General features: G+C 53.1%; 4 protein-coding genes across 11 annotated transcripts in view; 1 reads left to right on the forward strand and 3 right to left on the reverse strand.

Annotated features, from left to right (window-relative positions):
* CDK5RAP3 (CDK5 regulatory subunit associated protein 3) overlaps window positions 1-4,766 on the reverse strand; it is a 9,261-nt gene extending 4,495 nt beyond the window's left edge. The window contains exons 1-7 of one of the 2 annotated variants that reach the window (XM_070393722.1): window positions 4,617-4,739; window positions 4,346-4,391; window positions 1,917-2,048; window positions 1,532-1,632; window positions 1,171-1,219; window positions 290-468; window positions 1-100 (exon numbers count right to left, since the gene is read on the reverse strand). The exon at window positions 1-100 is cut by the window's left edge and continues 37 nt beyond it. In XM_070393722.1, coding sequence (XP_070249823.1) covers window positions 1-100; window positions 290-468; window positions 1,171-1,219; window positions 1,532-1,632; window positions 1,917-2,048; window positions 4,346-4,391; window positions 4,617-4,622 — 613 coding nt within the window. In that variant the 5' untranslated portion in view covers window positions 4,623-4,739. Of the gene's footprint in view, window positions 101-289; window positions 469-1,170; window positions 1,220-1,531; window positions 1,633-1,916; window positions 2,049-4,345; window positions 4,392-4,616 lie in introns of both variants that reach the window. The other variant, XM_070393723.1, reaches the window with a different exon arrangement.
* An 8,691-nt stretch (window positions 4,767-13,457) lies between these two features.
* On the forward strand, window positions 13,458-19,768 carry PRR15L (proline rich 15 like). Of its 3 annotated transcripts, none has more exons than XM_070393861.1 (2): window positions 13,458-13,555; window positions 18,117-19,768. In XM_070393861.1, the coding sequence occupies exon 2, from the start codon at window positions 18,142-18,144 to the stop codon at window positions 18,442-18,444; it is 303 nt and encodes a 100-aa protein (XP_070249962.1). In that variant the 5' UTR covers window positions 13,458-13,555; window positions 18,117-18,141; the 3' UTR covers window positions 18,445-19,768. The 3 variants fall into 3 exon arrangements, with proteins under 3 accessions (XP_070249962.1, XP_070249960.1, XP_070249961.1); XM_070393859.1 differs by lacking the exon at window positions 13,458-13,555 and adding an exon at window positions 13,804-13,887; XM_070393860.1 differs by lacking the exon at window positions 13,458-13,555 and adding an exon at window positions 16,688-17,604.
* A 1,985-nt stretch (window positions 19,769-21,753) lies between these two features.
* On the reverse strand, window positions 21,754-28,184 carry PNPO (pyridoxamine 5'-phosphate oxidase). Of its 3 annotated transcripts, none has more exons than XM_070394991.1 (7): window positions 27,956-28,184; window positions 26,957-27,081; window positions 25,688-25,787; window positions 24,819-24,872; window positions 24,445-24,573; window positions 24,056-24,126; window positions 21,754-22,665 (listed from the first exon to the last, which is right to left on the reverse strand). In XM_070394991.1, the coding sequence occupies exons 1-7, from the start codon at window positions 28,073-28,075 to the stop codon at window positions 22,647-22,649; spliced, it is 618 nt and encodes a 205-aa protein (XP_070251092.1). In that variant the 5' UTR covers window positions 28,076-28,184; the 3' UTR covers window positions 21,754-22,646. The 3 variants fall into 3 exon arrangements, with proteins under 3 accessions (XP_070251092.1, XP_070251091.1, XP_070251090.1); XM_070394990.1 differs by having other exon boundaries at window positions 21,755-22,323; XM_070394989.1 differs by lacking the exon at window positions 21,754-22,665 and adding an exon at window positions 23,026-23,877 and having other exon boundaries at window positions 27,956-28,180.
* A 7,299-nt stretch (window positions 28,185-35,483) lies between these two features.
* SP2 (Sp2 transcription factor) lies at window positions 35,484-57,762 on the reverse strand. 3 transcript variants are annotated; one of them, XM_070394987.1, is made up of 8 exons: window positions 57,708-57,762; window positions 42,632-42,708; window positions 40,542-41,516; window positions 40,027-40,339; window positions 38,501-38,675; window positions 38,078-38,271; window positions 36,430-36,526; window positions 35,484-36,313 (listed from the first exon to the last, which is right to left on the reverse strand). In XM_070394987.1, exons 1-8 carry the CDS (start codon window positions 57,712-57,714, stop codon window positions 36,214-36,216), a joined length of 1,938 nt encoding a protein of 645 aa, XP_070251088.1. In that variant the 5' UTR covers window positions 57,715-57,762; the 3' UTR covers window positions 35,484-36,213. The 3 variants fall into 3 exon arrangements, with proteins under 3 accessions (XP_070251088.1, XP_070251087.1, XP_070251089.1); XM_070394986.1 differs by having other exon boundaries at window positions 42,632-42,711; window positions 57,708-57,744; XM_070394988.1 differs by having other exon boundaries at window positions 36,221-36,526; window positions 42,632-42,711; window positions 57,708-57,744.
* Between the last annotated feature and the right edge of the window lie 3,186 nt (window positions 57,763-60,948).

Raw genomic sequence — 60,948 nt, forward strand, 5'->3', positions numbered from 1 at the left:
CGATGGCTTCCCCCAGGGACCGAGCCCGCGCCCCGATCTCGGCCAGTTGAGTCGGTAGCTCCTTCACCAGGGCCAGCAGTTCTCTCCGGACATTGTCTCCCTAGAGGGGATGGGAGAAGGGGGCTAAGGCAGAGTGCGGGAAGTGGGGTCCAACAGATTAAAGAAAACGTGCGAAGAGCAGACAGGAGGGAAGCTGGCCCCCAAAGGGCACAGCAGGCTGGGGGGAGCCTTTCCCAGATGCAGAGCTTGGGCCCAGCAGGCAGACCGAGGCCCGGGGCCCTCCGCTCACCGTGATGCCGTACTGCTTGCACGAGTGGTAGTACTGCTCCCGCATCTCGGCAGCCCCGCCCTGGCCCTCCTCCTCCTTGCGGCTATATTCTTGCTGCAGCTGCTGGCACTTGGCGATCTGCTTCTTCAGCGAGGGGATCTCATAGGTGACGTTCCGAACGAGAAGGCTAGAGAGTTCCACTGAGAAGGGCCCAGGAAATTCGCCTCAGACACCCGCCCCATCAGGCAAGCATGCCCGCGACACACACACATGGACCAATGTTTGGTGAGGAAGAGCGTGGGGTGGCTTCCCAGCTCCTCCCCTTCCTCGCTGTAGCACCTAAGACAGCCACTTAACGCCTCTAACCCAATCCTCAGCTGTATCACAAGGTCCACAATATTTGCCGTGAGGACTAAAAGAGGGAATCCACATAAAACACCAAGCCTAACTCCTTGTATTTAGGTATTTAGTAGGTGCTTGGTAAATATTAGCTATTATCATTATTACTATTTATACTATTAGAAAACACACCCAAACTACAATCAGCCCTTCAGTTACTCTCTCAGGAACTTAATATGGCCCCAAGGATAATCCACGCATCCTCTGCCTACTATAGAATGGGGGTGCAGAGGGAATGGGGTTCCACACTCACCTTACGAGAGCTCAGTGGTAGAGAACTCACACACACCTGCGGGGCCAGGCCTGGCATTTACCTATCACCTGCCTGGTCCTCCTGCTCCTCCCAATACTGTGGAATGTATTTTCCCACCTTGCAAACATCTACAGCCCAGCCTCTCCCCCCACACGGTCTGTGTCTCCTAGAAGCTCAGTGTCTCAGAAGGATGGGAGTGGGCTTCCCCAGTGGCGCCCTGGACACCAGGAGACCAGGCTGGACCGCCTACCCAGGTAGCTGTTGTCCTTCTCATACAGGGCCACGATCTCCTGCCAATCCTGCGGGAGGACGGAAACAGAAAGTGAGCCAGGACTGCACTCAGCAGTCACGTCCCAGCGCAAGCCCGGAGCAGGGCACGCTCTCCCAGTCTTCCCGTCACATCAAACACACATTCCTCGTCCTCCTCTGAGCTGGACCACCCACTTGATTTTAAGAGTGTGGCGCCAACGAGCAATCCCCAAAGGAGCTACTTCTGGCATAAGCTCTGGGGTCGGAGAGAACGTTCAGGAAGCGTTCCATGTAGGCATCTCCACCGGATCCTCCGAGAGACCGAGAGCTCTGATCCCATTAGCACCCTCGCCCACACTTGCCTTCATTCGCTGAGAAGAGTACCGGCCAAAAATGTTCTTTGTGGAAGCTTCAGTGCCTTTGAGAAGGTCCACGATTCTTAGGCAGTGGAAGTAGTGAATGTCTGGAAAGCAAGGGAGAGCAAAGACGTCGAGAATTCCAGTACCTTCCCCATCTACTCTGGCCAAGAGCTGACTCACATGCCAGGGACTGAAGTAAGCACGGTTCTCCCATCATGCACAGCTCTCTCCTTCACCAGTTTGTGTAGGAAGAAACGGGCATCTACACCCCTGGACAAAACCTTTCTCTGGGGATCAGCTGTGGCTGAGCGACAGGGGAGCAGCTGAGCAGCTCTGTACGGCGCCCGGGGAAGCGGGGGCTCCGGCCGGGTGGCCCCAAGGCACTCACAGGACCCAGAGAGCAGCTGGGCAATCTCCTCGCTTTCTGGCATGTCCTGGATGGCGGCATTGATCTTCTCTCGGATGGTCAGCACCAGACTCTGCCATTTCAGGTTGCAGTGCCTTCTGTCCACCAGCCAGTCTACGTGAGAAACACCAAAATCACAGCGCGCCCCTGCAGACGGTCACCATTCGGGCAGACACGCTACGACAGGGGCTAAGGGTTGTATTCACACCGGCTAAGGTGTGGGGGTCACGGGAAGATGGAAATGAAGCCAGGCCCAAAGGGATGCCTGCAAGGGCTAAACAGACGCTGGCAACCGGACTCCCCGGAGCAACTGGCTCCACACAAGGATAAAGAAAAACTTTAAACTAGTCCTGACATCAAAGCGCCACTTTTGACCACTCTAAATTCTCCATAATATTTTTGCTTCCAGGGGTAATTATAACTTTCTTGACAGAGGATGATGTTCCACTTCCACTTCCTCAGGGCTGGGATTAACCACGACAGTGAAAAACACAAGAGGGCTCTGCCAAGAGCCGGGTGAATGAACAACTGCAAAGCCCCTAATACCGAGAGCGCCCTCAAGGCTACTTCACACTGGTCTGTTCTTACCGGTGCAGCTCCCCCCTGCACACGTGAATACGGGGTGACTGACCTCCTGGAAGCTGGGCCTGGATTTAAGTTGTTAGCAGAGGGTCAGGGTGGCTGAGAGCCATGCATGTGTCATCAGGACGAGAGAGCTACGAGCTAGGCTTCGTGGTTCAGGCGGTTCTGCCTTCTAATTACCAACTTCCTGGGGCAAGTCTCTCAGCCTCCGTGCCTCGGTTTCCCCACATGTAGAATGGGGATAATAAGATATTGAGCTATAAGGGGAAATGTAGGTACAGCACTGAACACTGTGCCTGGCACATGGCAAGGACTCCATAAATCCTACTGATCTTCACTTTTACAATATCAAGTGCCTGAAAACGCGCCTGGTATAGCGCGGACCCTCCGTGAATGACTGAGGGTCTGCGCTATACCCTCACAGCCAAGGACAAGTTCATACACCGAGAGTGCAGATGTGCCGAAGAGCTGGGACAGACCTAAAGTGAAGCCAAGAAGTGGCCACTGCACAGGACTGACTGACTGGCCCACAGCAGGAAACTCAGAACCGGCCCTGGTTAATAAATCGGTCCGATACGGTTATCATTCTACTCCCTCTGCTGTATTCCTTTAAAATGTCCAGAAAGAAAACTTCTGTGGATGTCACAGAACTAGAACCAAAGGGATGAGGTAGTCAAGCAGACAGCTTAACAAATGATACGGCATCAAATCAATCAATCCAGTAAGCGTTTAAAAACCCAGCGGCTGTGCAATGCCCTGGAGGGGTCCGAAGGAAGAGGTCCTCCCCTTGGCCTGAACTGGGGAGGGGGTCTGTGGGTCAGATACAGACATCAGGGAGATGGCCCGGCCACCAACAGGTCTTTATTTCCAACTGGGTCTATGTCCCGCTTCTTCCTAAAGTCAAGGGAAGACGGAAGCTTCTAAAAAGAAAAGGGAGCCCCGGCCGGCGTGGCTCAGTGGGCGAACGTCGACCTATGAGCCACGAGGTCGCTGTTCGATTCCCACCCGGGGCCGTGGGCTCGATTCCCAGTGTGGGGTGTGCAGGAGGCAACTGATCAATGATTCTCTCCCAGCACTGATGTTTCCATTTCTCTCTCTCTCCCTTCCTCTCTGAAATCAATCCTTTCCTATACAATAAAAGGGTAATATGCAAATTCACCACCAGGGGGGCAGATGCTCAACACAGGAGCTGCCCCCTGCTGGTGGTCAATGCACTCAGCCACAAGCTGGGCTGACAGCTAGCCCAGTGGCCAGCCTCCTCCTAGGGGGCCTAAGCTGTCAGTTGGACATCCCCCAAGGGCTCCCCTACTGCAAAAGGGTGCAGGCGGGGCTGAGGAACAACCCCCACCCCCACCCCACCCCCCGCCACACACACACACACACATATACACAGCGCACGAATGTCATGCACCGGGCCTCTAGTAAAAATATATTTATAAATAAATAAATAAAAAGAAAAGGGAGTTTCCCCCAGCTTAATACCAAAAGCACAGACATTGGAGCCTGACATACTTAAGTTCCCATTTCGGATCTGCCACTGTGTTGACTTTCAGGTAGGCCACGCCCCTCCCTGCGCCTGAGGGGTGTGATTGGACAACACATGTTCCAGATGTTAAGTGGGAAACGCAGGTCAGGTACAGACTAGGCATGGCCCCTCCCGCTGCTGTGAGCGAGGCCGGTCGGGCCACACAGGCCGGGGCATAGACCCGTGGGGCCGGTCAGCGGTTTAAGAGGGGCCTCGGGGCGTCAGGGCTCCCAGCTGTTGGCGACAGCGGGGCAAGGGGCCGGGCTCCCCCGAAAGCGGGCTGCGCGGGGACGCCCCGTCCTACCGAGCAGCTTGCTGGTCTGGATGTCGATGGGCACGTGCTGATGGTCCTGGCGGGAAACACGGCGGACGGAGGGGTGTGAGCGCGGGGAGGGGGCGTGCCGCTCGCGCGCTCATTTCACGGGCACCCGCGGGGCCAGAACGAGGGGCGGGGAGGGCTGCCCCGCCCGCCCGCCCGGGACGGTGGCTGAGGAAGCGGGTTAGGGACGGACGGGCGGAACCGAACCCAGGGGTCCCGGGAGAGCGCCCCGTTTTCTCGGCTCCTGTTCCCCCACCTGCATCTTTCCTCCACTTCAGCTTCCGGCCGACGACCCAGCACGCCCCGCCTACCACCAATCCAGCGCCGGGGCGGCGGCGCTTCAGTTTAGGCCCAAACCGGCCTCCTCCGCCACGTCGCCGCTTTCCTCGGAGCCAATCGGGGCGCTCGCTCCACCCCTGGCCGCAAGCCCCACCCACCCCCGGGCTCCGAATGGCTGAGCCCAGGAGGGGCGGGAGAACAGGAGCCAGCCAATGGGAGGTGCGAGGCGGGCTCAGGGCCGGGGAGGGGCGGGGCGGGGCGCCAGAAAGAGCTGCAGCGGCGGCACGATCGCGGCAGGCGGCGCCCGAGAGCTGGTCGCAGCCACGTGGAACCCTCTGAGCACAGATGAACGCGTCTGCTGGCAGGATCCTAGCGCCGCCTTGGCGAACCGGAGGCCTTTAGACTTGCCTTCGCCCCGTCTGGCCTCGTTTCACTGTTTCTCGTAGTTTGTAACCGTCTTCTAGCACTTGTCACACGTTGCCTTCCCATTCAGCTGATCTGATAGACGTGTGTTGAGCACCTGCTCCGTGATCATTAGGACAGGGAAGGGGAGAAGAGGGCCAAGGGAGGCATCCCGAGCACAGCGCCTAAGTTGAGTCTTAAAGGAAGAGCTGCAGAAAGAGGGGTGATGTGTGGAGGGGTGTTTCGGGTGGAGGGGATTGTACAGACAAAGCTCTGGAGGCCACACATTGCAAGAGGGGTGCAGGGAACTGGCAATATAATTTGTGGGGTCCAGCGCAAAATGAAAATGCAGGGCCCTGGCTCTGGCCTGTGTGACTGGGTTGGGCATCCTCCCATGCAAGGAAAGGTTGCTGGTTCGATTCCCTGTCAGGCACATGCCCAGGTTGCGGACTCGATCCCCAGTAGGAGGCTCGCAGGAGGCAGCTGATCGATGTTAACCTCTCACCTCTCTCTTTCTCTCTCTCTCTCTCCCTCCCTCCCTTCCTCTCCCTCTCCCTTCTTCTCTCTCTAAAAATCAATTTTTAAAAATATATATTTTTTAAAGTGTAGGGCCCCTGCTAAAAAATAGGAAGAATTTCAAGAGGGTCCTGCATAGGTCTCACACTCATGAAGCTGGTCCCACAGGCAGGACAGCCTCTGTGCAGTAAAAGGCGTGGATTGGCCAGAGAAGAGACTGTAAAGGTCGAATGGTCACATCATGGGGAGTCTCATTAAAGAACTTGGGCCCTGGCTGGTATGACCAGTGGTTAGAGGATCGGCCCCTCTCACCGAAGGGTTACGGGTTCAATTCCCAGTCAGGGGCACGTCCCTGGGTTGCAGGTTCATCCCCAGCCCCTATCAGGGCATGTGTGGGAGTCAACCAATCGATGTGTTTCCCTCACATCAATGTTTCTCTCTCTCTCTCCCCCTCCCTCCCCTCCACTCATTCTAAAAATCAATGGAAAAAATATTTTCAGGTGAGGATTAAAAAAAAAGAAGAACTTGGACTTCACCCCTGCAGAGAGGAACCATTGGAGGGTTTTAAGGGTTTGAGGCAGGGAGGGACCTGTACAGATTGGCTGCCAGGAGGATGGGTTCATGGGACATAAGAATGGGGACATGGGAGGTAAGACTGTCAGGAGATTATTACGCAGAAGTTCGGGCCTGACCTGGGAGAGAGGCATGAGGAGGAGCGGAAGGGCTGGATTTCAGAATGTTTTGGAGGAAAATAAGCAGGACCTGGCAATTGATTGGCTGTGTGTTGGGGGCGGGGGGACCGCAAAGATGACACCTAAATGGAGGAGCCACACCTGAGGCAGGGATGAGGATGCTGAGCTGGTGGGGAGGAGGGCGTTTCGGCCTTGGACTTGTGGGTTGTAGTGCTGGGAGAGCCCTGCGGGGAGGGTGCAGGAGGCACTGGGGTCCACAGCTCTAGCGTTCAGAGGAGCCGTGGGGCTGGGGTCCAGCTCCGGAGAGCCAGGGGCTGAGCTGTGGTCCTGGTGGTCCCTGAAGCTGAGGGAGGGTATGAGATTTGGCACGAAGTGGTGGAGCAGGGAGGGAAGGTGGGGTGAGAACAGATCCCTGGCATCTCACAGGGCTGGGGGGGCATTGGGCGGCCCCCTCCTTCCGGGTTGTTGGCTCCTCCAGGAGGCTCTGCCTGCTCCTTTCTAAGTGGCCCCCACCCCCCCACCCCCCGCCCGGAACTTGGGGCTCAGTAAATTTTTTATTAAACTGTGTGGTGTGATACAACAGTCAGAGGATCTAGATTCCTGCCCAGTGAGATCTTGGGCCATTTCCACAGCCTCCCTGCCAGCCACAGAGATAGCGGCCTATCTCGGGGTATTTCTGTTTATACGCTTAAATAAATAAACATTCTAGATGTGTCTGACTCTTTACCGTTTACAACACCCTTTAATAAAGCTTCTCATGCTTTGTAAACTGTGTGTGTGACTGTGTGTGTGAGTGTGTGAGTGTGAGTGTGAGTGCGTGAGTACGTGAGTGTGTTGAGAGTGTGTATGTGTGTGTGAGTGTGTGTGAGTGTGAGCATGTGTGAGTGTGTGTGTATGTGTGAGTGTGTGTGTGTGTGTATGTGTGAGTGTGTGAGTGTGTGTGTGTGAGTTTGTGTGTGTGTATGTGTGAGTGTGTGTGAGTGTGTGTGTGTGTGAGTGTGAGTGTGTATGTGTGAGTGTGTGTGAGTGTGAGTGTGAGTTTGTGTGTGTGTATGTGTGTATGTGTGTAAGAGTGTGTGTGTGAGTGTGAGCGTGTGTGAGTGTGTGTGTGTATGTGTGAGTGTGTGTGAGTGTGAGTTTGTGTGTGTGTATGTGTGAGTGTGTGTGAGTGTGTGTGAGTGTGTGTGAGTGTGTGTGCATAACGTTAATCATTAGTATAGCGTGAGTTGAAAGACTTCCCTGAAAATGGCTCCTGGGCAGCACTGAGGGCCTCTTCAGGGCTCTCTTATGGGAATTTGGCTCCCATCTCAGAGTCCTGACTCAGGCTCTAGGAATTGCTGGGGCTCCCCCGTGATTAAACAAACACTTACTGGGCTGCAACTGTGTGTCCCTGGCTCCCTGGGATATCCCAGGAAGCATGTCCTCCCACCCCTTACCCAGATGCATCTCTCCTGCTCGAATCAACAGGCGAGGCAGAGCAGGGAGGGGTGAGTCTGCAAGGCCCAGCCCTGGTGACTTGGTGGCGATAGACCACTGGCACTCACCCCACCCTCAGCTCCCGGGTGACTCATGTACTTCAGCTGCTGACCTCTGGGTGGGTGGCTGCCCAGAGAGCATGGAGTGTGGGCTTCGGACAGCATTCTGCCCTGTCCCTCCTTTTCCAAGGCCACAGAGAGCCTCAGGGCCCGTGGGCAGAGGAGCACATGGGTGGCCTGGCATCCGGGCATCGAGGGCCTTGGGGTTCCCAGCACCTGGAAAGTGGCAGAGAGAGGGGTGGGATGCTGACCGTGGGTCCCCCACTTCTCTGCTGATTTAGCAGGTGGGACGCTGTCTGGGGGAGAGAAGCCCATGGGGGGAGGTGGGGAGGACATAGGGAGCCCGTGCCACCCCGCCTTGGACGAGAGCAGATGCCCTCAGGGTGCTCCGTGTGCAGGCTGCCTTCCATCCTTTGTTGTTGTTGTTGTTGTCATGTCAACGTCATCACAGTCAGTTTGCTTATTCAGTGATAACCGTGTGCCCCGGGCCAGTGTAGATCTCAGTGTTTGACAAGCCTCATCTAATTTGATCCAACAGCCTTGTAATGTGGGTACTACCACTGGCCAGATTTTAAAGGCAAGGGAGCCAACGCTTAGATACGTAACTTGCCCAAATCATACCAGTGTTGGGGCTGGGAGTCCACCCCAGGCCGCTCTGGCTCTCCCACCTGCATCCTCGTTCCCCAGCAGGTGGCTTCTCGGCAGCCCTGCCTGTCCCCTCCCGCAGCTCAGGCACCCCGGCCCCCGTCTCTCCCCCCTCCTCCTCGGCCTGACTCCTCGGCCTGACTCCCACTTTCTCCCCAGTTGTTGTGCCAAACAGTCAGAACCCCCACCCACCCTGCCGTCCCTGCCCCTTTCCGAAGTTCCTCCTTACCACACCCCGTCCTGGGCGAGGACGCCCACTGCTTATCTTCCTGCAATAGCCATAAAAAAGGAGGCTTGCCCTTGACATTCAAGCAATCCATTTTTTAATCGGCCCTCTGTTTATTACTTTATGGTCCGTGTCTTCTGCATGTTTGCTCACAGCCACGCTGCCTGTGTGTGTGTGTGTGTGCATGTGTGTGTGTGCGTGTGTGTGTGTGTGTGTGTGTGTGTGTGTGTGGTCTGCCTGCCGGGCTGGAAGCCCTGGAAACGCAGCGGTTTCAGGGGGGCCCTTGCTGTTTGCAGGATGATCTCTGTGCGGTGTTTTCCAGTGTCCATCTCCCCAGCTAGTCTGAGGGCACCTGTGGGCAGGGGGAGCCTTCTTCACCCCTGTTACCCCAGCCCCGGCCTCACACCTGACATTGACTGTGGGTGTAAAGGAAGGACTAGGAGAAGGCGCGGCATGTGCACGGAGACAGTTAGTGATGAGTGGGGGCCAGGACCACTTGGTCTGGGGGCGGAGTGTGTGTCCCCCAGCCTGTCCCTTCTCCCTCTCTCTGCAGCTCAGGACGTGTAGTCCAGCCCCCTGAACCGCTTGGACCCAGAGGGAGGAAATGGAGGTGAAGACATCAGGGCTGGTTGGCTTCCCGAGTTAAGCACAGGCCACCGACTTAACTCATCAGCTGGGTCTCGCTCTGGGGCCGCCGGCTACCCCCTAAACCCTGGCCAGCCGTGCCCTCCCCACCCCCTCATCTTTGTTGGTCTGCTAGGGGAGGACACCTCACTGGGTGGCCTTGTGAGTCAGGTCTGAGGCGTCATCTCCTAAGGGTGCCACTGCATGTCGTTACCTCACTCCCTTCACGGCAGGCGGAGGGAGGGGAAACCAAGCCACTGCCTGGCCTCCCGTCCCATGTACGTCAGTGTCGGGACCTTAACACGGAAACATAGTCCCCGCCCTCCAACAGCGTGACAGCATGATGCATGAAGGGCTAACCCCATGACAGCACCCCCGGCGCCCAGCACTGTGCTCATGCGTCACAGGTCATGGGCCGAGTCAGAGGTGTGCCAGAGCTCAGGGAGCAGAGGGGAGGAGCGGCCAACTCAACCCGGGGGTATAGGCACAAGGTGGGGACAGGAAACCGCCAGGGCGGCTCCGGGAGGAGAAGCCCTGGAGGTGAGTCTTGCAGGGTGGGAAGGGACTGCGGCTGAGTGGAGAGCAGAGGAGAGGAACCGCATGGGTGAAGCGCAGGAGAGAGAGACGAGGCTGCTCCAGAAGAGGCTGATCACGGGGCCTGGGATGTTTGTGGGGAGAGGGGAAAGCTATTTGGTGGAAGAGATTGGCCAGGGGAGACCGTGCAGAACCCTCAGGCCCACGGCGAAGGGCTGGAATCTACGTAGGCCTGCAGACCGGGGTTCCCCGCCAGCGGGCAGCAGGCCCCTGTAGCCTTGTGCCAAGGGTCCAGCAACCCATAGACGCATTTATAGGATTCCAGTCGGTGCACACGAGAAGGACGCAGTCAGATGGGGACGGGGGAGCTTTTCTACACCGAGAAAGGGTCCTTTCAGAGAACAGGAAACCCACATGGCCAGCACATGTCTGACAAGATCTCAGCTTTACCAGAAACGAGGTTTGCGGTTCGCCGGGGCTGCTGGAGCAAATGATCACAAACCGGTGCCTCGGAACATCAGAAATGTATGTTTTCACGCTTCTGCAGGCCAGGAGTCTGAAAGCAAGGTGTCAGGGAGGTGGGTTCAGAGCAGTGGCTGGCTCCCGGGGAGGCTCTGTTCCATGCCTCCGAGGGCAATGGGAACATGGCAGTGGGAATGCAGGTTGGCGCACCCGCTGAGAGGATCCATCCACCGTCAGGGTTGAGTCCACACAGGCCCTGGCCAGTGCGCTCAGTGGTTAGAGCGTCGGCTCCCACACCGAAGGGTCGTGGGTTCGATTCCCGGTCAAGGTTGCAGGTTCCATCCTGCGACAAAAAGGACCACAGAAACAGGGCTCCGAGCCCCGGCAGGCCATCGAGGCCCTTGCAACTAACTCCCTGCGTGTGCTTTACTTGCTGTTCTCAACAAGGACACGCTTCCCAGAACATGCACTTTGCTTGTTTGTGGAATATCACCCTTGAGCCTAGTTTCCGAAAGGGGCATTGGAAGGCGAGGCATTGTAGAAAGCAATGAAGCAGGCTGCGTGAGGGCGACCTGTTAAAGGGATATTCACAGTCTACAGCCGGGTCTCAAACTCCCCTCCCAACTCTGCTCCTCCCCAAAATAGATCCCCCAAAGGCCAGGGGTTGGGCCTGACTTCCCAGGCGGGGCTCTCCCAGGAGGGTGGTTTGGGGGGCTGGTCCGGGTGGCGTGCTCCGAAGGGCAGGCCACAGGTGGGCACTGCGGTTCTCCCTGGGGCGCCTTCTCCAGCTTGAGGCTGAGGACAGGATCTGCCCCCGTGTGTCCCAGAAATCAGAGAGGCCTGGGTTTCAGGGGGGTGAGGGGGGAATGAGTGCCTTCACAGGAGCCACTTCCTGTGAAGATGGAAATGGCTCCGGCCCTGGTTAGAGTCCCCCTGACCAGTGCCCATCCCTCCGTCCTTCCAGTCTCTTCCCAACACCCGAGCTAGGATGACTTTTTAGCCTCTTCTGGTGTCGTCTGGACTGGACGTCCACGCTCAAATAGACCAAGTTTTCAGAGAAAGTGTCAGATTTAGAAAGTTGTGGGCATCTTCCCAGGACAACAGTGTACTCTTTCCACAAGGGACCTTGCAAAATAATATCTTCAATTCACTCAAACCCTGGGAGACAATGTAACAAGCCTGCTGCCGCTGAAACAAGAAGTGAAATAACCCGGTTTTCACCCAGCTGGGTGGCTCAGTAGTGGAGCATGGACCCATGAACCAGGTCACTGATTCCCTGGATTATAGACTCGTTCCCCAGTAGGGGGCATGCAGGAGGCAGCCGATGGATGTTTATTGCTCATTGATGTTTCTCTCTCTCTCCTTCTCCCTTCCTCTCTCTGAAATCAACAAAAAACATATTTAAAGCCCTGGCCGGTTTGGCTCGATGGATAGAGCGTCAGCCTGAGAACCAAAAGGTCCCAGGTTCAATTCCGGTCAAGGGCACATGCCTGGGTTGTGGGCTCAATCCCCAGTGGGGGGCGTGCAGGAGGCAGCCAATAAATTATTCTCTCTCATCATTCATATTTCTATCTCTCCCTCTCCCTTCCTCTCTGAAATCAATAAAAATATATTTTAAAAAGCATATTAAAGAAAAAGAAATAAACCAGTTTCTCTCACACTTACCTGAACGGGCCACATTAAGGCTTTCTCATTAAGAATGTTTCTGCTTCTCATTTCGGTTGCACAATCAACCATCGTGCACATCATGTTAAATAGGAGCCTTTTAACAAACTTTCGGGAAACGACGCTTCTCGGTGAGGCAGGAGGCAAACAGTTAATTTGGGTCTTGAGGGATGAACAGGAGTTTGTGTTTGGTTACACAGGGGGTGGGGGGACCATTCCTGGCCTAGAGCACAGCCTGCGTTCCTGATCTCACCCACCCAGGCAGCCCCTGCACCCGGAGGGGAGGCCCAGAAAGGGCCTCGTGCGCACTTTCGGGGACGTTGGGAGAGGAGGCTGCAGGAATCCCATCCTCGGAGGACCAGACCAGGCGGGCGCCATGTGAGGCCTGTCCCCCTGAGGCGTAGGGACAGCTGTTCAGGATGGAGGGGACGGATTCACAAGGTCGTGAGAAACCGAAGGAAGTAGAAGCCGAGGTGGCGACCGTGGGGCAGGTTTGAGAGTTGGTTGGTTAGGATTTAAAGTGTAGGGTGGGGGGCGAGCCAGGCGCAGGGACAATTGTGTGTCTTTTCTCTACCTAGTGCCCCCCTCGGAGCCTGGCACGGACACACTCAGCCCATGCAGGAAGGGAGCGGGCCGGTGGGCTGAGCCTCTCGGCTGGGCAGCACCGGGACAGGGAGCTGCGGGACACTCACCGTACAGCGTACAGCGGGGAGGGAGACCGCAAACACCAAGAGCCCGCCTGAGGGGGCCCCAGAGAACCTTCCCCCAGGCGCGCGCCATATGTAAGAGCAGCCCGGCGAGGGCTGCTCACGGCCCCGGCTGATTTGCCGGAGGAGCTGTGGCTGTCGACCACTGAGGGGACCAGTGGGGATGTCACCCCTGTGCACACTCTGCCTTCTCGCCTCTTCCTCTCTCCCCACCTCCTCCCTGAGAGCGGGCCCCAGGTTTTGCGCTTTGGAACACCCAGCGAGGTCCATCCGAGGGGCAGCTGGCCGCTTGGGGGAAGCTGAGTGGAGTGGTGCCTGGGGTGGGAGCCATCACGGTTCTCTCCGAGAGGCTAAGGGAAGTACGGTGCCGTCGCAGGAACATAACCGCCCTTTCCCGCACACACGGGCCCCCAGAGCCCACCCCTGAGCAAGGGAGGGGGCAGGAGATTTTCGGTTGTAGTCAGTCTGGAGGCCCCGGGCCCCCTTCCCACTCCAGCGCTGGGAGAGCTTGAGGAAGGGCCTTTAGGGCCTGGGAGCCCTGAACCTGGGGCGGAGCGGACAGCCTGGGAACCGGTCCGCCAACCAGTTTAACCAGGGACTGGTTTCGACTCTGGAGTTCAAAGGAGCTGGGTGCACCCTTGTCCTCCTCAGCCAGCGGGGAGCAGCGGCCCTTAACCCTTTCCCGGTTGCGCCCGGGGCAAGGTCCAGGCTTTGCTGTGGCGGGAAAGGGGTCTGAACCTCCTCAGGGCATGAACTGGGCGGGGCGGGGGGTGACCTTGCCTACAGGCGGCCAGCAACCAGGCGCTGGAGACGGGGCAGACGGAGCAGAGCGGCTCCCCACCTCCCCCGACCCCAGGCTTCCCTGGGGATTTCCTCCTCCTGGCCAGGAGGTCCCTGCAGGACCCTGGGTGGGTGCTGGGGCCCGGGGATTGGGTTTCTGGGGTAATGAATATTCATCAGGCCGAGCAGGCCTCTGCTTCTGTTTACTTAGCCGGGAGGGGCTGGGTTTCAGGTTCACCTTGACTCCTGCAGGCACAGTGAGCAGGTACCCCGCTCCCGCACCTGTTTCTCTGGCACCTGCCGCACAGCTGCTCCTACCCAGCTCCCCGGGCCCGGCCGTGCCTGGCGCAGCACCCTGGCGGCTCCCCCGGCTCCCCCAGGCTCCCCCAGGGGCAGCGCCGGCGCTCAGCCCCTTCTCTAGGGAGGGGCTCACCTCCAGCTGCGGCAGCCAGGATCACAGGTACAGGCCGCGGGTGGGCGGCGGGGAAACCGCGGTGCAGCCAGGGCCCCGTCTGCCTCCGTGGCTGACAAGTCCAGCGGCGAGGGAGAGCCTGGCATGCGGGCTCCCACCTTCCTGGGTGAGCAGGCAGGATTCGGGGCTCATCCCGTTGGCCTCTTGGAGTCACTCCAGGCCTCCAGCCTGGAACTCCTGGGGGGAGAGTTTCTCTCCAGAGCAGTTCTCTGTTAACTCTTGTGGAACTGGAGCCCACCAGCGCCTACCCCCAGCCTGGAGGGTTTTTCTGGCTGTCGGAACCTCCTCCTGTTCCTGTCTAGGGTCCCCCAGACTTATTCAGGGTGGAGAAGTCCCATGGCCCCCCAGAAAGCTGAGGGCTGGGGCTCTGGGTTTTGTCTTACAACGCAGATGCGGACTTGCTCCCTCCAGCCCCCTCCACCCCTCCACCCCTCCACCCCTCCACCCCTCCACCTTGCCCCAGTCAATGGTTAACTTGGCTCAGCTGAGAAGGGGCTCAACCTCGCCTGGGCAAACTCAGCTGGGGCGGTGGGGCCTACCCGGGTGCCCAAGTGCGTGCGGGCCAGGGTGTAGCTATTATAGGCAAGGGCGGTGGGCTGTCCTCATGAGGCTGGGCTCCCAAGCTGTGCAAACAGTGTAGGTGTAGTGGCCTCCTCAGGGGCAGATTTCTATCATCCCATGGATTGCAGGGCCCCAGGGCAAGGGCTCAGCCCTCTGCTTGGCCCATGAACAGACTGCAGACCATGCTCAAAATCCCAATTCATTCCCCGCCCCCAGCCCTGCGACCCTCTGCGATTAGGTATAGGTGTGTGGTTGTAGGTATCTTGTTCTTGGCTACTTTGGGTAGCTGGGAAGTTTGGATAACACTTTCTTTTTTTTTTTTTCTTTTTTAAGCAAGTCAGACTTTACACTCTCTTGGGGTAACTCACTGTTTACCAGACAGAATCTTATAGCTAGCTGGGTTATTCTGCAAAACAAAGACCTAATTTAGCTAATCTGCAAATTCAGATTTCCACAGGTCAGGCTTGCTTAAAGGGGCACACACCTGCTTACTTGTGCTCGCGTACCCTAAGCAGGGGGACAGCGAGGCCTGGCTAACAGTCTGCTAGAGAGACCAGAGTTTGAGCCAGGAGACACGGGCACCAAGGTGCCATGGTGGAGGCCGCAGGGCAGGGTCCAAGGGCCATTCCCGACTCTGGTTTTCTGACCAGTTCCTTGTGATCTGTCCCTCCCTGTAGAGCAGCGGTTCTCAACCTGTGGGTCGGGACCCCTTTGGCAGTCGAACGACCCTTTCACAGGGGTCGCCTAAGACCATCCTGCATATCAGATATTTACATTACGATTCATAACAGCAGCAACATTACAGTTATGAAGTAGCAACGAAAATAATGTTATGGTTGGGTCACAACATGAGGAACTGTATTGAAAGGGCCAGAAGGTTGAGAACCACTGCTGTAGAGGCTAACTTGAAATGCCCAGTAAAGCGGGTCTGTTTTAACTGGCACATAAAACAGCCACTTCCTCTAGGCTAGGCAGCCTGGTTATTGCTGTTGGTTCGGGCGTTGGATCCTCCACTCCCCACGTTCCTTGGCAGCCCTGGGGGGGCCATGGGACTTGCCCCAGACCAGGTGGCGACGCAGGCACCCACAGGCCGAGCAAGGGAGCAAGCGTCCTGTCTGTCTTTCCCTGCCCTTCTCGCAGCTCCTTCCAGACACCCATCCTGTAACACCGAGATCTGAGCAAGGCTGTGCTAGGCCCGGGTGGGGCAAGCTGCCAAAGCAAACCTCCCGGGCCGTCCCCCGGGTGCCCTCGCCTCCCCTGGGTGCCCGGAAGGTATTTATCTGGCCACTCTCCCCCTCCCTCCCTTTCTAAGTGGGAGCTGCACCAGGTCTACCCTGGGGTCTCTTGGTGCATGAGCCGAGCAGAGGGACAGAGGTGGCAGCGTGGAATCTGCCTTCTGGACAAAGCCCTGAAGGAATCGGTTGGGCGCATGCTCTGGGCAGGGGGATGGGCATGTGGGGGACGGGGGACAACAGCAAGGGAGCTGATGGAGGGGGGCACTCAACCCACTCCCAGCCTGGGCCAGCATCCTGCCTTTGTTTTTTCTGAATTTGATGTGTTCCTCCTCTAACAGAACAGACTCCACACTCATTGTGGAAGATCTGGAAATTAGAAAAGTGGAGGGGAGAAAGCATCCCATATTCCTTCTACATAAAGAAAACCACTACTAGTCATTTGTCATATTTCTTTCTGGCCTTTTTAGAAAAGGTAGTTAAGACCATCCGTTTTCATTTTTATTTTTTTTAATATATTTTTATTGATTTCAGAGATGAAAGGAGGGGGGGAGAGAGAGAGAGAGAAACATCAATGATGAGAGAGAATGAGAGAATCTTTGATCAGCTGCCTCCTGCATGCCCCACGCTGGCGATCAAGCCCGCAACCCAGGCATATGCCCTGACTGGGAATTGAACTGTGATCTCCTGGTTCATAGGTTGAAGCTCAACCACTGAGCCATGCTGGCCGGGCAAGACCATCTGTTTTTTGAAAGAGGTGACACATTTGCCTGTGCCCGGGCTGACTGACCGTCTAGCTTTCTGGTGTGTGGTGGCTGCTGCCCCTCCTCCCCAGGATCTTTCACAGCCACACTCAGGAGTCCCGAGGCCAGACTCCCAGCCTCTCCCGAAACAGAGGTGCCGTGACTGATCTTCATCCCTCTGGTCTACATGCCCACCTGTCAGTGATGTCCAGGCATCTCCCAACATTTCCAGTAGCTCAGACGCACCTTTGTGGCGGTCGGTAAACGGTGGGGGTCTCAAGGCTTGTCAGTGGAGAAGCCTGGACTTTAGCCCCACAGCCCATCTCTTTGGGGTTTCCTATGGAGAGTCCAGCCCATGATAACTATATGTCACATGTACCTCTTGGCCCCACCGAACCTCCTTCCAAATTTCCAGCTCCCCTTCAAACTCCTGTCCTTGTGGAAGCTGGGTGGGAAAGGGGGCCATCCCTCAACCATTATCACCATTATCCTAAGTTGTATTTTGCAAAGCAAGTCTCTCTCTGTGGGCGGGCATCAACGTCAGAGCTGAATATGAGGGCTGGGAGGGACGGATGAGGCCACTGAGGTCCAGAGGAGTCACTTGCCAGGGGTCACGCACCTGGAACAGTCCCAGCGCTTCCCACCCCCAGCCTGAGGTTCCTCTCCCTGCTCATCACCAGTGGGAAGTCCAAATTACTCTAAACATCACACGTCCTGTTGAAATTTGAATGAATGGATTTATTAATGAATGAATTCCAAGCAAGATGCCCAGGGTGTTTCTGTCTGTCTGATACCAGTTGACCATCTGCCCAAAGGGTGTCCAAGGCCTGGATGCTGTGTGACTTGGGCAAGCTGTTCACCTTCCTGCAGCCCCAAGGGACCTGGCAGCTCGATGCCGCCTGGCGATGGCCTGTGTCTTCCCCACTGTCACCTCCCCTGGGCTCAGATGGCTTTCCTGTCCATGTGTGTTTGGCTACCTCTTCCCCAGACCCTCTCTCTTCTCTCCAAATGCATTGCATCACTTACCTGAATCTTGGGGTCACTCGGCCTCACCTTTCATTCCTTTAGGCCTGGGCCATTAAAAATAGCCCGTGGTGCCTGTCTGGAGTAGTCAGGTGGTTGAGCATTGCCGTGTGCATCAAAAGTTGCCCATTCGATTCTTGGTCAGGGTGAGTACCTGGGTTGTGGGTTCCATCCCTGGTTGAAACACATACTAAAGGCAACTGATTGAAGTTTCTCTCTCTCCCTCTCTCTCTCTCCATGTCCTCAGGTGAGGATTAAAAATAATAATAGCCCTAACGGGTTTAGCTCAGTGGATAGAAGTGGATAGAGCATCAGCCCACAGACTAAAGGGTCCTGGGTCCTATTTTGGTCAAGGGCATGTACCTTGATTGCAGACTCATTCCAGGCCCTGGTCGGGGCATGTGCGGGAGGCGACCAATTGATGTGTCTCTCTCACTTCAATGTTTCTCTCTCTCTCTTCCCCTCCCTTCCTCACTCTTTCTAAAAACCAACAGAAAAATATCCTTGGATGAGGATGAACAATAACAAAAATAGCTAAACAAACAATAAAATAAATAAATAATAGATCAATAAAATAGCCAGTGGTTAGGAGTCTAGAGGAGGCTGCTCCAAGGCACCCCCCGCCTTCTCCCCACTGACCCCTTCCTCTCTCCTGCAGAAGCCCCCTCCGCTCAGGGAGCACCATGACCGAAGTTGGCTGGTGGAAGCTGACCTTCCTCCGGAAGAAGAAGTCCGCCCCCAAGGTGCTGTACGAGATCCCTGACACCTATGCCCAAGCGGAGGGCAGCGCCGAGCCCCCGGGGCCTGAGGGCGGGGATCCCAACAGTGACTTTAACACCCGCCTGGAGAAGATCGTGGACAAGAACACGAAGGGCAAGCACGTCAAGGTCTCCAACTCCGGCCGCTTCAAGGAGAAGAAGAAGGTGCGAGCCACGCTGGCGGAGAACCCCAACCTCTTCGATGACAGGGAGGGCAAAGGACAGTGAAGGGGGCCGAGGAGGGTGCTAGCCAGCAGCTCCCTGCCTGCTCCTTGCTGTCGGCTGGATCTGAGCTCAGAGCTTGCCACGCAGGCCTCTTTGGCCGCAGCGGAAGCCCTGGGGGCAGTTGATGCCTGCTGGCAGGCAATGTCTGGTTTTAGGTTTGTATTTATGTGCCCCGGCTTTCTGGGAAGTCTGGGAGATCCCAGGGTCCTCCCACCGTCCCCCACCACATATAAAGGCACTTCGGTTCCAGGATGACAAGTGCCACCCAGGGAGTCAGCCCTCCCGGAAGCCGTGTCAGGGCGGGCAGGGAGGCGGACCAGGAATAGAGAGAGGGAGCCTGACTGACTTCACTTCCTCCCAGGCACGGGGTCCAGGGTGAGTTTGACTTGCTGCTCCCTCTACTGTCTCTACCCGTGACTGTTCCCTGGACCGATCCTGAGAGTGCATTTTCCAGCAGACTTGTGATGGGGGATGGTTTCCAGGAGCCAGAGGTGGGCTGAACTTGAGCTCACCTCCTAACACAAGTGGGAAACTTCCGGGAACTTTGCCCCCAGATGTGCAGGGGGAGGAGGACCCTGGCACTCCCTGGAGGTGGCCAGGTTAGGGACCCCATGGGTCCAAGTTAGGGGAGGGGGTGGGGAAGCTCTGGTCGGACCTAACCGCAGCCAGTTCTTCCCCCCGGTATTTAAGATGGATCGGCCCCAGAGATGAGTCCTGGAGCCTTGAATTTTGTTTAAGAAAATAACTGTAGGTTTCTCCCTTTGTAATAAACAATGCTGCAAAAGCGGAGCATCTATTTATACGCTCGTCTTCCGTTTATCAAGAGGACTGTGTTTATGCCTTTGTTTCCCTTCATGGAAGTGGAACCTGGTGCTCAAATCGTTCCTCCCACATTTCACAAAGGGTCCCAGGTGGCGGAATGTAGGGGTGGGGACACCAATTTCACCCTCCAGCCACGGTGCTTGTGGCACCTCAGTGGTCAGGCCCTCTGGTCAACAGAGGCCAGCAGGGGCTGCAAGAGAACCAAGCAGACCTCTGGGGACTGACCCAAAGTTGCAGTGGTTTGGTTTGGGATCAAGATTCAAATTCTGGTTCCACCTCTTAGTAGCGGTGTGATTTGGGGAACATTAAACACACACACACACACACACACACACAAACAACCTCCTCTGAACCCTGGCCGGGTAGCTCAGTTGATTAGAGCGTGGTCCCAATACGCTGCTGGTTCCATCCCGTCAGGGCACATAGAATGAATGCATGAATAAGTGGAACAACAAATCAATGCTTCTCTCTCTAAAAATCAATCAATAAATTTTTTTTAAACATCCCTCCTCTGAGCCTCCGTTTTCTCTTTTATAAAAGGGCCTCTAATGATATCTATTTCACAGGGAGTGGCCAATGGTTAGCGACCCATTAGTAGTCCTGTCGTAGGTGCGCCATTAACATTGGTTTCCTCCCCCCTTTCCCTTATTAGGGAACTCACCATAGCCCACAGTTTCCATTTAAGGAAGAGGAGAGAGCGTGCTCTTTAGGCTGTTAGATCTGGATCTTTCTCAAGCCCCAGGAGCTGGGAACTGGAAAACATTGGCCATATCTCCAGAGCTCATGGTGGGAACATGGAGAGAGAGAGACCAAGGTGGCGACTAAACAATGTGGTCCAGCAGCTTCCAGGCCAGCTCCTCGCAGGCTGCTGGGCCACCCCACCCCACCCCAAGGAGTGCTGCTCAGGAAATTTATTACCAAAACAAACAGACCATACAAGGGGGCCTTTGTTAGGTGGCCTCACCCAAGGCACGGGGAGCTCTGAGGATGAGTGAGGGAGAGACCGGGAGCAGGAGGAGGACAGGAGGACTCTCCCCGATCCCTCCTCATGCCGGAACTTTCTAAGGTCCCCCCAGTAACTCAGTCCATAAAGCCTCCCGTGGAGGAGCACACTTTTCCCCATACTCCAGTCCTGCCCACTGCTAATACCTGACGTTTACAGAGGGTTTAAAATGGGCCAGGCCCACGCTGGCTGGGTGGCTAAGTTGATCGGAGTGTTGTCCTGTACATCAAAAAGGTTGCGGGTTCGATTCCCAATCAAGGGCATGTACCCCAGTTGTGGGTTTGATCCCAGGCCCTGGTTAGGGCGCGTGTGGGAGGCGACCAATCGATGCGCCTCTCTCACATAGATGTTTCTCTTTCTCTCCTCCCTCCCTTCCACTCTGAAAATCAATGGGAAAACAATCCTTGGGTGAGGATAAAAAAAAAAACAAAGAAACATCCTTGGATGAGGATTAAAATGGGACAGGCCCTGTGGCAAGTACTCCCCCAGGTTCCTCCTTTAATCCTCTCGTCCCCCGTTGAGACAGGGCCCATTACTAACTACCCCCATTTTCCAGGTGAGGGCTGAGCTTAGAGAGCTTGAAGTCACTCACCCGAGACCATGCCCTTGCAGAGGTGGGGCTGGAACTGAAGCCAGAGCTGGGCTGCGCTGTGACCACTGAACCACACAGCCCCTTCCATTCTTGATTTGCATCTGCTTAGGGATGGGAAACTCGGGACAAAGAAAGGAACCAGTCACCTTCAGCTGAAGGAGAGGGGGGATGAGCCAGGGCAAGGCCTGGACCATGGGATCCTGGGAGGCGAGCACCATTTGAGGGTGCTGCAGAGCCAACCAGCGTGGAGGCTGAGTGGACCCTGAGACCCCAGATTGTAGGGACCTCCCGCTCCTGCCCATCCTGAGCTTCCCTGAGGCGAGGGTAGGGGGATGAAGCTGGGCCCTGGGCCACAGACCCTACTGGTGGCCTAACGCTGGCACCTCACTGCCACCATGACTCCTCCTAGTTGGCAGGGTCTGCAGACTCCTCTGCCCCATGCATATGACCATGCTCCACGGCCCCAAACTGATGACTGCAGGAATCTTCCCGGGAAACTCCACATATTCCCCTAACCTGGGTGTTAGTGGATGGGGGTGAGGAGGTGGGGTGGTTACCAACAGCCAAAGGGATATCTGGCTGCCCAGGGAGTCAGCCCAGGCAGCTGTGAGTTTTTACCAGGCCAGAGGAGGAGGAACCGAAAGTGCAAATATGTGCAGGAGCCGGGAGAGGCTACGGGTTATCGACCACAGTTTCACTGGGACTCAACCCAAGGGGGGGAGGGGGAGGCAGGCAGGGCAGGCTAGAATGGCCTGTGCGGCCGAGAAGGGGCCAACCTTGGGCAGCAGGCGCCCCCTGCTGGATGCCCCACCTCCCAAGAGAGGAAAATCGAGGTGGGCAGAGTTGCTTAATCCCCCAACTCCCTTCCTTCCTAGGGTGGGGGGCAAGACCAGGCCAGACCGGACATTAACATCACGCACATCTGATGAGTTTTTATTAGCGATCTGGCAAAGTGATTGCCGGAGGGAGAACAGAACTGCTGAGACCAGGCTCAAAGCTGGGGAGACACAGCTCCCAGAAACACAAACAGGACAAGGGAAGGGTCCCCAGCACCCTCTCCTGTAGGTCTCAGAAAGGTTGTGCTTTCCTACGCTCGGGCTTGAGGGGGGATGAATAACAAGAGAGAGGCCCTTGGGGGAGCTGGTCACTCAGACGCTGAAGCACATGCCCGTACAGTGAATGAAGCCGTGTGCAGAGTGGCAGGTTCAATGCCACTGTGCACAAATAGTCTGTCCTCTCACCCTGGCTGAGTCACAGCAAGCATTTACCCCGCCTGGCTCCTCTCCACAGCCTGCAGGCCACTCATCCAGGCTGACGCTGGTCACCAGACTTGTGCTCGAGGAAAGCAAATACAGTTCAGCACAGGCCTCGGCCGAGGGTTCCGGGAGAATCCGATCGTGAGGGTGAGGGGCAGGAGGTTTAGAGGTTGAGGCCAGTGCACTGTCACCAGGGGTAGGTGGGGGTCCTGTTAAATGCAGGTGGGAACTCAGTGGGCCTGGGGTGGGCTCCCAAGTCATGCCGATGCTGCCTGCCGTCCTGAGGACCACACAAGGGTCTAGTCCAGGGGCTAAATCTTGGCTTCACAAAGTTCCCTGGGAAGCCTTTAAATTTCCCAATGCCTCAGACCCGTGAAGTCATCTCTAAGGGGAGGATCTAGGCATCATCAGGATTTTTAAAGCCCCCCCCGCCCAATCGACCCCCGGTAGTTCCAATGTGGGTGAAAACCAGTGATGTGGAGAGGTGAGGAGTAGGGAAGGGGATGTGTGAGTAGTCAGAAAGGCAGAATCTCTATAATTTAATTTCATGCCTGGAAAGTAAAATAAATAAATACTGTTTATAAACCAACATGGAAAATAAAGTTTGATTAAAATCTTCCTGGCCCGTAGGTACCAGCACATGAATCCTTTCTACAAAACTCCTGACTGGGATTGAATGCTCCCAGTAAGAGAATACTCACTACCTAATGCTGACTACCGCCCCCCCCCGCCCCCCCCGCCCCCGCGGCAATCTCTCCCCATATTGAAGTGAAATCTATTTCTGTGTAATATCCACCGATGGGTCCTTTGGAGCTATCTTTTCCCACACTGCTGTGCTTCAGATAATGGAAGGCAGCTATCAGCAGGGTAAATGCTATAAGAGTATCTGTTAATAAACGAGTGAGTTAGGGTTCTTTTATTTGCAATCAACAGCAATTTATTCTGCGAGTTTATGTCAAAAAAAACTTCTTTTTAGAGACAGTGGGTGTGTGAGGCAGGAGGAGGAACCGCACAGCCCAGGCAGGGAAGGAGGGCGCCAGGGCCTCTCAGGGAATTGCAAGAGCAGCAGCCAGAGGCCGTGGCTTCTTGGCTGCCACTAACCACGCGGCTACAGTGAGCACGCGGCTACAGTGAGCACGCTCTGGGTCTCTCCGTGTCCAATTTCCAATAGTTGACAAGTAAAACCGATGGGCGAGATTGGCTCAGGTGCTTATGCTGGGACCAATCAGCTTTGGCCAGTAGGACTCAGTCACAGTGGTAAAAAGACAGGGCTGCTGGGGACCCACTCTGTGTCACCAGAAGAGGGATTTACAGCAGCTGCTCCCTCTAGAGGGAGCCATTCCAGTAAACTATTGTCAAAATCAAGAAAATAATGATGAGATTACTTTCCATTTGTGGTTCTCTATGCCACCATCACACTCCACTAGAGCCTACTGAGAGCCAGCCAAGTAGAGGGTACTCAAAGGATGAACTCTGAAGACCCCTACATGTAAGGAGTATAGGGAAATGGTGGCCCTTAGACGGGCCCGACTCCCAACCCCACACCCTCTCTCAGCACCCGGTCCTCGCTCCCGTGGGCACCGCAGCCCGGGAGTCAGGGAGCAAGCCTCTCGTAGAGCCAGTCTTCCTCCCCGCGGTGGGTCATGGGCCCCAAAGGGGAGTCTCCTGTTGGGAGACTCCGCCGAAAGACAATCCGGTCGTGCAGGCGGTTGGTTTGGCCTTGCCAGAATTCCACCACCTGTGGGTACAGGATGTAGCCACCCCTACGAAGAGAAGCAGCCGTGTCACTCCCCACCACCCCCGGGCTCCCTGAAGGACGTTGCTGGGCTGTATCTCAGGGTTGACGGGGAGGAGGAGATCTGTAACCCACAGACAGGGTAGCTTCCAGCAAACACGAGGGTCCTGGTGTCCCTTTCTACAAGACTATGAGGCATCACTCACCAGTATTTTGGCTTCGGCACCTCTTGTTCCTGGTACAGCTTCTCCAATTCCTCGTTTTTCTTTCTCAGATACTGTTCAGGCGAAGGAGATAGAGGAAGTGCCAGACCCCGTCAATGACTCATTTAATAACCATGTACTGAGCATGTGCCAGGTGCTGGGCACACAGGTGAGCAAGGCACAGGTGGCCTCTGTCCTCTGGGAACAGAGTCCAACGGGAGGGTCCGACAGACACAGGAGGCCCATTGGGCCATTTCCCCACTCCCGTTCCCCCAGGAAGACAGCCTTTCCACTTAGCTGGAGAGAGAGGGCCCTGGCATCCCTGGGAGACAGCCTCTGGGGATGAGCCGGGGCCCTCGCCACCCGGAGGACTAAGAGGAAGCCCCACTCACCTCCCGATCAGGGATGACGGAACTCTGGTGACTGACCACAGCCCCAATCTGGCTGCTCTTGGGGCGGGAGTGGAAGTAGCACTTGGCCTCCTCCTCTGGCAGCTTCTTCACAGGGCCCTCCACACGCACCTGCTCAGGGATGGCCTTGGCTACATGGCGTTCAAAGCCACTCGCCCTCCCCAGGCCACAGGCCCATTCCCGTCTTCTCTTTAGCCAATGCCTCACCACTCTGGGCTGCCACCGGACCAGCTAACTATACGAGAGCTGAGAGGCAGGATGTTTGCCCAGCCTGGGGACCTCCACTGGGCTCCTATATAAACTCAGGCCCCTCCCAACACAGCCCGCCCCAGGCTGCCCTGGGAACGCTCACTCACCTGACGGTTCAGGGGCTCCCAGTAGAAGACAAGGGAAGCAAAGGGATTAGAGTCCTGGAAATGAAACAGAATCCACAGACAGCGTCAGGTCATGGGGGGAAGGCAGGAAGTCTGCAGCGTGCAGGCCCACGGGAGATGCACTCAGTGTAGTATCTCATTTAAACCCTCAAAGGTAGGCCTACCGTTACAGGTAGAGACAGGCTCAGAGAGGTTAAGTAATGAGCCCGAGTTCACATAGCAAGTGGCAGGGCTGCATCGGAAACCTAAGCCAGCTGGACTCCAAAGAGACGCTTGCCATTTCTCAAACCCACAGATTTTGCAAGTTCTCAGAAATGTATGTTTGCCTGGCAGGGACTCAGGGAGGACGACTCATGTGGATTTATGAACTGTATGCATGTGAAGTGCCAACGCTGTATTCGACACCAGAAGAGGTCATGGGGGTGTAACAGAGATACAACAGATGCAGCCTCTGCCCTGCAAAGCTTACCACTTAACAGAGGACACACACATTAATCACATAATCATACACATGCACAGTTAGAAACTGAAAAAATGGCAGGAAAGTTGCTAGTTAGAACGATAGCAAACAGCATGAGCGGCTGACTCTGTGTAGGAGCTGAGGAGGCTTTTTTGAAGAGGCTAACATTGGGGCTGAGACTGAAGGGACAGGGTTACTTGGATAAACAGATGACAGAGGCAGGGGTGGTTGGAGAGCATTCATGCATGTGCGGCAAGGAGAACGGCAGTGCAAAGGCCCCCAGGCAGGGTGGCCCTTGAGCACAGACAGCAAGCGGGTTGGGGTGGAGGGTGACTGATGAGGCCAGGGCTGGACTCTGCAGCCCCGAGGAGGATTTACCGTGACCCCTCACCAGCTCTTTCCCCTTTCGGCTCTCGAAGTTAGTGAAGAAGCGGAAGCCATCCTTGTCAAAGCCCTTCAGCAGCACCATGCGGGCAGAGGGCTTCCCATCTCTGGGACAGAGAGCAGAGCGCCGAGGTCAGAGCCCACCTCAGTGTTCTCGCCGCTGCCCCTCCCTTGGGATGTCTGAGCATCCCTACAGCTGTGTCCCCGTATTCTGCCCTGTCCGGGCACTCAGGCCACCCACCCACTCCCACCTGCCCCTGGGGATTTAGCCTGAAAGCAAACAAACACCAATATGACATTGAAGCCTTCCCCCTGCGTGCCAGAGGCGTCCTCCCCACTGTCCTGACGGCGGTCTGTGGATTCTCGTTCACTTCCAGGACCGTCAGGGACTGAACTATGTCCCCCTAAAAGCCCATGTTGATGCCCTTGCCCCAGTGTGAGTACTTGGAGAGAGGGCCTCAGGGAGTGAGTAAGGGTAAATACGGTCATAGGGTGGGACTCTAATCCAAAACCACTGGTGTCCTTGTAAGAGGGAGAAACACCACTGATCTCTCCCTTGCTCTCTGCATGCACAAAGGCAAGGCCATGTGAGGACAAGGCAAAAAGGCAGCCATCTGCAAGCCACGAAGAGAGGCCTTACTAACCAGCTCTGACAGCACCTCAATCTTGGACTTCTAGTTTCCAGAGCTGAGAGAAAATGCATTTCCGTTGTGTAAGCCACCCTGCCTGTGGTGGTTTCTTATGGCAGCCCTGGCGAAGTAACACGGCTCTAAGGGCAGCAACCAACAAGAATGCAACGGGCCAGTGCTTAGGGACCACAGAAGGTGTGGCTCTATCAGACCCTCTGCTCAGGGCTTTGGGGGACACCCAGGGCACAGCACAAGAGCGCTGCCTTCAAGGACTTACATTTGACTGAGGGGGGACAGGAGGAATTGGATTGGATAGGAGGCTAATATGAGAGATGTCTCAATGGTTGATTACCAAGTGAAGGATACAGCCAAGCATTGTCTACAAAGAGCTTCATGAAGAGGTCTCAGGAGGCATAGCTCTTAAAGAGCAGCTGGGAATAGGGTAGGTGGAGGGATAAGGGAGGCAAGGGTCTATGGGGGGTTGCATCAAGGGCAGAGAGGAATGAGGACAGGCAACTTGCCTGAGGCCGCACAGCATTTTAATAAAAGTGCCAGAACCATAAAGTTGTCACCCATCAAACTGAGAGCTCCCTCAGCATCCTACTGCATCTGTGCCCACCCACAGCAGGGCCCATGGCCATGCCCACCTGGTACAGGTGGCCAGACACATGGCGTTGGCTTCCCCGATGTCAGGACACTCAACAGCCTCTTCGAACCAGGCAGCAAACTGCTTCAGGGGGTCCAGAGAGGTCAGCTGAGCCTCCTCAAATGCCTGGGAAGGAAGGGTTTTATTTCATTTCATAAACACACATATTGCTTAATGGGTGTGTGGAACTATTCTAGGCGCTTTTCAAATATTAACTTATTTAATCCTCATCACAAAACACAGTACCCAGGAAGCAGGTTCTGTTAGCCCCATATCACAGGTGGGGACACAGGCAGGAGGAAGGAGACTGACTGACAGCTGGTGATGGACGGTGAGTCAGGGCTTCCTGTCATGGGTGTCAAACCTACTATTTGGAAAGCCCTTTTTTTAAAAAAAGACAGATTCTGGACTCTGCCCTTGTAAGTCCTCATTCAGTGGGTCTAGGGGTCAGTGGAAAACCGCATGTTTAACAACAGTTCTTTGCGTTCCTCTCGGGGGAGGAGGAAGGGAAGGAGGTTCTCCAGGGAGGAATCGAGGGGAACGGAGGCCGCGAGGGGCTAGAGGTCCTCCCTCCTGCCCCGGGAGTGAGTCCACCGCCCCCACGTTTCGCTCACCAAACACGGACAGGCTGACCGTCCCTGCGCTAAGCACGTCACACACCTGAGTCCACCGCTTCCCAGGTGAGGAGCGGAGGCCGGGGGTTAGGTCAACTGCCCCGGGGGTGCACCTCGCGGGTGGAGGGCGGGCTCCAGCCGCGCCTTGCCCCCAGCACAGCGGCCTCCCCCGACCCCGTCTGCGTCCCGGCTTCCCCGGAACCTCTCCCCCAGCGGTTGTCTCTGAACCCTCTCCTCTCCTCTCCTGGCGATGGCCTCAAGCCCCTGCGTCCCACTGGGTGGCCCCAGAAACCCCGCGGGTTTCCTCCCATCACCACCCCCCCTCCTCCGATGATTTGCGACCCCTAGTTCCCCGTCCCCGCGGAGACCCCGCCCGGCGACGACACCTCTCGGTCCCCGCGGTAACTCTTGCGCATCGGCCCCAGATCCATGTCGGCACCGCGGCTGCACAGGCGGCTGCACAGGTGACGAAGGAGGCGGGGCCGCTCGGCCAGTCGCCCGAACATCACGTTGACGCACGCGTCGGGGCCGTTGGCCACGTGACCCAGCGTCGCCCGGCGCCGGGTTCCGGCATGTTCGGAACCAGTTGCTCAGTCCCGAGTCCACCCCCGGGAAGGAAGGTTTGTCTGTCTCCCAGCCCAGATACCTTAAGTCCTCGGAGCCAATGGGAGCCCAGGGTCGGAGGAGGGAGACAGGCGCTGGGACTCCATTGGTCGGAGTTTCCCGGAGCGCGGCCAATGACAGCGAGAACAGAGGAAGCCAGCGGCCAATGGGCGGCGCCGCTGGAGGCGGGAGCAGGGAGACAAGGAAATTCTGTCACCGCGGTTAACACGCACGTGGAGGTTTGTTAAAGGTATCGGGCTGCTGCCTCCCGGGCCGGGGGCGGTGGGCGAGCCGCTGGGGGCTCGAGGGGGAAGGGTCAGTGTGAAGTGGCTGGCCCCTGGTCGGTGCCCGAAGGCGGGCCTAGTGCAGGAAGTGTCCCTGCGGGGCAGGCGGGTGGCCTGGGAACGGACCAATGGAAATGGAATTAGGGGCCAGACCCCTAAGGCAAGGGGGTGGGGAGACGGAGAAAGAGGACATCTGGTTTGGGGAAGAAATCAAGGCTTGAGAGTGGGAGAGGCTGAAGTGACTAGTGACCCCTCCAAATAGGTGCTGTGTAGTGTGTATGTGTGTGTGTGTGTGTGTTTGGGGGGGAGGCGGGGATGAGAAGGAAGACAGCTGAATGGGAAAGGGGAAGAGGGAAATTTGGGATCAAGCTGTCCCAGACCAGCACCGTCTTCCTCCTCCAGCTCTGAACCCCCTCTCTTCAGCCTCATTTTTCTCACCCCAGGCCAGAGCAGGCTGCTTTCTTTACTCATGGCCTCCCCTCTCCTGATGCAGCAGACCAGCCAGGTCGATGGAAAGCTTACCTCTGCCCCACCTCTCCCCCGCCTCCCCGCCTCTGCCGGGTTTCCCCTTTTTCACCTCTTGCCCTTCCTGGAGAGTTGGAGTTTGGTACCCAAGTCAATGCCAGCCATAGCTGAGGGCACAGGAGAGCAGGTGGCTGTGCCAAGCCATTTCCAGGATGCAGGGCTGAGAAGTGGGAAACCTGCCAGTGCCTACCCATTCCAGCTTTGGCCTGGCTGGGGCAGCTGTGGGTCAAGGCCTCTCTCTAGTCCTCGTTTCCACCATCATCAGGAAGGGGAGCTGCGAGAACCATCTAGGCAGGCACCCCAGGACTGTCAGGTAAGAGGACTTCCTGCCCTGCCCAGGTGTCTGCATGACAGCTAAGCTTCATAAAGTTCTACTTTTGATACCCGTCATCCTTTATCACGGGCACATAGCTTGAGCCAAATAGAATCTGGAAGACAAATTTGCTGCAAAGAAATGACACATGTCTCAGGGCTTAGTAATATTCATCTGTAGATTCTCCACTGGTTAGAATTTTTTGCTGCATTGTTTTCCTCCGTCAACATGATTGAGAGAGAGAGCTGACTGGACTTCCTTTCTTATTGAAGTTGTCTTTCCACGTATGAACATTGCTGTCCTCCCCTCCTCCCAGCACCTGCATTTAAATCTGTGTAAGCAGTGATTAGTGCCCTTCAACTCAGTCGGTTTTGTTCATGGGCCCACACTTTTAGCACCCCTGGGATGTGCTACCCTGGACCCAGGATTCTAGGGCACCAAGACAAGGATAATTTGAATGGTTTTAATTAAACCATTACAGTACAGTTGACTCTTGAACAATGCAAGGGTTAGGGTCGCTGACCCCTCCCCAATTGAAAATTCATGTATAACTTTTGACTCCCCCCAAATTTAGCTACCAGCAGCCTACTGTTGGCCAGAAGCCTTACTGATAACATAATCAGTCAATTACCACATGTATTATATGCTGTATTCTTAGAAAAAAGTAAGCTAGAGAAAAGAAAATTTTATTGAGAAAATCATAAATAAGAAAATACATTAACAGTATTGAAAAAAAATCCATGTATATGTATACTGGTAAGTGGATCCATGCAGTTCAAAACCGTGTTGTTCGAGGGCCAACTGTATAGATATTCCTTCAGTTGACATTTTTTAAAAAAATGTATTTTATTGATTTTTTACAGAGAGGAAGGGAGAGGGATAGAGAGCCAGAAACATCGATGAGAGAGAAACATCGATCAGCTGCCTCCTGCACACCCCCCACTGGGGATGTGCCCGCAACCAAGGTACATGCCCTTGACCGAAATCGAACCCGGGACCCTTGAGTCTGCAGGCCGACGCTCTATCCACTGAGCCAAACCGGTTCTGGCAGTTGACATTTATTAAAGACTTCTTTAGGACCAGGTACTGAGCTAGGTGTGAGCATCCGAAGATGAAGATGACACGGTTCCTGCCCACAGGGTTTTGTAGTCTGTCGGGGGAAGCAGATCTGTAAGCTGAAGAGGTACAGATACTTCTGTGAGGAGACGGGGAGCAAACAGGAGGAAGTGGCCTCTGGGGTTTCAGCAGTCAGGAATCTTTCGTAAAGGGAGCAGACGTTGCATTTGTCTTAATGAGTATGTGTTTGCAGATGGACAGTGGAACCAGCGTGCCAGGAAGAGGGGACAATGTGAGTAAGAGCTGGGTGCCTTGGGGAGATTTGGAGCAGGGCGATCCTGCTGGAACGGGTGGTGAGAACGCGAGCCGGGCACTTAGGCAAGGCCCGGCGTGCCAGCTGAGGCTCAGGCAGATGGCATGGGTTAGGCTTTTAGACAACGATTCTTTTTTTTATCCTTGGCTGTTGTCCAACCACAGTGTCTAATTCCTCTATTTTCAAGACCAGATGAGAAAAAGTAGATTCCAGCAGCCTCTCCCCTTCTCGGCAATTAGCGAGGAAGCTTGCAACTGGTTGCCTTGTACTGTTTCCCCCTTTGTCTTGAGATAATAAGTAGGCTTGCATTGTGCTTTTCTGCTTCGTGGGATTTGGTGTCCGGATTACAAAGCAGCCCCGCAGTGCAAGGAGGAGTGGGGAACACACCCACTGGCGGTGCCTCTACTGCTGTTCCCTCAGCAAGGGTTTTGCCTGTGTGGGAGAAATGAATTTTGTATTGTCACTGCTTTTTATTAAATACTTTGCCACCCTCCCCTCCCCACTTGGTAAATTTATTAATCTTTTCTCCAGAATCTTGGATAGAAAATATATTGCAATATTTCATTGTACAGAGGCACACTGGTTTCTCCATATGAAACAAAAAGGCTGCAGGTGGGTTTGGGGACTACGCTTTGCCTGTCTTCTTTCAAAGCTTTTTACAAAATATTTATTTTTTATTGATTTCAGAGAGGAAGGGAGAGATAGAAACATCAGTGATGAGCCCTGACTGGTTTGGCTCAGTGGGTAGAGCATCAGCCTGAGGACTGAAGGGTCCCAGGTTTGATTCTGGTCAAGGCCATGTACCTTGGTTGCGGGCTCGATCCCCAGTAGGGAGTGTGCAGAAGGCAGCTGATCGGTGTTTCTCTCTCATCGATGTTTCTAACTCTCTGTCTCTCTCCCTTCCTCTCTGTAAAAAATCAGTAAAGATATTTAAAAAAAATCAATGATGAGAGAGAATCATCGATCAACTGCTTCCTGCATGCCCCGTATTGGGGATCAAGCCCTGACCGGGAATCAAACCATAATCTGGTTCATAAGTCGATGCTCAACCACTGAGCCACACCAGCTGGGCATTCTTTTGCATATATGTTCTGAAATCATCCTTTAGTCTAAATGATTGGATTATATATTTCCATTGTAGCTTAGTGGTTGTGTTTTGGGACCTGGTGACCAAGTGGATGGTGGGTGAAGGAGGTCAGGACACTGCAGTGTGGTCCAAACTGAAGCAGGACCCTGGCGCCTGAGTATGTGGGTGGGCGGAGATGGAGAGGAGGGGAATCAACTCACCAGGATGACTTCAGGCGACATGGGTGGTGCTGTTCATTGAAGTGGGGCATGTTAGAGGAGGTTTGGGGGAGAGAGGAAGGCACCGTGGAGTGCGAGGGTTTATGGGACACCCACGTTTGGTCGGATTATATACTTGAGTCTGGAGTTTAGGAGAGAAGTCTGGGCTAATGAGACCAGGTTAGTGTCATGAGCCACCAAAGTGGCACCTGAAACCATGGGGGAGGGTGAGCATGTCAGAGGGTCTGGGAGAGTTAAGTTCAGTGTGGGAGGAGGTGCAGGAGGATGGAAAAGATACAGTGCCTAGCTTTCCAGGAGGCTGATGGCAGGCTGGGGGGGCGGGGGGCGGGTGTGTGTGTGCTGGGGCCTCTAAGCTCGGGAATTCTTGGGCCCAGCTTGGGGTGAACTCAGGACACACAGAAGGGTGGGTGCTTGGTGTTCTGCCAGCAGATGCCTGAGTCCCAAGTATGGTTATCAGGGGACCCAGAGGAGAGATGCAGAGGAGACTGACTTACCTGAGTGTCCTGTGGTTATGGGGTTGATGCCTCACATGATTCTTGCATGTGCTCATGGGTCACTTTGCAGATGCATCCTATGGTTTTCATACGTGTTCCCCATTAGGAGCTCCTTAATGGGCTGGACTGTGTCACTTACTTTCTCTGGCTCCTTCTCGGCATGCCAGCCAGGAAATGCTAATCTGTCATGTTTATGCATAAACTGTTTTGTTAAGCCTCTCTGTAGCCAGTGCTAGGCATTGTGAGTAGGGCTTGGGTTGTTTTTGTGTGTGTGTGGTTTTGTGTGTTCTTTTTTCTTTTCTTTTTCTTTTTTTGCACCCGGTGGGAGCCTGGCCAAGTGTCCTTGTTGGCTGGAGGGATGTTAAGCTTTCCAAGGCTGAGTGAGGTCTCAGGGCACCAGTCTCCTTTGTGGCCCTGGCTGCGTTGTCATTAGCGTGTGGGCCACAGGTAGGAGGCCGGACAGCAGGCTCCCAGGCCGGCCCACGGATGTGACCTGGCGATTCTTAGTTTCATGGAGAGATCCTGAGTGTTGGTAGGTATTTGACTCTCTTCTCCAGCCCCGGTTCCCTGCCGTTTCCCACTAGTTTGCTTTCTTTTCACCCGCATCCCTGTTCTTTATTCCACCTTCCCTGATCCACTTCCTGCCTCTTCTCCTCCCCGAGGACCCCCTCACTAGGAAACCCAGCTGCCACCTGTCCTGAGATTCCTGTAGTTCCTTTAGTGGCTTTATCCCAGCCCCACAGGCCTTCGTCAGGTTACAAGAGATCTCGGTCCTGAGAGGGTGCGTTAGGTTCCCACGTAGGCCTCAGCCACGTCCTTGAGCCAGGAGCCCCTGATGGGTCCAGGGACCTGAGATGCTGCGGGTGGCTCCCATCATCATACTCATGTAGGGCCTCAGTGAGCCCCCAAAAGGTGATTGAAGAAATGGACTGAGTAGTTTGAAGGAAGCCTGAGTTCTATTTGCTGGTTTGATTTTTTTTTTAAGGGCAATCTGCCTGGATTTGCCTTCAGTATGGGGGCAACTTCCCCAGCCCTCTTTTCTTTCTGGTTTATAATTCTAGGATCTGGAATCAAAGAGCTGCTGCTGTGTTGAGCATCACTGAGCAGACAAGATGGGGCAGCGAGGGGGGCTTTGGTACAGATGACCCTGAGGATGGAATGTGGGCGGCATGGCCCCGCACTCCCAAGCTGCTGGGGATAGACTGCCCCCACATTTCCATTTTTAGCCTGCCCATCAGGTGTCCTGGGGGTGGCTCTAGCCTGGACAACAGTCCACCACCCCCTGCAACTCACAAGTAAATTAATGGATGGGCTGCAGCAGATGAGGGTTAATTTGCCACCAGGTATCTCCAATCTGCCCTCATGCCATTTCCTGGGCTAGGCAGAATACTTTCTCTTGCCCGCTTCCTAACTCGGGCATCCCGCGGGAGGCAGAGACGGCCAGGCGTAACTTTGGAACCTGCCTCGTGGAGGAGGGGAATCCCGAGTGTCGGCACTCAGTTCTGCCCTCGGGGCTGGCACCCTCATTTCCAAAGGCTCCCCAGGGGTCGGTCAGTTTCCGCACTGGAAGCAGATGACTTGGAATCAGTTCTCAGGAAAGGATGACTCCTGTGCCTGATAGCACAGGCAATGGGGAACGTGGGAGGAAGAGGCCAGTTTGTTAATATTCCCCTTCTGTCCACCAGTCCTAATTCAGAACTCAGCGAGGCATTTGTTCTCAGTCGCACTATCCACGCGAGAGGAAGGGAGAAATACGCCCCCGTCTTCCACCTGCCAGTGAAGCGATGAGATGCCGGGCTGATGGGCTCATTAAGAGGCTTCTGTGTCGGAGTTGGTCTGGTATCACTCCAAGGACTTAGGTGTGGGTAGGACGGGGCTTCCTGCCTGATCACGAGGAAGTGATGGAGACAGAGAACCTGTGATCCGTCTGAGATCCGGCTCCCTTTTATTTCTCCAGCGGAAGTGGGTGAGGGTGGGCTGGCGTTAAGGAAGAGCTGTTTGCTTGCAAATGCAGCCGCTGGTGACAAAGGAAAGAGTAAGGGAGTGGATAGCTCCAAAGGAGCCTTGGCGCTCCTGCACGGAACAGTGACCCTGGGTGCACCCTTCAAGGTGAGTAAAAAGGCACCGTCCGTGTAAGGAGAGCACATGCTGTTCTTTATCTGCTTGAGAATAACTCTCTCCCTTCAGCCCAGTTGCTCTCAGCATCCCACCCGTGTACTCCAACCAAAATCTCCGTAACATCACAACCCTGACCTCCTTCATACCTCTCCGCTTCCCCTGCAAATCCCCACCAAGATGTGAATCTGCAACACTTGGTAAAAACAAAACAGCTCGCTGCCCCTGGTGCTGGGGTGAGGGGTAGGGGAAAAGCAGAATCTGTGGCCAGGGTCCTCTCTTGGATAGAGATGGCTCCAGGCCTGGCTTCACCCTGGGAAGGGCTCTGGGTCCTTAGGGAATTTCGTTTTCTCCAGACTCTTGAGCCTCTGGAAATGACAGAGCCAGGCCCCTTTGGCGATCTCTCCCAAGTGGGAGCAAGACCTGTGTCTGGGCGTTGGAGAGTTGAGTGGAAGAAGTAGCTTGCTGGTAAGGGAGACATTGCTGTGACTTGAGTCTGAACAGTGTGCCTGCTTTGATCTGGGCAAAACTGGCTATAGAAGAACAAAGCAGGAACACCTATGCTAGGCCTGTCCCCCTGGAGGCCTCACCCAGGTGCTCTGGGGGCTGGTGCCCATGCCATGAGGTCTATGTGGCCGCGACCCTTTTCAGGCCAGGAGAGGAAGGTCCTGCCTTGGTCCTAGGTGGACCACTGAGACCAGGGTTCCCTCCCCTCAGTCCCCTCTCCAAGCTCTATGAGGTCAAAGACAAAGGAAGCTGCACTGCCAAGTTGTGGATTTTGCCTCAGGCAACTAAATTTATTAGCAAGAAAAAATTTTTGTCAGCCCAATGCTGAACAACAAAGTACATCGTTAATAAAGGATAACAAATCTGTCAATCATAAAACATACCTCAAGCAGTTACAACTAAAAATAAAGCTGTATTTTGTTTATTAATTTAAAAGCCTCAAAAATAACAAGCAATATGTTTTTAAACATGTAGTAGACACAATTGTCTATTATACAATATACACTGTACAGAACTAGAGCTTGGGCCGGCAGGGGTAGGTGAGATGAAGGGAGAGCGGAAAGGTTCAGGATGTGAAGTTTTTATCTGAATCCAGATTCAAATTGAAATGCTGTGTCATTTAGAAAAGAGAACTACTAGTGAGAAAAAAAACCCATATGCTCATCACTGCCCCCCAAAACCCTAAACTGAAAGCAGGCATGGGGGAGGTGAGTAACAAGTATAGGAGGAAGGGAGCAATTAAATAAAACTTTAAAGCACACACAATACACAGTGTTCATTATCTGAAATAGAGTATAAGGCAACGTTCTCCATAGAAAAAGGGGGATCAGGGAGTCCGTGGTAGTTTCATTTTTAAATAGAAAGTTGGAATGTGCTGGAGAAGAGTTGTGGCAGGGCGGGGCATGTGGAGTGGAGGTGGCCTCTTGAGCCTGGCAGGAGGTGGGTGCCGGTGGTGCCCTGGGGGCAGGGCCCGGGGCCAGGGAGGTGCAGGAGAGCGGGGCATGGCACGATGATGCGACTCTCGCAGTGTTGAGGGGGGAGGGGAGGACTCACTTTGCTCCTCGATGGAGTGAAATTCATGTTTTTCCTTTGGAAATAAAGGTTCCCACTCGTCCTGGTTTAGAACGTCTCATTGGGCAGAGCCAGTGTCCCCGGGCTGGTGAGAGGCAAGGGCCAGGGCAGAGCCAAGGGCTTCAGCGGAGGCCAGTGTGGGGCAGCAGAACCCCTTCCTGTGAGGACAGTTGCAAAACAGGAGGGAGGGGCTGAGGGCAGGCCCAGGACCGCCGGGGCCTCCTTTCCACCAGGGGGGTTGCATCTTCGGGCTTCCCGCCTCAGTGGGCCTTACAAGTTCTTCGTGACCAGGTGCGTCTTGTAATGTTTGGTGAGGTGATCACTCCTCATGAAGCGCTTCTGACACTGGGCACACTCAAAGCGTTTGTCCCCTGGGAAGAGGAGATGGCCATCACTCACAGAGCTCATTCACAGACTAGCCCAGCCCCCCAAGAGGAGAGGCACACGTGACATCAAGCTTGTGATGTCAGAAACAATAGTGATTGCGCCCTAGCCGGTTTGGCTCAGTAGGTAGAGCGTTGGCCTGCAGACTGAAGGGTCCCGGGTTCGATTCCGGTCAAGGGCATGTATATTGATTGCAAGTTCTCTGGCCCTGGTCGGGGTGCATGCAGGAGGCAACCAATCGATGTGTCTCTCTCACATCAATGTTTCTGTCTCCTTCTCCCTTCCACTCTTTCTAAAAACTAATGGAAAAAAATGTCCTCAGGTGAGGATTAACAATAACAACAACAAAATAATAGTAATAGTGATTGGACCCATAAATGAGTGAAAATAGTGAAACGATTTCAGAACAATCGTTCAGGAAATAATAATAGGAAAGGCAGTATGGGATAGCAATTAAGAGTGTGGACTTGGTAGTAATAGCTCAATGTAGTGCTGTTGCATCCTTGAAAATCTGAAATCATAATACCTGTAATTGAAATAGATGGGCTAGCCCAGCTGGTGTGGCTCAGTGGTTGAGTGTCAACCCAGGAACCAAGAGGTCAATGGTTTGATTCCTGGTTGGGGCACATGCCTGGGTTGCAGGCTTGATCCCCAGTAGGGGACATGCAGGAGACAGTCAACTGATGATGTTTCTCTCTCATTGATGTTTCTATCTCTCTCCCGCTCTTTCTCAAATCAATAAAAACATTAAAAAAAAAAAAGGAGAGAAATAATAGATGGGCTAGCCCTAGCTGGCTTGGCTCAGTGGATAGAGCGTCGGCCCGTGGACTCAGGGTCCCTGGTTCTATTTGGTTGTGGGCTCGATCCCCAGTGGGGGGCATGCAAGAGGCAGCCAATCAATGATTCTCTCTCATCATTGATGTTTCTCTCTCCCCCTCTCCCTTCCTGTCTGAAATCAATAAAAATATATTTAAAAAAAATAATAGATTGGGCTAAAGTTGTAGCTCCTATCAACATTACTTGGGATTATTCTATAACTTGTCTTTAATGTAGAAATGTATAGTTTCATCGATATGATTATATTTCAAATGGGGGGGGGGGGGGGGGAAGAGTGTGGATTTGGGATCCAGGGGGCCTGCGCCTGAACTCAGCTCCACTAGCCGAGACCGAGCCACCTCTCCATGCCTCAGTAAAATGGGCATGATCGAAGCACCCTCCCCATAGAGTTGTTCTGAGGATTGAATTAGTCAGCTGTAAAGTGCGCAGTACAGTGCCTGGCATGCGACGCCGGTGCTTGTCACATAAATAACTGCAGCTATGGAAGAAGTCATCAAGGCTGCACGATGCTTCGGGAAACACCGTGATAAAGCAATGGCTGGAAAGCATTTCCTGGATCGGCTTGGAGCCGAGAAGACAGTCTGTAGCTCCTGCTCGGTGGCAGTTCCTCGGCAGGGCCAGGAATCTGGATGCCACTGGGGGCCATGGGGTGGGGGTGCGGGGAGTGGTGTGGGGAGGACCCACTGGGGGAGGGAACAGACCTGTGTGGGTGCGAGCGTGCCGCTGGAGTTCATCACTTCGTGTGAACCTCTTCCCACAGAAGAACCAGTTGCAGACAAAGGGCCGCTCGCCGGTGTGCAGGCGCACGTGGGCCCGCAGCAAGGATGTCTTCCGGAAAGTCTTGCCACAGTCGGGGATATGGCACACGTGCTTCTTCTTGCCCTGCTCTCCAGACCTGGGAATGGCGAGCGGGAGGGAGGAGAAGGGAAAGGTAGTGAGGAAGGAAGAGAAGATGGGGCAGGATGGGATGGAGAGAGGATGTGGGGCAGGTCAGAGAGCACAGAGGAGGTGAGGAGGCAGGGTGGTGTGGAGTCGCTACCTTGCCCCCCCCCCCCCCCATCTGTGTCCCAGGAAGGCGCTTGGAGAACAGGCACATGCCAGGCTGCCAGGCTGGCTCCCGTTACCTCTTGTCCCCATCCTTGCAGTTGGGACATGTGCAGGCCATGCGGCGCCGCTTCTCCCCGGGCTGGGCCTCTCCAGACAGGGCCTGCTCCATCTGCAGCTGGATCTGGGTGGGGCTCAGCCCACTGATGGTCAGGTTGTTCCCAGAAACATTCTGCACCGTCAGCTGCTGCTGCCCTGTGGGGAGTGGTAGGGCATGGTTGGGGTGAGGAAGCCTGAAGGGACAGAGCCGGGAGCCTGACACCCTCCTTCCCTTCTGCACATGATAAGGATAACCAGAACAGCTAATGCTTTTGAGAGCCTGTTATATGCCAGATACGCCTTCAACCTTCACAGTCCTATGAAACAGATATATTATCCTCCTTTCACAGTTGAAGAAACTGAGGCCCAATAACATATCAAGGTCACACAGCTAATAAGTGGTAGGACTCGGGTCTGAACCCAGGCAGTCGACATCAGCATCAATGTGCTGAACCACCACACCACACCAGCCAAATGTACTTTCATGTGTTTCAATTGGGAAGGGTCTTGTCTTGAGGGGCGTTTCTTCCAGAATTTCCTCCAGCCTTAGGCCCTTGTGAGATACCTGCTCTCAGGAAAGTCTCCAGGGATTTCTGTTAATAAGAGTAAGAGCCAGGTTGGTGTGGCTCAGTGGTTGAGCACTGACCCATAAACCAGGAGGTTAGGTGTGATTCCTGGTCAGGGCACATGCCAGGGGTGGGGGGTGGGGAGAGGGTTGCAGGCATGATCCCAGTAGGGGGCGTGTAAAAGGCAGCCAATCAATGATTGTCTCTCATCACTGATGTTTCTATCCCTCTCTCCCTCTCTCTGAAATCAATAAAAACATATTTAAAAAAATAAAGAAGACAGTTCTGAGGGCTTTGGGAAAAAAACCAAGTCCTCTAGGACTTGCATAAAGCCTTTCAATGCAGGGGAGTGCTGCTGACCTATTGCTGGTGTTCAAGTGCCACTACCCTGTAAAGGCCTTCACCTGGCTAAAGAAGGCGAGGCAAGGAACCGTTTTTAGGTAGCTACAATATTCCTTTGCTGATTTGTGACGCTGCTTTCATACTGTAAATATTACCAAATATTCCCACTCAGCAGAAGTGAAGCACAAGCCATTCCCACTGCCAAAGGCTCCTTCCTTTCCTTCCAACGTTAACTCAAGGCTTTCCTCATTCTGGAAGTCTTCCTTCAAGTTTCTTTACCCAGGGCCTCCCTTGAAGATGTATCTGTCTTTGGTCTGTACCAAACGAATTTGCATTTGGTGTAAGCTGGAGTTTTCTCCTAGTATATCTTATTCTCTCCACCATATTCAAGGTCTTCAGCTGTAAGTTGGGGCCAATAGCATCTTACACTATCTCGCAGGGCTAAGGACCGAGTGGACACGCTTTTAAGCGGGAAAGGATGAGACAAGTGTCTGGTATTCTCCTCACTCCTGTTCCTGGGAAGCACGGGGCTGGCGCACAGTCCGATGTGAGGGATGTGCAGGCACTACCCACGCCCCAGCCCAGGGGTCTTCCCTCACCGCCGGCGTTGGTGATGGTGACAGGCACGCCCTGGACTTGGACACCATTGATGTTGATGGTCTGCATGGCCTGGGCCGCCGCCGCCAGCTGGGCTGCATTCAGGCTGATGATGCTCCCGGCGGGGGCGATCTTTGGCAGGGGACGCTCTTTCCGGAGAATTGCGGCTGAGTGTTTTTTGCTGGTCCCGCTCGGATGGGGAGCACGGGGTGCAGGACTGCTACAGGTGGTGGCAGAGGTGGGTGCGGCTGTTGCTGGGGAGCTGTCCTGGAGAAGGACCGTCTGCACCTCACCAGAAGGCGTACGGAAGTAGACCTGGGAGGGACCAGAGAGAAAAAGTCAGTGTCCCAGGAGAGTCTGGTTCCCGCATTTACTGCCCACCCCAAACGATACTGACTCTGCACATTCAGATCAACTCGGGAAATGCATCAGCAGCATCTTCAAAGGCAAGCTGAGTGGAGCGCTAGCCAGTTAGTGCTAAGGAGAGGAAGGCAGGTGCAGAGGGTGTGCGTGGTACCTGAGTAGGCGTTGGCTCGGCCGCCTGGATCTGAAAGTTCTGGGAGGGCTTCTGGGGGACAGTGGGGAGGGTGGCAGATGCCGCCTGCACCACTCTCAGGGCCTGCTGGGGGATCTGCACCACCTGCTGCTGCTCAGCCTTGGGGGGCACCACCTGGACCTGCTGGACCACAGCTGGCTGGCCCCCGCCAGGGCTCTGAACAATGAGCAGGTTGTTTCCTGCCTGGATGATGTTGTCCGCTGTGGTCTCGATCAGCACCGTCTCCACCTGCTCAGCCACGGCCACCGAGGGCTGGGCGGCAGGAAGACTCTTCTTCCGGGCTTTCTTACTCGTCTTGGACAGCGGGATGGGGGGACTCTCCGTGAGGAGCTGAGTGGAGGCCCCGGTGTCGCTGGTGTTCACAAGGTTGTTGACAGGCAGAGTAAGTGTCACGTTGCCACCCCCACCCGTCAGCTTCACCACATTGGCCCCGCTCTGCACGGGGGTGGTAGTTGTATTTGACTTCTGGGCAGGGGCTGGCTTGATGGGGACAGGCTTGTGACCGGATGGTGAGGGGGTGATGATGGCTTGGTTGGTGCCAGGGATGATCTGGATTTGGTTGGCGAGATTGGGCTGTACTTGGATGGTCTGGCCACTGCTCGCCTGAATCTGAGAGACTGCCTGGTACTGGATGTTGGCATTTGCTCGGGTTCCTTTGTTAATCACAGTGGGATTCTGGATGGCGAACACCAGCTGACCCCCAGGATAGGATGTGCTCAGTTGTGACCCTTGAATCTGAAGTATGTTTCCTTTGGAGGACAAGATTCCAAAGCTATTCTTGCCGGGGCTGAGAGGGAGAGGGGCAGGTTTGATAGGGACCAGTTTCCGTGGTGTGGGCTGTGGGGGAGCAGGCGGCGTCACAGCAGCCTCCACAGCTGGAGGCCCAATTTTGCTACATGTTGCAGCAAGCAGGGCTAAGGGAGATGGCTGGGAATCCTGCAAAAAACCCAGAGGAGAAAAGGAGTGAGACGTGAGGGCCTGTAGCCCAGCCACCCTCTGCCTGTTTTGAGCCTCTCCTCTTGGCAGGTTCCTCCCCACTCCCGTGGCAGGCAGGGTGCCAGCACCCTCCCCCCGCAGCGGTCCTGTTTTCCCTGCTGGTCTCTCCATCCTATATACTAAAACCCTAATATGCAAATCAGCCCAACAGCAGTACGACCCGTCCCGATGACGCACTGACCACCAGGGGGCAGACGCTCAACGCAGGAGCTGCCCTCTGGTAGTCAGTGCACTCCCCCAGCGGCAGAACCGCTCAGCCAGAAGCCGGGCTCACGGCTGGGAGTGCAGTGGCGATGGCCGAAGCCTCTCTCCCACCTCTGGACCCCTCAGGGGATACCCGACTGCCAGCTTAAAAGATATCCCCCAAGGGGTCCCGGACTGCGAGAGGGTGCAGGCTGGGCTGAGGGACCCCTCCCTCCCCCAGTGCACGAATGATGTGCACCAGCCTCCACTTGAGTAATGAGGGAGAAAGGGTGGGAAATGTCTTTCTCAGGAGGGAGTGTGCCCCAGAAGCACCCAGGACAGGGTGAGCTGACAGCATGAGCTGGCCACTTACTCCCCACTGGCCTCGTTTCTAACAGGGCACAGAACCACCCTGAGCTCGTACATGGAGTTCCGTTGGCTCACCACAGGGATTAAGGGATCCCTGATTCCTCAACTGAGGAAGGGAGAGAGGGAAAGGAAAAGGGAGGAGCAAGAGGAGTAAACCCTCTGGTCAAGTGTTTTCTAGGGACATGACTTCACCGACCAGGGAAGGCTGCTCTTTTGAGGCTACAAGGGAGTCTCTGGGCTGTGGGGACACAGTCTCTATTTTCCTTCTATGGTCAGTGGAGTCTAGTGGAAGAGACCTTGAGTTGAATCCTGCTTTTCCCCCTGACCCAACTGTGGCACCTTAGGTTAATGGCCATGGTTTCTTAGTTCAGAAACAGTAGATAACTGAACTCCCCCTGGTCTCCTGCCCTGGGGTGTTTACAGTGAGTGCTCAGTCTGGCTGAATGGCAGCTTCAGGAGTCCTTCCAGGCTGATGCGGCCCCCCACCCTCAGAGCCCACTCACCTGGGTGCTGGCGGCAGCGGGCTGCAGGTAGTCACTGGGACTGACAGCAGCAGTGGCAGCCATGCTGGTGTGTGGATCTGCTGGAAGAAAAGAAAGTAATGCACAAAATGACCCCGAAGAACCCAAACCCACTTGCCTGGTATTTCCGTTTTGTCTCTTTGCTGCCGCTTCTCTCAGAGCTTTCCCCACACTGACCCACTCAAGCTGAGCAACCTGCATCTTTTCAGCAGGTGCCCTTCTCCTCTCCTCAGACTCAGCCATCCACGGCTGTGAGGACAGCTGGTCCTGCCTTCCCTGGACTGTCCCCTCCAGCCAACATAAAGCCTGAGATAACACGAAGATGCTGAGATTATACCAGGAGCAGCTTCCGTAACTGCACCGTGAACCTATGGAGCCCTCTTTGTGGGGCACTGCTGACTCTCCCGAGGTCAGAACCCCTGCAAGGTGGGTGGGGAAGCCCCCTCCCCCAGCTCTGACCCAGGTTTTCTGCTCAATGCTGCTGTGGCCAGACGCCACGCCAGCCTGGAAGAGAAGCTTGGCTCAGTCAGGATCCCTGACAAGGAGGACACATCTACTCCATGCCCAAGTCCTGGGTGCTTTATGCTCAGCCTTCACCACAAAGGCCCGACGGCCCAGGTATTGATCTACAGCATATGGAGAAGTGCTTTATGTGAATTTACACTTCAATGTAAGACAACAGGGATGGCCCCATACTAGGCATCACCTGGTTGGCCCAATAGGTATCACTAAGACTAGGAAGCTAATCACTGAATATGATGAGAATGAAGATAGAGTAAATTCTATTTTTGTTTAAATGTATATGTATTTCAATATGTGAATATAGCAGGAGAAAGTCTTAAATTGCTAAAATGTTAAAAACCATTATCGCCTAGTAGTTGGATTTTGCTTGACTAAGAGAATTTTTCTCCTTGTTTTTCTCTGTATTTTGTCATTTTCTCACAATAAATGTATTCTATTGTACTCTTTTTAAAATAAAGGAAGATAAAGAACATTGAGGAAGTAATTAAAGGAATCTCTGCTCTGAATTAAGTCTCATCTAAGATAAATATAAGATAGGTAAAATGGAAATCATGAGAACTGGGGGGAAGAATCTAAGCTATCTTACAGTTCACACATCACTGAAGAAAAAAGGACACTGGGCAGAGTCTAACTTGTATCCCAGACCCTTCGAAAGTCGATTTCGGGAAGTACAGAAACAAGAAGGGTATTAATTACTTCAGAGGCTCAAAAAGGCAAAATGGCTTAGGCATTGAGCCCCTGCTGGGCATCTATTGAGGAGAGGAGAGGTTCGGGAGAAAGTGGAACAATTCAATTTTCGCTGGCCTCTGGCTTCTCTCTATGGGAGAAGGGTTGTTGTTTTTTTAAAATATATTTTTATTGATTTCAAAGAGGAAGGGAGAGGGAGAGAAAGATAGAAACATCAATGATGAGGGAATCATTGATCAGCTGCCTCCTGCACGCCCCCTACTGGGGATTGAGCCTGCAACCTGGTATGTGCCCTTGACCAGAATCAAACCCGGGACCCTTCAGTCCGCAGGCTGACGCTCTATCCACTGAGCCACACCAGCTAGGGCTGGGAGGAAGATTCTTAAATGGGAAAAGGTAAAGAAAAGGTGAATGGGGGACTGAATCAGGACAGGTGATGGACTAGTAAGAAGGCACACCAATGCCTTAAATGGTTCCCAGGCTCTAAGGCCACACAAGCAGCACTCCAGAGGAGGAGAGACTGTAGCACAGGAGTAAAACGAGTGAGGAGCCAGAGGGCAGCTCCGGGCAAAACCCAGAGTAGAGGGAGATCTGGAAATATTAGACTCTGATCCTTGTCAAAACCCTAGAATGAATGATTGACCAGCACTACAATTACTGAGGTAAGGGAGCAGGACAGTAATCATAGGAGTAAGCACACGGCTGCATCCTGAACAAACCTGTTTTGTGGGGTTTTGGCTGAATACGTCAGAATGGTATACGCTGCACATTTTCTTTCAACAAGGCACCTGGATGAAATTTTTGTAATATTCTGATAAGAAGGGAAGGCACTGCAGGCAGGATAATAATCTATTTCGGGGGCTAAGTTGAACGTGCCTCCATCTAAGTGTTGAGATCCATGCTGTCTAGCTGGCTGCTGCGAGGTCAACCAGGGTGCCTCACACTAGGGATGGGGCCCAGGACCAGGGTCTGCAGGCTTCTCCTCAGAGGCTCCAGCTCTCTCTACCAGAATGTTTTGTTCTTGTCTTCACTGTGAAGATCATCTTTTAAAAAGGAACAAATACTGTAGGTCGCTGGGTGATTGTTGCTTATTTTTGCACATTTCAGGGCCGAGGTGTGTATTTACAACTGCACCAGTGCCAAGTGGTACTATTCTAACGGCGTGGGCTAATTAAGACAACTTAATTCTGCATTTAACTCATTCGATACATTTGTGCAACGTGAGGGATGACAGCTCTTCAGAAGCTGGGAGGATTGTGTCTCCTCACTAGACACTGCAGGGTGGGCGTGCGGAAGGAACCCACGGAGGCCATGATGTCAAGTCTGTGCCGTGCTTATGCTGACAACAGCGATTCAGGTTCACACTAATGTCGTCCTCCCAGAATGTTGTCGTCGGTTTGAATTTTACTGGCTTTTGGGTAGTTATTTAATTAATTTTATAGGAGCTAGATCAGTGAGCTGATACACAGATTTATGTGAGTACATAATTAAGTTGTAGCATTATAATGAAAACAATCTAAGTTGACTCAAAACATCTTTTCTCTACAGCAGCGTTCAAACTATTCAGACCATGAACCACAGCTATAAAAACAATTTACATCAAGATCCAGTGCACACACACTCACACATACACCCACACACTTCCTTGTCCCGTGCTCATGTAATAAGAGTTTCCAGATGGCCTAGCCAGTTTGGCTCATTCTCTCATCATTGATGTTTCTATCTCTCTCTCTCCCCCTTCCTCTCTGAAATCAACATATATATATATATAAAGTTTCCAGAAACAAAATATGCCCTTACTACATGTGATGGACTTTGATATTTTCCTACTCTATTTCGTAATTTTAAACTATTTTTAAAAATTGGTTTTTAGAGCCCTGGCTGGTTTTGCTCAGTGGATAGAGCACTGGCCTGCAGAATGAAGGGTCCTGGGTTTGATTCCAGTCAGGGGCACATGCCCGGGTTGTGGGCTCGATCCCCAGTGGGGGGTGTGCAGTAGGCAGCCAATCAATGATTCTCTCTTATCACTGATGTTTCTATATCTCTCTCTCTCCCCTAAAATCAATAAAAAATTTAAAATAAAAAAGAATTGATTTTTAGAGAGGAAGGGAAAAAGAGAGAGACATCAATGTTTTTATTGATTTTAGAGAGAGAGGAAAGGAGAAGGAGAGAGCAGGAGAATCACTGATCAGCTGCCTCCTGCACACCCTCTACTGGGGATCAAGCCTGCAATCCAGGCATGTACCCTGACCAGGAATCAAACCCATGACCTTCTGGTTCATAGGTCCATGCTCAACCACTGAACCCATGCTAGCAGGGCCTAGGCTTTTATTTTTAAACTAGAGGCCTGGTGCATGAAATTCGTGCACAGGTAGGGTCCCTAGGCCTGGCCAGCTATCAGGGCCTTCCTTCTGGCTACCAGCTGGGGCCTCCCTTCGTTCTGCGCCACCCCTGGTGGTCAGCACATGTCATAGTGAGCAGTTGGTCTCCTGGTAGAACTCCCGAGGGGACAATTTGCATATTAGGCTTTTATATATAGAGATGCCGACTGTGACTCACTAAATTGCTTTTGTGCCACAGAGACTGGAAATTGCTGCTTTAAGTAGTCTAACCACCTCCCAACTTGGGAAACTGTCCAACGACTTAGTAGGCACGTTCAATTTGCAGATGTCACAAGACTGAGAAGGATTGCAAACACAATGGGTGTCAGTATTAGGGTTCAAAGAGCTCTTTAAAAAATGGTATGTGCAAAAAAAAAAAAAATGGTATGTGCAGAAGGCTCCAGACTTAAGTGAGAATTTGTACTGTGCTAGTCATCAGCACCCTCTATAAAACATAGGTAGTCATCCTCATGGGATTCCAGGAGGCATCAACAATTGATATGAAAAGCATTAATCATGTAGTGGGTAACCAATAACTGGTGGTTTAAACTTTAAAGTTGAATAAATTCTTAAGACTTTTTAAAAAGTAACATGTATATAGGACAGGAAGACAGAGCTTAATCGTGAGCCTCATGTGAAAAAGCTGCAGTGGTTTTAACTCAAAGCTAAACAGGCGCCAACAGAATCTCGATGCGGTTGCCAAAAAAGCTACTGCAATCTTGCACTGCATTTCCCAAAGTTCAATCACAGAAGAAGAAAAATAATAGTCCTAGTGTGTTCTGCACACTTGGGCTACATCTGAGTGGCAGGTTTCATTCTGAGGGACATTTTGAAAGGGGGCTTTGCAGTAGGAGCTGGTTCAGAGAGCAGCAGCAATGGTTGTGACCAGGGTGCCCGAGCAGCAGTTTCTACCAGGGTATTATATTCCATCCTGGGTTCAAAGGGTGCAACCAAGATTTCAGGATGGAAATTTCAAGAAGGCAGATTTCAGATTAAGAGGGAAACTTTCAAAAGATGGAATAAGTTGCCTTTTGAAGTAATGTTCTCCCTTCTCTGGAACCATTTAGCCTGAGGCAGAGTAAGTGTCTGTTGGAGTCAGGATGTCTAGATGGGGTGGGAAGTTGGACTGAATTGCCTTTTAGATGTTTACAATTCTCAGACCACGTTACTGATAAAAACACAAGAAGAGTTCGCTGCTGGCAGGGCTGGAAAGGGAAAGCAGAGGCTTTCCCAGGAGGCTGCCTGGGCTCAGGTTCACTTCGCTAAACTTGGTGAATGACTCTCCCTGAGACATCGTCTGTTATGAAACGGAAGCACATCAGAACAGGACAGAGTGCAAACAAAATGAAAACTGGCCTAGAGCTTCTTACTCACCTGCCTTTCCCATCTCCCTGTCTCCCGCTGCAGTCATTACTACCCTGGACTCCAACTGTTTGGAGACCTGGCGGGGCTCTGAGTGAGCCTTCAGTTAGGAAGCCACAGCAGAAACTACTGAAGCAAGCTGCAGACTGCTGGCGCTCCACGTTGCACCATTTCAATTTGGTTTCATTTTCCTCCCCAGCTGGCTCTTGAAATACTCCTCTAGATTGCAAGCCAATGTTTGTATCTCTCCTAGGATCACTCAGAGTTTTGTGGCCCCTGGGCAACCAAAACAGAGAGGATCTCGCTCCCCGCCATTGCAGAATTATACCCTGAGATTAACCATAAAAGGGAGAAGAGAAGCATTTCCCGTTGGTGTCTGGAAATGAGAAGTGGTTAAGAAATGGCGCAGACAGTAACTACAAGACTCTGATCAAAGTACTTTAGAATCACATTAATTTGGAACTTTATATTTAAAATGTGTAATTTGGACATAAATTGTGCTTTCCTTCGTATTATTCAAAGCAAGGCTAAATAGTTGTATGAAGACTGCAAAAGGACTCCTACTGTTCTATACCACATCCACCATTTTAATTGTACCGTTTGCTTTTCTTTTATCCTCACTCGAGAACATGCTTATTGATCTTCTTAGAGAGAGGGGAAGGGGGAGGGAGGGAGAGAGAGAAACATCAATGTGAGAGGAGAGAAACATCGACCAGTTGCTTTCCTGTACACACCCTCAACAGTGACTGAACCCGAAACCCTACGATGTGCAGGACAATGCTCCAACCGAGCCACACGGGCCGGGGATGGACCACTGGCTTTTAACAGCAGTTTACATCCAGTCACTGAACCCTACATTTAGCAACATTGGTAAGTGGGATTACTGCAAACTCTTGAAAAAGAAGGTGTCATTTCTTTCAGAGTTCTATCATTCAGGTTGGCTAAGACTTTCGGAATGGAGATTTCACCTCGGCTGGTGAAACTTTACAGGGATTTACTATACAGGCAGGAGTAGCTCTCAGGTTTCAAGGAAAACTTCCAAGGTCATCCGGCAAGCCGTCCAGTGTCTGACGGGACTCCTGTCTTTCCTTTCTCTATACTGGAAGCCAGTTTAATTCTAAGACCAGCAGAAAAGCATCCCGAGTATCCCAGCTCTTGATATACAGATAGATCAGTGGTTCTCAACCTTCTGGCCCTTTAAATACAGTTCCTCATGTTGTGACCCAACCATAAAATTATTTTCGTTGCTATTTAATAACTGTAATGTTGCTACTGTTATGAATCACAATGTAAATATCTGATATGCAGGATGGTCTTAGGCGACCCCTGTGAAAGGGTCGTTCGACTGCCAAAGGGGTCCCGACCCACAGGTTGAGAACCGCTGAGATAGATTATTCATTTCCACCTCTGTCCCCTCTGACTTGGCTTCAAGCACCTATAGGCTGACAACTCCCAGGTCTTGTGTGGCCCAGGTCTCTCAGCCCAGTGCAGACGGGTACACCCAGCCCTCTGTGGGCCTGTCGCTTGGACTGCCCACAGAACCTCCCACACTGAGCTGTCACCTCTGCCCACTCTCTCTCCAGCTTTCTCATCCCCTGGCACCAGGGGCCTTCTTCCAGATCCTTGAAGATCCTTCATCTCTCCACTGCCCTTTCCTTGCTTAGAGCTCTTTCTTCTCTTACTAGCTAAGACCTACTCATCCTTCAGGTCTCAGCCTGTTGTTGTTTTTTTTCAGCAAAATTTACTGAGAGACCACTATGTAACAGGCATGTCATTTCCTCACAGAGGCCTTCCAGGACCCCTGAGACGGGAGGGCTTCCCAGGTGGGCCAGGTCTGTTTGCTGAACAGATACACTAAGTCCAGTCCACAGCCCAGGGACCCTTCAGTGCTGCAGGCTGAGTGAATGTCTGGTTAAACCAGCCTCTCTCCTGTTATTTCCAATCACAATGACATCTGAGCATCATCCCCGTTGCCAACCAATCAAGCCCTCCTGATTCTACCTCCTAAATATGCCTGGTTAAACCAGCCTCTCTCCTGGTATTTCCAATCACAATGATATCTGAGCATCATCCCCATTGCCACCAATCAAGCCCTCCTGATTCCACCTCCTAAATATAAAGCTCTCCACAGTCTACTCATTGCTCCTCACCTCCATCGCCATTATCCTAGCATTAACCACTGTGGCTCAGCCTGAAATACTGCCCAAAGCCTTCAAAATAGCTCCCCAGCTCTGGTCTTGCCCCTCTTCTCCGGCTTCCATAATCTGGTCAGAATCATTTTAAAATGCAAATTCCATCCAGCCTCTCCCCTTATAAAATCCTGCAAGAACTTCCAGTTGATCTCATGATAAGCTTATAGAGGTCAAAACCACCTGCCCCTCCTTCCCCGCTACCTCTCCTACTTATCTCCTGCCCTTCCCTCCTGACGGCCCACCCTTTTCTCCATTTTTGGACCTACAGAAATGCCCTCTCTCACTTGGAGCCCAAGCATGCTCTCTTCCATTTGTTGATCTCCAGTCCTCCTTCCGAGGTCCTTTATAACTTACTGGGGGGAAACTTTCCTCTCCCTCTCACCCCACAATGTGGGGTAAATGCTCCTGTTATGTGCCGGGGTACAGGCACCAGGGCACCCTTCACAGCACTTCCCCCCACACAGGAGGGAGTGTGTTTCTGTCCTGGGGGGTCTTTCCATGGCATAACAGGAAAAGGCCCGAGAGATCCCAAAGCTCTGGCCATCGGACTAGGGGCTGTTCCACTGGTCTTTCACTTGAGACGCAGGGAATGAGAGAGAAAAGGGGACCAAAGAAATACTACAACAGTAGGCTTCATGAAGCTCTTTCTCCTCTGAGAGAGAACTTGACTCAAATTCCATAGCCAGATCTTGTGGGTACTCAGCTTTTTTTTTTTTTTTTTGCCTCAGGTTCCTACCATCCCAGCGATTGCTTTCTTGGCCTCCTGCTATGGTATTTCCCCTGGAGGAATTTCACTCGCACAAACAGTCCTTCTGCTGTCTATTTTGGTCAGCTCAGCTGGCCTAAAGCCAACAAAACAGTTTCTAAGCCTAGTCTTTCCCAGTGGCCTTGCCTGGAAGAATTCAGAGCTGGTGAGGGAAAAGCACACCAGGCTGGGTTTAGAGAACAACATCGGACCTCAAAGGGAGTTGACAAATGGGCTAAGTCAGAGAATCAGCTTGTGAATGACTCCAAATTGCACAGAATACTTCCCAGAAGCTAATCTCCAGCAATCACAATAACCATATAAAAGAGCTCTTTAACAGTAAAAGAAATTTTTTTGACTTTCATTAAATATGAACAACTCTGGAGGATGCCTTGCTAATGCCACAGGCCAAAGGAGAAAGGGATATAAAGAATGGAGCCCTGGCCGTTTGGGCTCAGTGGATAGTGTGGGCCCTGGGACCAAAGGCTCGCAGGTTCCATTCCAGGTCAAGGGCACATACTTCAGTTGTAGCTGGATCGGAATGGAGATCTTGTCTCCACCCAGACACTTTACCAAGCCATCCAGTCTTCCCTACTCCTAACTTTGATCCCATCCGCAGCCCATGACCCTGATGTGTGTCCACAATTTCATCAGGAAGTTGACCGGCTTGGCTCAATGATTGAACGTCAACCTAAGAACTAGGAGGTCACGGTTCAGATTCCAGGGCAGGGCATATGCCCGGGTTGCGGGCTCCATACTCAGTTGGGGCACGCAGAAGGCTGCCAATCAATGATTCTCTGCCAATCAATGATTCTCTATTCCTCTATCCCTCTCCCTTATTCTCTAAAATCAATAAAATTATATTTTTTAAAAAAAGAAGTTAAAATTCCCTTTATTAGCTAAATCTATTATTTCTTTTTTCCAGAAAAATTCCTTGCAAGAGTCACTTGTATTTACTGTCCCTAATTTCTTCCCAGCCAGTCTTTCTTAAACCTGTTCCAACCATGTTGTGCCTGCCCCATCCACACCACAAACACTGCTCACACCACCAGTGGCCTCCACCTTACTAAGCCTAATGGCTAACTCTCAGACCTCATCTTCTGCGCTGATCTGGCAGCTGACCCCTCGTCCTCCTTGAAACACCTTCTTCACTGGACTCCAAGACATACTTGCCAGGTTAGCCTCCTACCTCTCTGACTACCCCTTGTCAGACTCCTTTACTGGGTCCGCCCCTCCCCCCAAATTCCAAGTGGTTGAGCTGCCCCAGGACTCAGTCTCCAGACCCATTTTTCTTCAGTTTTCACATATTTCCTGGGTGATTTCATCTAGTCTCATAGTTTTAAAAAATCAATAATGAGGACTCCCAAATTTATATTGTCAGGTTTGTATATCTGACTGCCTACTGAAGTCTCCACTTGGATGTATTAGTAAGCATCTCTAGCCCAAACAGGGCTACTGATATCTCATTCTGAGCCTGTCAAACTTCCGCACTGCGGTGAATGACACTCCATCCCTCCAGCTGCTCAGCCCGAAAGCCGTGGGAGTCATCCTGGATCCTTCTTTGGTTCCACACTCTGCATTGGAGTCAGCAAACTTTTGGCTCTACCTTCAAAATATATTCAGAATCTGATTGCTTTCCCCACCACCTCTTGTTACCACCCAGGTTCAAGTCCCCATCATCTCTCGCCTGTGTAACTGTGAAAGCCTTCTTCCTGGCGGGGCTTCTGACCTTGTCCCTGTTAGTCTTTTCTCAACATGCGTCCAGTGAGACCCATCAAACTTAAAGCATGACGTCAGTTCTCTGCTCAGAGCCCTCCAGTAGCATTCCATCTCCCATTCAAATGAAGAGCCAGAGTCCCCACAGTGACACCCAGGGCTTGTCTCCTGTGACCTGACTTCGCCCCATCATTCTCCCTCACTACGTCAGCCGCGAGGGCCTCCCTATGGTTCCTGAACGAGCCAGATAAGGCCCTCTCAGGCAGGGCCTTTGCACTTGCTGTTCTCTCTGCTTGCGTTCTCACCCTCTGTCTCTCACCCCAGATTGAGTATGGCTCAGGCTCTCCACTCTTTCAGTTTTACGCAAATGTCATTTCCCATAGAGGCCTTCCGAAACTGCCCTATAAAATTATACCCCCCCCCCCCCATACACACATTCTTCCTGTCCTCTATTTTTCTCCTTAGCACTTCTCCTTGCCTAACATCTATTAGTTCAGGGATCCTCAAACTTTTTAAACAGGGGGCCAGTTCACTGTCCCTCAGACCATTGGAGGGCCGGACTATAGTTTAAAAAAAAAACTATGAACAAATTCCTATGCACACTGCACATATCTTATTTTGAAGTAAAAAAACAAACCGGGAACAAATACAATATTTGTATTTGCATGTGGCCCGCGGGCCGTAGTTTGAGGACCCCTGTATTAGTTATTTATTGTCTCCCACTAAGATGTAATATTCCTAAAGGCATGGACTTCTCTCTGCCTCACCCATTGATATACCTCTGTACCGGGCACATAGTAGGTGCTTAATATATATATTTGTTGAGTGGATGAATGCATGAACCCTAGAGGCTGCAGAGTGGGAGAGCCTATATGGAGCTTAAGAACCAAAAGAGAAAACCTGCAGATTTGCATATCCTTTGACTCAGCTGGGATCTGCTCACTAGGTTAGCTTAGCTGATCCAGTGCCAGATGGAACTCTCAACCCCACCAGTCACCTCACACAGGCTAAGTGCACAGTGCATTCCTGCTCCTGGACAGGAGCAAAGCACACACGTCATCATCACCACACTACATTTCAATGCTTCTTTCAGTTAACATATAGGGTATGTTTGGGAGGGTGGGGTGGGGGGGCACATTTGAGTCACTCCTGGGCTAGGATCGGCTTCTGAAATGAGTGGTGACTTCATTTCCCCTGGGAAGGGAGGGCTGGCTTACCAATTACTTTTTTGAAGGCTGGGAAATGATTTGGTCTGTTTTCAGACTAATCTGAGACTTCCAATTAGACAATGACCAGGAGCAGAAATATTCCACTTCCAATCACATAGTCCTGCCTGCTGTCTCTTATTCCCTATTCACACTCTCTAAAGAGGCTGCTTTGTCGTTCCACCAAGTCCCAAAGGAGAGGGAGACGAGGAAGCTCTAGAAAGAGGGCATCTGGAAATGTGCAGGCCCGGGCCTACTGCTCCCTGAGCCACTTTCACCCCGTGGCCGAGATGAAAAAGGCCACCTAACAGGCTCGGGACAAACTGGCATCGCAGGGCCCTCAGCATCAAAAACAAGAGTTACCCCAGCTGAACCTCTGCTTTGTGATGTTCCGGGGCTTCTGGCTCGGCACGGCATGCAGCTCTGATGTCGAAACAAATTGTAGCTAAGGAATGAGATGTCCAAAGGAAGGATTCCAACAGCTGGGTCTGTAAGCCTGCTCTTCCTGTGACACAAACAGCCCTCAGAGCTCCGCACAGGAGGCAAACAGCAACGTCTAACTGGGCACTCGGCCCCTTCACACTCCCTCGCTCCTGAGCAGAGCACGCCGGCCAGGCCCCGGCGTGAGGAGAAGTATAGTAATTCCCTGGGCCGCGGGGGCCTCAGCGCATCTGAAAAGAGCGCTTCCTGGACACGCAGTGGGCAGCCTCCCCCGCCACCCCGGCCGAGTGCTGACTCTGAGCCTGCTCCTGGACTCCAGCTTGCTCCTGGACTCTCTTTTCAGCCGTAGGAAAATCGGTTTCCACGTTGGAATCCCGTCAACTGGAACAAATCCAACAGTACAACCTGGGAGCATCTCCCCAAGGGCAATCGCTAATCCCTTTCCTCCTTAGGCTGGCAATGCCCTTGAATTGGTAATGCCCCATGTTTTTACCTTCCTTCCAATAGATAACAGAAAAGTGAGACCTCCCTACCCTGAGGTCTCCAACGAAAATGCTTCCAGCCAAAAAGAAATCTACTGATAATTTAGGAAGAACTTAAGAGAGAGACTTTCAAATGTGTTTCAGAAATATAAAGATCTAAGCACTGGCTCTATGAAGATGAAGGAAGAAATGAAGAGAAAGCATTTCCCCCTCCTTCAACAGGTCTAGAAGTCACACAAGGAGTTGCATGTGGATCCAAAACTAAAGCAAAGCAAAAAAAACCAAACAAGCAAAAACGTCAACAGATACATTCCATAAGGAGGTCCAGTCTTCCGCCCAGCTTGTGCTGGTTGGGTCCAGCTTGTAGACCAAGTGTTCCTGGTTTCAAACTTGTCGAGAAGAAGTTCACAAATCCCAAAGGGACACTATCATCCAGTCAACTCCTAAGCAAGTATCGGGGCCTTAAATAGAGGTTACTCCAAGTCTGCAGTCCACAAGGCTTCAGACTGGACCATGGAATTGTTTACTAGTGAACTCACAAGTATTCACACAACCATACCTCCAAACTTTCTAATACTCTACACCCTTTAAAGCAGTGTTTCTCTGCATCCTCTCTTCTGTGGCCACTGCCCACGCCCTCTAAAATAATCCCTCAGTGTTTCAATCTTTGGAAGTGAGGCATCTAATTTGTGTGTATACAGAGAACAGAGGCGTGAAGATAAGTCTTAGAAGAAAATCATACATTTCCATCATAGAAATGGGGGTGAGCAATGTCTAGAAAATTGCTGAACCCAAGTCAATATCAGGGTGTATTAGTTGGCTGCAACAGCTTAGAACAGCGGTTCTCAACCTGTGGGTCGCGACCCCTTTGGCGGTCGAACGACCCTTTCACAGGGGTCGCCTAAGACCATCCTGCATATCAGATATTTACATGACGATTCATAACAGCAGCAACATGACAGTTATGAAGTAGCAACAAAAATAGCTTTATGGTTGGGCCACAACATGAGGAACTGTATTTAAAGGGCCAGAAGGTTGAGAACCACTGGCTTAGAATGTCTTCACAGGGCCCTAGTTGGGCAATACTTGCTTAAGGCAAGCTTAAGAGTTGTTACATGCCTATGGCACAGGACCGGTTAGGGGCCCTGCAGCTTCTCCAAAAGACTGCTACCAATCAACAGAACTAGGAAGTGCAAGGCCAAGACACCAAAAGGAACTACCCAGACATTTGCTAAAATCTTCTTACAGCCTCTTCTCTCCTCTGGCAGACCCCCAGAGGCCCACACGTCAGTACAATCTCATCTCGGTGCTGTCAACAGTGAAGTCACACCCTGCCTCCCTGCTGGGTAGTCAGGATATGACTATGAACTACCTCAACCTGGGCCTCCTTAGCAGAGAGAATGTGTCTTTAACAGCCTAGCTCAGGGGGTTCATATGCCAGAAGAGCTTTCTTTTTCCTGTTGTTGCTGCTGTTCAATGAAGAGGTTAAGCCTCTGTCCAACCAAGTGGAAAAACCAGAATTAGAAATCTTACCAATTGGCCCAATGAGAATCCATTTCCAACAGGAATTAATGCCTGTTAGAAGCTACTGGCACACTGACATCATCAGCCCAATTGATAGGTTGTATGACAGATGAGCCCCTTCACCAGACACAGGAATTTATTGATTTTTTTTTTAACAGAGAGGAAGAGAGAGGGAGAGAGAGTCAGAAACATCGATGAGAAACATGGATCAGCTGTCTCCTGCACACTCCCCACTGGGGATGTGCCCGCAACCAAGGTACATGCCCTTGACCGGAATCGAACCTGAGACCCTTCAGTCCGTAGGCTGACGCTCTATCCACTGAGCCAAACCGGCCAGGGCAGACACCGGAATTTAAAAAGTCCCTGCAGTTACATTAATTACTGCAGACAACAGGTTTCGTTGGGTCATTACTCGAAATCACTCCTACGGTGTGGACTCCACCATCATTCACTCCTTTCCGTCTCTCCGTGAGTTGGCTAACAACCCTAAACTTTCCAGCCCAAAAAAACCTTACCCCACATACCAACTCAACATTTAGCCCTCCGCTGCCACACTGAACGCCTTGTGGGGGGACAGCACGTAAGTTTTAGACAGTCCACGCCAGTGTCCCTTAAAAGTCATCCCCCCTCCCTCTGCCATGCAGTCGGTGACACGGAGGACGACCAGGAACCAATTCACTGCTCGAAGCAGACCTACTGGCTCTTCCTTCCCCTTTGCTAGGAAACAACACATCAGTGAGCCAGGAAGTCAGCCTCAGAAGAAGAAACAAAGTTTGGGAACATGTGCACCGAGGAAAGCCAGACCGAGTCCCTCCGGATCAAGTTACGATTAAACACGACAGTATCTGGGAATCAAAGCCAGTGAATGCAGTGAGGACAGGTTTCTCAACTGCCCAGAGAAAACACAGTTCCGTTTCAACTAAAACTATAAAGCCCCCCGGAACACAGGCCATTCACGGGGACGGGGGTGCGGCGGGAGAGAAGAAACGCCCCTTCTGCTTTATTTCTCTCGGGCATTCATTCCCTAGGTTTGTGCCCGGCCTCTGGGGTTCGGCAGGTCCGGGCTGGCTCCGCCAACAAGTTCTTAAACGTCTCTCCGTTTCTGAAGATACGTAGCTGGAGGCTCAAGGATCCCAAGGAAGGAACACATGGCAAGGTTCTGCCTAATCGCAGTCCGAGGCGAGGGGTCCTCTGCCTAGGGAGTGCCCTGGTGTCCCGACACCCTCTCTCCATGGGGACACACTGGCAACCACGCTGGCTTATAGACCCAGCGGTGTGCATGTGCTTGGCGCCATCTGGATTGCAAGCATCCCTTCCTTGCCCCTCTCTGCACTCGGGCGAGCCCTGAATGGGCACCTAGACTTCGAGTGCAGGAGGGTCTTCCCGGCACAGGGCAACCGCGAGGGCGGTCGGTCGCCTCCTCGGAGCAGGCCCAAGCCATAGCCCCGGGCCCGACAGCGCTGGGGGGGGGCTGGGGGGCGACCAGGCGGAGGGGTGATCGGTCGGCCCCAGGTGCCCGCTCGTCCTGCCAGCCCCCGGAAGCGCTGCCCTCCCGCCCAGCGGGCTCCGAGGAGGCGGGGAGTCGAACGCCCCCTTCCGGGTGCCTCCGCCCGGCTGGCCAGCCCCGCTCCTCCTCCGGGCGGGAATCCTCCCTCCCCCGCCCCTCCCGGAGCCGGGCCCCGGCGCCAGGCCCGGCCCCAGGGGGCAACCCCCGGCCCCGGTTCCCCCTCCCTGCGGCCTCTGCCCGTCTTCCCGACCCTTGGGGGCTAGGAAGACCCCGCCGGCAGCGGCCAAGACCCACCGCTCATTACGACATCTTCCTCCCTGGCCTCCGCCGCCTCCGCCGCCACCGAGAGCCTGACACCGCCCGCCCAGCACCCGCCAATCCCGGAGCCCGCCACCGCCCGAGCGACGGCACTGTTCACCAATGAGAGTGTTGTGCATTGGGGACCGACAGCACTACTAACCAATCAAAGACAGGTATCTAGAGCGACGTTGGTTTGGCCAATAGGCATGTGAAATGTAACTGATGGACGGTAGGAGGCACCAACCGGAAATCTACTCAAGAGTAAGCGACATGTTCGCCAGCCAACTGGAGGGAAGCAAAGTTCCTCCCACAGGGTGGTTGATGGACAGCAACAGGAAGCTAGATGGGGCGGGGCTTATCTTGAGGAGTGGTTTTGTATTGGTCGTGGTTGACCTTCCACCCACCTCTAACCCAGAGGATGAGTGATAGATCTGCCCTAAAGCCAATCACAAGTCCTCAGGGTGAGGCCCTTGAAAAGCACTGTAAATAGCGTGAAAATTACACCTCCATCCAGAGTCGCGTGGTGTATAGCAGGGGACTCCTGCCCTTCGGCCACTCAGTCCCATTCCTGGTGAGTGAAGAGCCACCAGCCTTTTATTTAGTCCCTCGCCCTTCATCGCCTCGGGAGAGGGGCATGAGCTCCCAGGCAACTTTGTAAAACGAGGCATTGGATACCAAGCGGGAGTTGGGGCTGCGTGACTTCTGAGAGCGGGGATTACTGCGGCGACCCTCTAACGGACGGCCCCCAGATGTGGGCATCGGAGTCACCTGAAGCTCTGGACGTGGATTCCGGGGTCTCCACTCTGCAGCACTGGGCACCCCTGGACCCTGCGCTCGAGCCAGCGCCTTGGGTGGACAGAGTTGGTCTCGCTCTTTGAAAGCGGTGCTGCGAGCAAAGCCCCTGGCGGGTGCCATCCGAGCAGGCTTATCTTGCCCAGGTCTTCCCTGTAGACGTGTAACTTGGGGGGCTGCCTCGAATAGTGAGAAGGAATGCTCTCTGCCTTCCTAGCCGCCTTGGCTGGAAGCGGACCCATCATCCCTCCTGCAGGGAGGCAGGGCGCCGAGACTCTGCGCCTCTGCCCTCATCCGTCCAGTGCGGCTCCTTAAGCACGCCTACACTGTAGGTGGTGACTTTCCTTTAAAAAAACACACACAAACCCCCCACCCCCACCCCACAACCCACAGTGAGAAATACGTTGGCATCCTGGGCCAATACACTTATACCCCTGTGAGAGTGTATATAACAAAGTTTCCAAAATCAATACTTTTCCCGATATTTTTATTTATTTATTTAATATATTTTATTGATTTTTTTACAGAGAGGAAGGGAGAGGGATAGAGAGTTAGAAACATGGATCAGCCGCCTCCTGCACACCCCCTACTGCAGATGTGCCTGCAACCGAGGTACATGCCCTTGACCGGAATCGAACCTGGGACCCTTCAGTCCGCAGGCCGACGCTCTATCCACTGAGCCAAACTGTCCAGGGCTTCCCGATATTTTTAACCCTCATAAAGGGTTGATACAATAAAAATAATATGAAATGCTGAGAATGCCTAATGCACAGGAATTGCTGGATAAATGTTAATAGCCTTCCAGTGTCCTCCTCCCAGGCGTAGCCTTTGAAAAACAAGACTTGAGAAAGAGATCACTCCCCTAAGACCCTCCATTGGCCCTGTACTCCTTCCTGGGTAAAAAGCCCAAACTTCACTTTTTAGGCACACGAGGTCCTTCACACTCCTTACTTGGGTATGTCATGCTTCATCTCCCTCCTCCATCCCCTTTAACTTCCTACAAATCCTCTCCTTTTGCCTGAAGGACATATTTCCCCCTCCCTAAACACTTAATGCTCCTCTCTACTATTTCCCTTCCTACCTAACCCCTCCTTTGTTTTGGTAAACTCCTACGCATCCTTCAAGACTGTGTTCAAAGTTTGGCCTGGCCGGTTTGGCTCAGTGGATAGAACATTAACCTGCAGACTGAAGGGTCCCGGGTTCAATTCCAGTCAAGGGCACATGCCCGGATTGTGGGCTTGATCCCCAGTAGGGGGCGTGCCGGAGGCAGCTGGTCAATGATTCTCATCATTGATGTTTCTATCTTTCTCTCTCCCTTCCTCTCTGAAATCAATAAAAAGATATTTTTTTTAAAAAAAAAGAATCTGAACACAAATCTCCCACCCAGCCTTAGCCTTTTCCTCCTCTGAACACTTCTTGGCACAAGCGTGAGTCAATTGCACACTTCTTTTCACTTCTGACTCCCTGCTAGGTCTTGAACTGCCGCAGGAGGACTGAGGCGGTACACAGAGGACTGGCAGGAAATGTTCGTTGAGCTAAAGAATGAATATTTGCATACAATCTGCCTAGGACTTGTTTATATAGACCACACATTCTGTTCCCAGGCCATTTTTCAAGTTCAGATTGCTTCACTGTCAAGCTAAGGACTCCACCCGGGTTCAGTGACTCAGGGGTTTGGGGGGGAGGTGGGGCTGAATATCCTGCTGGGCTGCTGCCAAGCCTTTTGTGGGATGAAAGCTGGGGGCAGCTGTGCCTCTCCCACCCCCGGAGCCCCATCATGGAGACAGCAGAAGTGAAAAAAAAAGTGCATGTGTGTGCGTGGGAAGACAGGGTGCAAACACTTAAGGAGAATTTGGCAGCAATTTTGAGTTACTTGAATGGTGCTTCCCTTTTGAGAGTTGCCATTTTCTTATTTTTCCTTCATTTCTAGCCGATCTGGCCCCTCTCATATTAGAGGCACAGCTCAGGAGGCGGCCACTTCCTCAGGAGAGGACCCCCTTCTACTTTTGTCAGGACCATTAAAGTCTCTCTTTTTTAAAAAAAAAATACATATTTTTGTTTATTGATTTCAGAGAGGAAGGGAGAGGGAGAGAGAGATAGAAACATCAATGATGAGAGAGAATCACTGATTGGCTGCTTCCCATAAGCCGCCCACTGGGTACCAAGCCGGCACACCTGGCACCTGCCCCGACCAGAATCGAACCTGGGACCCTTCAGTCCGCAGGCCCACGCTCCGTCCACTGAGCCACACTGGCCCGGGCGACCATTGAAGTCTTAGAGCATCACTGGCAATTCTCACAACTTCTGTTCCCAGAGGTCGCTTCTTTCAAGATGGCCCGTCCTCAACAGGGGAAGGAGGCCAGGCAGCCGGCTTCTCACCGCCCTGATGGCATCTTAGACCCATCGGAGAGCGTTTAATCCATTCTGAAGTCTGAGTCCTGTC

Source organism: Myotis yumanensis, unplaced genomic scaffold (genome assembly GCF_028538775.1).
Source record: "Myotis yumanensis isolate MYYU_CA2020_CCGP unplaced genomic scaffold, mMyoYum1.0.hap1 SCAF_16, whole genome shotgun sequence".
Taxonomy (NCBI): Eukaryota; Metazoa; Chordata; class Mammalia; order Chiroptera; family Vespertilionidae; genus Myotis; species Myotis yumanensis.

Bases quoted from the DNA above. Each gene is read 5' to 3' on its own strand.
- PRR15L (XM_070393861.1), top strand. From the start codon at position 18,142: ATGACCGAAGTTGGCTGGTGGAAGCTGACCTTCCTCCGGAAGAAGAAG.
- PNPO (XM_070394989.1), bottom strand. From the start codon at position 28,075: ATGTTCGGGCGACTGGCCGAGCGGCCCCGCCTCCTTCGTCACCTGTGC. The intron at 27,082-27,955 runs GTGTCGTCGCCG...CTTCCTTCCCAG, and splicing joins GTTACCGCGGGGACCGAGAG to GCATTTGAGGAGGCTCAGCT. The intron at 25,788-26,956 runs GTGGGCATGGCC...TCTCTGTCCCAG, and splicing joins TGTCTGGCCACCTGTACCAG to AGATGGGAAGCCCTCTGCCC.
- SP2 (XM_070394986.1), bottom strand. The intron at 41,517-42,631 runs GTGAGTGGGCTC...GGTTTTTTGCAG, and splicing joins CCGCTGCCGCCAGCACCCAG to GATTCCCAGCCATCTCCCTT. The intron at 36,314-36,429 runs GTAAGGCCCACT...CTGTCCTCACAG, and splicing joins CACCTGGTCACGAAGAACTT to GAAGGGGTTCTGCTGCCCCA.